The sequence below is a fragment of the Vidua macroura genome, chromosome 1, assembly GCF_024509145.1.
Source record: "Vidua macroura isolate BioBank_ID:100142 chromosome 1, ASM2450914v1, whole genome shotgun sequence".
Classification (NCBI taxonomy): domain Eukaryota; kingdom Metazoa; phylum Chordata; class Aves; order Passeriformes; family Viduidae; genus Vidua; species Vidua macroura.
Window position 1 is genome coordinate 20058197 of NC_071571.1, and position 71960 is coordinate 20130156.

General features: G+C 36.6%; 1 protein-coding gene and 1 long non-coding RNA gene across 5 annotated transcripts; both read right to left on the bottom strand.

The window, feature by feature from the left end:
• Positions 1–18711: 18711 nt before the first annotated feature.
• On the bottom strand, positions 18712–52433 carry SLC39A12 (solute carrier family 39 member 12). 4 transcript variants are annotated; one of them, XM_053998039.1, is made up of 13 exons: positions 52344–52433; positions 50895–51247; positions 47251–47532; positions 44585–44792; positions 42544–42746; positions 37842–38013; positions 34460–34632; positions 32563–32715; positions 31248–31358; positions 28900–28963; positions 25120–25278; positions 23565–23752; positions 18712–19221 (listed from the first exon to the last, which is right to left on the bottom strand). In XM_053998039.1, exons 2-13 carry the CDS (start codon positions 51162–51164, stop codon positions 19093–19095), a joined length of 2112 nt encoding a protein of 703 aa, XP_053854014.1. In that variant the 5' UTR covers positions 51165–51247; positions 52344–52433; the 3' UTR covers positions 18712–19092. The 4 variants fall into 4 exon arrangements, with proteins under 4 accessions (XP_053854014.1, XP_053854004.1, XP_053853995.1 ...); XM_053998029.1 differs by lacking the exon at positions 31248–31358 and having other exon boundaries at positions 51129–51247; XM_053998020.1 differs by lacking the exon at positions 31248–31358 and having other exon boundaries at positions 25171–25278.
• A 13404-nt stretch (positions 52434–65837) lies between these two features.
• On the bottom strand, positions 65838–70404 carry LOC128819861 (uncharacterized). The gene is made up of 3 exons (XR_008440770.1): positions 69936–70404; positions 69176–69205; positions 65838–68653 (listed from the first exon to the last, which is right to left on the bottom strand). It is a non-coding gene; the product is annotated as an uncharacterized LOC128819861 (long non-coding RNA).
• Between the last annotated feature and the right edge of the window lie 1556 nt (positions 70405–71960).

The following is a 71960-nucleotide window of genomic DNA, read 5'->3' on the forward strand; positions in this document are numbered from 1 at the left end:
GTGTTTGTTCAGCCATTAGTGCAAACTAAAAGGGCTTTTACTAGGAACTTTTGCCAGAGTGAGTAATTTTTTTTCTTTTTGTGTTCTTTTTCCCCTAAATAAACAAGGTTGAAGTTATAATAAGGGCTTTTACATGTCTTTTTATCAATTAGCAATGAAAACAGAGTAGATACCAAAGTATCTACATGAAGATCATGTAGAAGAAAGAAACTTGTTATATCCTCCTTCCTCGGAGAGTTCATAAACAGATGAGGTGCTGCTCATAAGTGCTCCTTTACACTGCAGTTGAGATCACTACGTAGCTGGGTGTCTGCTCTGCTTTTCTTGGATTGCACATATGCTGTCGTGCAACAAGCCTGTAAACTCTTTTTAATTAGCATTCAAGTTGCTGTTTGCCACTGCAATGAAAGTTCATTTACCACAATCTACTATAGTGTCTATATATAATCTCCATGTGCATCGCTACATTCTGCGTGTTGTAAGAAAATTCACCACTGTTTTACATTTGCTACCATGCTTCAATTAGAAAGGGAATAAACAGCTCTAAAATAGGTGTCTTTCTTGCACAAATATGTGTTCCAGTACATTTAATAATTGCATTATTCTGAATGTCTTGCAGAATTAGTAACTTTGCCAAATGGCTTGCACTGTATAATTTGAATGCTTTTTTTTTTAACATTTTAAAATATAATGTTGATTAGAAATAATAGTATAATTAGCCAGTGAAATTATAACTTGCACATCAGGAAAAAAAAGTACAGAACAGTTCAGTGTTTCCAAGGTGAGACTGTACTGGCTTTTTAACCAAAATAGGCATTGGATAAATTAAGATTTTCTTTAAGAACAGGAATAAAATCTCAGGATATTTCAAACCTCTTGGAGTATTCAAACATCTGACTAAAAATTAATATTTATTCCTTGTCCTATACAAATATGTGTTCAGAATAGAGACCATTTGTAATCATAGACTCATAGAATTACTGACCAGTTTGAGTTGGAAGGGACATTTAAAGCTCATCTGGTCCACTCCCCTGCAATAAGCAGAGATATCCTCAACTATATCAGGCTGCTCAGAGCCCTGTCCAATCTGACTTTGAATGTTTTCAGGCATGATGCATCCTCTGCCTGGGATGGTTACAGGAACTTCCTGACAGATATATATTTTAGATATAAGCATCCTTATTGGAGTTTCTTAGGGAAAAAAGTTACCTAATCTTAGGTCCCAGGTGCAACTTGAAAGAGAAATACAAATCCATCGAGCTGAGTGCCTTTAAGATCACTTTGCACCCCAGGAGGGTTTTTCAGGTTTGCTCTTTACTATTGCTGAACTTCAATTCAGATCCCATTTTATGAGAGTAATCCTATTTTTAGATCAGACCTTACATTTTAGAAGTAGCTAAAATTTCAGACATACTACACAACATCTTTTAGAGAAAATCCACACTTATTGAATCAAACAAAACAAAGTCAATCCCAAACAGAAAAACATGACAAAAAGTATTGAAAACACAACTGGTAAACCTGATCTGACACATCTTAAAGAAGACCTTTTTTAGCTTTAGGTAATTAAACAGATATCAGATTACAAACCAAAATATCCTTAAAAACAGAAACAAATGCTCTCTTAGTGTACTTACTGTTTGCTCAGTAGGTCTGTGCATACAACTATTTTTTTAATGATAACCAACATAAATATTAAAAAGGTAGACTGGCTGTAAATGTAACATACAAGTACAAAAAATATAAATGCAAAGTGTTTTAAAAATAATTCCTTTAACAGAAAAAAAATCTTTAAAAAATGTCCAGGAGGTCAAATGTTATATTGCAACCTACCAGTGAAATGGAACATTTGGCATTCACTAACACTTCCACATCTTCCTTGCTAAACATATACTCCAGTAGGGAAAGCAATGAAGAATAAACTTAGGTATAACATGAAATATAGTTTGATTATATTTTCAGAGCTCAGAGAGTTAGAAGTAGCATTATATTACATTCAAAGGTAATGATCAGACTGGGAGCCATTTGCAATAAGTGTATAGCATCAGTTTAGTACAAAACCAAACATCCTCCCACTCCAAACCAAAATGAAGGCTTTCAAGGCTTAGTATCTTATAATTGTTTGTTGCTACCACTTTTATCTACCAAACAAGTGGAATCAAAAATTTTTTGAATCATTCAATGCAGTTACTTTATAAGTGTGTTTAGCATCTCTACAAAAAAGGAGGACTAGATTTGACTGGCCAATGTTATTGGCAAAATTAAACCCCACTTGTAACCCTTAGCACAGGTTCATCTGTCTGTGATCCAAGGCCAAGTTTGGGAAAAAAAGAAAGGAAAAGAAAGAAAGACAAAAGAAAGAGACAAATGTAAATTCCTGGTAAAATAAAAATATTAAAAACCTCAAAATTTTGAAAAGTGAAAATACAGAAATGTATTTGAAAAACAATTGTTTCCTATAGAATATAAAATATTTTCCAAGCAGTTCCAGGCTTTACTTAGTCATTCAGACTAGCAATAGGAAAATCATGTTGTTAACATAGACATGCTGTGTGGACTCCACCATAAATTGTCTTGTTTCACTGGTATCAGAGCAGTACTGTAATGTCTCAGGTGTGAAGCCCTCAGGCTGCACAGTACAGAAAAAATCTACCTGCTGCAGAAGTAAAATCAGCACCCTTCACTGTTTGTTAGATGACAGAGGCCACATGATCTTTGAATATTATCTTTGTCAGTAGGAAATTACAGTTCTCTGCGGGATCTCAGATTAACAAGAACCTGCCTTGTCAAGAGACATTTTTATAATCTCTATTTCAACTTCTCTGGCTTTCCAGAAAAATACCTCAAGATGTTAATACTGTGAACAAAGACATCTGCAGACAGATTATATCTTTGCATTTCTAGCACAAAACATATGTATTGTTAAATATTTGTCAGTCAGTGGCTTTGCTGAAAGCAAATCACTGCAGATTGGAAATCCAAATTATCTCATCACCTTCTCCCCTGCTTCAAATTTTTTTTGAAAAACTACTGCTGGTCCACAAAGATTTCTGAAGCCAAGGATAGATGGAAGCTTGGTGTGGAACAACAGTGGCTCTGTGACTCCATGGTTTAGCAAAGAGTGTAAAGCTGTGTCCCAGCACTTCCCTGGCAGTCAGAAGTCTGTACTGAGAAAGGCTGAAGGCAGCTGGCAGGGATAACAGGAGAGTGTTGGGATCCAGCCAGGGCTGCACATTCCACCTGAACAAGCTGGTAGTGCTCAGGTGGCTGGCACTCACTGCACTCTGTCCTGCTGGAAGCGTCCTGCCTCTGTGCTGGCCAGCTGTTGTAAAACTGCCTTTGATTTATGGCTTCAGCCTGTGTGATCCTTGGCTAGAGTGGGATATGTGCTGAACCTCACAGGCCAGCTAAATGTAGGGCTCTCAGAGTCTCTAACCCTTCTGCTGTTCATTTTCCTTATTGTCTTAGAGAGAAGGTAATTTAACTGAAGATTTCTCCATGTGTCTATGACTTCACACATGGAAACTGTGAGACCAAAATGCCCTAAGACAAACACAGCAGAATGTCATGAATGGGAAGTGATGCTTGTCTGTTCTCTGGATCCTGTGACTGAGTCCCACACAGAATTTCTGTTAACACTAATTCCCATGCATTTGGAGCATAGGCAGGTTAGACTCCTGTGCTGGCACTTCTCAGATTGCACCATAATCAGGAGAAACCAGCCTAAAAATGTGTGCAGTAAAACCAGTTCACACAAAGAGCCATAAAACTGCAGCATTTTAAGCCCTACAGAAAATAATATACAGTGTCAGAACGGCAAGAACCACACCACAAAGCAAAGACATCAGGACTGATTGCACTAATGATAAAGTTTCTTGAACATCTGGTAATTAGTCTTAGTTTGGAAGGACTGTAAAATGTTGGCTTATATAACCTATTCCCTTTCACTCTAGTAAGTATGTATATGCCAAGAGACCTTTGTTTCTACAGTTCCTCAGTTGCTTTTCATAAAGTTTAAGAGAAAAACCTATTTAAAGCTGTACATCCCACTTAGAAAAAAGTCAAAATGTCAAAAAGCTACATTATGCTGAGAGGTACCACAGAAAAAGTTTTAGCTTTAAGCAGGGCAGAATCAAAAAATAAGTTAATTGACGGAGATTAAGTATGATTCTGCATTTCAGAGTTTGGAATTTATCTGATGACTGCTTATACATACCTACCAGGCTGGCATATTAAGTGCCAATCAACCTAATATCTGTGGTGTTGAAATACTGTTTGATTCAATAGCTATTGAAGCCACCATATAGAATGAAAATAATCAGTTTGCCTAATAAATCTTAGCACTTTCTTGGGGCTAAAAGTGCAAAATCTGCTCTCTGGTGTCTCCTTCCTTTTTCATCAGAGCAACAGTTCCTCTACTGTTCAATGTTATTCCATGTAATTCCATTCCAAATACTTTGGTATTTATTCTGATTGTAATGTGAGTTATTGGTGCATTTCTACTTGGTGAATTTATTATTAGAATTTTACAGCAGCTCTTGTATCAGGGTTATTTTAAGCATATATTGGTTGTAGCACTCATTGAAGCTTCTCAGATTAACAATACTAATGTGAACACACATCTAAGAGCACCAGCCTCATGCACAAGAATGCTGCTAGTAAAAGCAATGCATATGATAACACTTCCAAAAATAGTGTTTCACCAGTGTTACTTCTGAGCAACAAAACTCCCCTGAGAGACTTGTAAACATCATACCCAGTTGAGTCATGTACAATCACATCACAATGTGCCAGGTCTAGGCAAAACTTTTGAAAAAGTCAATATAAATCCAGTCCAGTAAAGGATATCTTAGCAAGCAGGCTAGTATGAAAGTAATAATAATTTTTAAAAAATCCCTTTCTGTGACATCAGCTGTTCTAAAATGACTAAGCTGAGTAACAGCCAATTGGGATAACTTAGTGGTTATTTTGATTGATAAACTCCTATAGCAGAGCTCTGAATTGAGGCAGAGAACAGGCAAGCTCTATTTATTTTAATAATAATTTAAAACAATTATTCTCGACAAAACTCTTCTTATGTATTTTATAAGGATGAACTATTTTGGAATTATTATCATAAATCTTTCAGAGAGAAGGAAAATATTAACACTATCAATATGCACTCTTATTCATAAACAGTCATGTCATTTGCAATCCATAAGGAGTATTCAAGCTATTATAGAAGCATGCTTTAAATCACAATTGTCTTTAAAATGATGAGTCATTTAAGTTTCAGCTAAGACAGCTCAGTTTGTACAGCTGTCAGCTGGGGTAATGAGGTGGGATACACACACAAGCCACCCTTTCCCCCTGAGATTTTTTCAGGAATAGTTTTTAAGTGCTCTTGTCACATTTCACGTTAGCACGGGTGCAAGAAGAGCTCAAATTAGGTCAGGTTCTCTGAGAATTGCCAGATAAGTCACTCTTGAGAGGAGATCAGGTTTTTTTAGTTTGATTGTTGCAGTGCTCTGGGCTTCTATCAAGTATTAACACTGCCATAAGATGAAGTTGGTTTATTGTAGCTCACTAAATTTGCTAAGATTATTGTTCTTCAGAGGATTTACAGCACTGGCAGCCATTGCACAGCCCTTTCTGCATAGTAGCCTGAAAACCAGGTTGGAATACTGAGTGTCAGTGTACATCTCTTCCCAGTATGGATACAACTCTCCTGTACTGCTGTAGCTGGTGGAAATCTGAAACCTGTGGAAGTGAAGTAGCAGTGCCCTGAGCTGGGCACTCCAGGCAAAGCCACTGCTCTCATCCTGAGACTGTCTTGCTCTGCAGGCTGATGAAAAAAAAACAGAGAATGCTGTAGCTACACTACTGCCACCTTTTCAATTTCTCAATAGTAACTTCACATGAATGCAACTCAGCTTACATTGGTAATAAACAAGCAAACAAACAAACAAATACATAAATGCACGTCTCACTTCAAGATATTGCACCAGCCACTATTTTAAATAATCAAACCTTTAAAATTAGATCTATTCAGATAGCCAATATTATTTCCTTACAAAATTTAAGAGACCTGAAATATCCTAAGCTTCTGAATCTCTACAAGATCTTGGGTAGAAAACAAGTTCATAGGTTAGTAACCTTAGCAACCTGTTTTCCACAGCAGCTTCCAAATTTTCTCTTCCATTATGTTAAAATCTGATCTTGCTAGGAATTCCCAAATGAGAAGTAAAAATGCATTTAAAAGACAGGAATGCTATAAAATGAGAAGAGATAGATACTACTTCAACAGTTTTTGAAGGTTTCAAGCCTTTTTCTCATTTGGTCCTGGCACAGTGCAAAAACCCACAACCAAATGTAAATATTTACTGCAAAGCCTGGTTTTGCATATCCAGAAGTTTTAAGGATGACAGCCAAATGTCTTGTCAATTCAATGTGAGAGCCCAAAAAAGGAATAGCCCTTCTTTGTTGTAATATCCAGTGCATAATAATGTAGTAAATTTTCCTGTCAGAAAAATACCCATTAGTTTTCCTTTCTACTATCTTGGATCTGACCCACACCATAAATAAGAGATTTGCATGAAGTATATAGTATTCATAAGAATGCATTTACTATCACTTTCATTACCTTTAGATTTTCTTCAGACCACAAATGTATTCTCAGGGCAAACATGCAATGTACAGGTAGTGATACCACTAAAAGTGTTGGTATTTTCAAATTATTTATGATATGAACTGTTATTTTCTGTGACTTTATGAGTAATATATATCTGACCCAGAAAAAATTACAACATTTAGAAAATGGATACTAGTTTCTCTAGTATCCATTTTCTAGATACTAAGATACTAGAGCAGCCATATCATCAACTTCTGTTTTATTGTTTACAACTAAAAGATGTCAAGAAAAAATATCTAAAAAATTCCATGGTTTACAAACCAATGAGCTAATTTTATTCTAAACCCACTAACTTGTGTCATGAGAAGGAAAGGAATTACACTTCTTAAGGAAATGCCTTTTAAGGATTTACGTTAAACATTTACATGGGATTAAATACTATTGAAACATAGCATTTCTTAGGTGAATAGAAGTAATTCACAATTCCATAGCTGTTTACAGCACAAAAGATTGCCTGTCATTGTACTACAGCAAAGTATGAGTCTTAAGGCAAATAAAAGCTTTCCCTGGAGGAACCAAATTTTGAACATTTTGAAAAAAGTCAATAGGAACAAATGCTGCTGCAATAAGACTGCTGAATACCCTCCCTTCTATCTTGTAGCACCTTTGTGAATGCCAGCTAGTTGTAATTGCCTAAAAAAACCTTTGAGAAAGTGTGTGATGAAAGTAGCAAAAGAAAGTGAAACAGCACAGAAGAATATATTTGTGAACTTCCAAAGATTTAACTTTCATTTTCTACAGAGGAAGTATAGTGCAAGTCTCTACATTTGCAACTATAAATGCTGATAAGTTTTTGATAGAAATAAGCAATTAAGGTTCAGGGTGAGCTGCTTCCTACAGTGATTCTTTAAGAGGCTCTGAAAACTGTTTTAATTAAAGGATTTGAGATTTATAATTTTTTTATTTAAATAAATGCACTGAGATCACCTTTGATATATATTCAGTTTTTTATTGTAGTTCACTCACATTTACCTTTAATTTCTTCCTGGTTTTTCCTAAGGCAATCTCTGAAGTGTAAGGGGCTATTGCTTCAACTGAGGACACATTCATTCAGATAAAGAGACATCTTACAAACTTGGCATTTTAAAGCTTGTCTTCCAGACTTATGAACAGCTTTGTAAAGAGAAGAAGTTCTATCCAAATAGAAAACTTTATCTGATGGGCACATTTTGGCATTAACAAAAGCATGGAAAGTACAGTCAGATCTGTGCAGTGCGGGAAGCCGAAGGAATTTATTGATAGCAAGTAAACTGTTAACATATGAATATAAAACATCATTCTCTGTATTTCAGATTTTCAAACGAGCTTATTAATGAGACCATGTTTGGGTACTTCAAATATTGACATAGCTTTGGCAGAAATTAAGATGGTAGTAAGTAGAGTTTGAACTTTTTATTTTTATTTTTCAAAAATGCTTACTTGTTTAAACTTTTAACATATAAATCTGTAGCTCTAGTGGTTTTTGTACAGCATAAGTTGTACTAATTTGCAGGGATGTGAACTGTCTGGGAGTGTTAGTATAAAATAACTGTGCAATATCTGTCTCATCTCATTCTTTTCCCATCTCTAGAGTCTGTAGCAGCAGTTTGTCAGTGTGCACACTTGGAACGCTATAAGGCTGGATGGAAAAGACAAAGTCAGGGTAAGGTTGCTATTTTATTAATAATTTTTAGAGTTACGTAAGCTTGTTAAATAACTCTATTTGATTGGTAAGCTCCCTAAATTCAGCTTCTGTTACACTCTGTGCAATTCAGAATGTTATCTCAAGGATTCAAGACCTAGAAATTGAGAATTTTCTAGGAGCCAGCCAAGACATGCTTCAAAATTGCCTAATTTGTGAATTATCCTCTGATCAAAAGTATGATCACTGCCTTTCCAGAGATGGTTGAGGGAAAACCACAGATCCCTATTCTTAGGCAAGATATCTAATGTGTGAAGAATGTGGCTGGAGATATTGCCTTGTTGCTTTTATCAGGAGGAGCTTGAGATCTCTGTTTCCTACACCCCAAAGGACTATGCTTACATCACACTTACTGGCAGCTTTGAGGCATGACACTCCTCTATTCTCTTCAGAACTCCACAGGAATTAATTTAAGGTAGTAGGTTGGAGAAAAAGAAAAGAAGGAATGTGATCTGCAGGTGGTAAAGAACTGGGAGTTGAGAGGGATCTTGATGGGCTGGAGAAATTGGCAAACAGGAATCTCATCAAGTTCAAAAATCAAAATGCCAAGTCCTGTCCCTGGGGAGGGATAACCCCATGCACCAGTACAGGCTGGGATCAAGCTGGAAATCAGCTTTGCAAAGGAGACTTTTGCCCTTTTGTGCTGTAAGGATAGGTTGCTGGCTCATGTCCAGCTTGTCCATCAGCATTGCCAGCATTGCCTCTCTACTCAGCCCTGATGAGGCATATCTGGAGTGCTGGGCCCAGTGCTGAACTTCCCAGGACTAGAAACACATGGAAATACAAGGCCAGCAAAGTTTACAAAGATGCTTAAGGTCTTGTAGCATTTGCTGCATGAGGAGAAGCTGAGAGGGCTGGGACTGTTCACCCTCAGGAAGAGAAGGCCTGGGGGCATCCTATTCATGAGTATGGATACTTGAAGTTAAACTGTTGTTGTGCAGAAGACGGAGGCAGACTCTTCTCAGTGTAGGGCTGTGACTCAGTGACAGGACAAGAGGCAAAGTGCACAAATTGAAGCAGGGTGACTGGGCACTGACACAGGGTCCCCAGAGAGGTTGTGTAGTCTCCGTCCTTGGAGATTCTCAACACTTAGCTGGACATGACTGTGGGAAACCTTGTCTAGCTGAGCCTGTTCTGAGCTAGGGTGGTTGGACTAGAGAATCTCCAGAGGGGTTTGCCCACCTCAGTTCTTCTTTGGCTGTTACTCTTCAGCCTGGTGACAAATTTATCACTTGGGAATTCTAGTCTTTGCTCCAAGGAACAGTAGGCCCTGGAGAAAATGCACAAGCAGTATCTGGAAATGGAACTAACTAGTTTTGGATTAGTTTTTGAGTATTCTGATCTGCAATTACATTTTATACAACCTAGCAGAATAGCCTCCTTTAACCAGTCTCTAACAGAGAGGAGTGATCAGACGAAGATCTTTGATAGAAAATGTGTGCTCTATCTGGAGAGGATTACATCCAATTCTTTATATCCAGACTGGATTACCCCTGCAATCCCAGAGGCCTCTCAACTCTAGAGAAAAAAGGTAGGATTAATATATTTTACTACCTTTTGCATTATCCATACCTAGAAACAGGTGGCTTCTGTGCAGATACTTGGGGCTTTTCATTGACAGTTCTTTTCTGTCCTACTGCCCTTGTGCTCCCTTACAAAGTCTTGTGCAAAGATAAGACCACTGAGCTAAGGAAGTTTCTTTTGCTGTATCTAACAGTTTGTCTAATTGACAAACTTTACCAAGCCCTAGGGGTTACTTGAAGCACCCAAAGATGCTGCTTAAAATTGGCTGGAAATCTCTGTGTTTTGAGCTTTCTGTTGAACTCCAGTAGAAATTCTTTCAATTTCCTTACCATTCTGCAGAATTCAGCTGATGAGATAATGTGAGAGACAAGACATGGAAAAAAACTCATTTGTGAAGGAACTCTTTTCATTTGATTTTCTCTGAGAGAGCTTGATTGATTATTCTCTCATTTAAGTAGGTAATATGGAACACTGTATAAATAGAGTGAAAATAGTAGATGTAGCCAACAGGCAGTGTTAAAGACAAGCAGACAAAACTGTTACATTACGATTGATGATTATTATCTGGCATCACAGACATATCAAACACTGCTTCATCCCTGTAACTGCATGGGAAATTGTTTTGTCTTATTTGTCTTACATTCATAGACCTCAAAACCCCAAGGACCCATTCACACTGTAAGGTGCAGTACCAAGTAATTTAGAAGTTTGCTTTCACCTCTTTTTTCTTTCTTTTTTTTTTTTTTTTTTTTTCCTTGGAGCAGATTAATTATGGTAGAAGTATTTGTAGCAGCCTATCTGTCACCAGAAAATAATAACACATGGCAGCTAGAATGGTGGTGGTAGACATACTGGAAGGATATTACATGATCTGGTTAAACTTAACAAATTGAATTTGCTTTTATTTTGTTAAAAATCAGTTTCACAATGGATTAGCTAATGAAGTGTCCTTGCGGTGACTGAAGGATGTAAACCAGATATAGGGTTTTTGAGTTGGTCTGTAGTAGAGATGTTTATATCTCACATTTTAAATAGACATAGGGGACAAATGAACATGCAATGTGTTTTTCATCAAACATACTGCCTAGGAACTTTGAGTACTTGAGAAACAGTGCTGGTTGCCAGCTGTATTTCAGATGATCTCCTTATCATGTAGATCTCAGTAACAGAGGCACTGTGCAGACTTAGGAGTTTTGTTATAAAGAACCCAAAAGCTAGTGTTGTCTTTTTTTTTTTTTTTAATAGAATGAAGCAGAAATTACTACTTTTAGTAAAATTTTGCCAATATAAAACAAAAAAACTGAGAATTCAGAAGTGGTTTATTCTTTACATGCTGCAAAATCTCACTGATTTTAAGAGCATTAGAGAGCAAAGTCTTGAGTCTGACATCTGATGCTGTTTTGTAACCATGAATGTAGTGAATATAAATGTCTCTTCTGCCAAAACATTGTATGTCTTACCATATGAACCACCAATTTCCCTGGGGAACAAGCTTGGCAATTCTTTGTAAAAGGTGGCTATTTCTGAAATAAGTAGAAAAAGACAAAAGTGCAGAAGACAGGAAAGGGTTTTTTTACTGTTCAAATAGCCATTTTGAACGTACAAAAATGTAATTCATGAGAAAGCCAGGGACCTGCAGGTTTGTTCTTAATGTCTGAGATAGCCTTTGTGTTGTGAATTCTGAAGGGAAAAGCATAGAATATTTCTTACTTGAAATCAATACGAGATACTCAAAAGCAACTCTTGTTATTGCTGCAGTTTACATTCATACCAGAACTATAAGCTGCAAGAGTGTATTGCAAGTGCATATCTACTTCAAGTCATCAGCAATTTTCAGTTTATATTGTCTAAATCTAATATTTATCCATTATTAGAAACTGTTTTTCTGTGTCTTCTTCTGTAATACTAGTAGACTGTGGAAATGAAAGTGGTTAGCAATTGTTTTACTGAGAATTTTCAAAACATTAGGCACATGCCCAGGGTCAGCTAATATGTCTCAGCTGGGAAGCAATAGCTTTAAAAGAGTGATTGCAGATGTGCAGAAGTCCTGATCACTTGCAGTCTAATGTAAACTGGTGAATACCAGCATTGGTATTTACATGTTGACATTTAATTTTTTTGTTGGGGTTTTAGTTGTTTCTTTTCTTTTTCTTTTAAAGCTGCCATATACTTTCTAATAACAAAATAAAACAAGTTAAAAAACCTCAAACAACAAGCCAACCAACCAAAAAAAAAAAAAAAAGAAAGGTAGGAACCTCTTGCTCTATTTATGCTTCCTCAAAATTCAAACCATCCTTTCTGAAGTCTCTCTTGCCCACGATCCAACGCACACTATAGTAAATGAAATGTCTCTAAAAAAATCAGGTTTTCTCCACCAAAACTGAAACTTAACACATAGTAGGAATTATATTGGTGGGAGAAAATAAGTGAGAGAAAGGGAAGGAAACAGAAAGAGCTGCTTCACTCAAGTGAAATACATTTTAATTATTTCTAGAAAACTAAGTTGCATGAGCAGAAATCCCAGTCAAGAATGAGGGTTAATTGTGTGCACTCCAACCTAAGAATTTTGATTCTAGCATGTATTAAAATATTATATGCTAGAAAGGAATTTACAAATAGTCATGTGCTTTCTTAGTCTACCCTAATCATGCCAGAAACATCAGATATTCAGTTACTCTGTTGTCTAGACAAATGGCATATTGCTAATTGCAAGTACAAAAAGCCAATTTGAAAACCAGGTTTTATGGTAGTAGGAAATGATAGAAAATGGACTATGCACTCGTAAGCTTTTTTTTCCTCTAATTACTTGAGATGGAATTTACATCCTGTGCACAAAGTTACACTAATTTCATCAACTATGAATATGTATTTTCCAAACTACATGCCTGTGACCATACAGATCATATTTTCAATGCCTGTCTCAAGTTTAAGAGTTATTGAAAGTCATCTATTTTGTAAAATGTGAACTATTTCCAGTGCTAAAACTTGCCTTCTTAGCCACAGTATTTTCCAGCAACATTTGAGAGAATTGTGTGGGGTTTGTGTTGGTCAATGAGAAGGTACTGCAGTGAGGATAGAGTAATTTTTTATGTATTTGTTGTTTGTTTTGCCATTTACACCTGTACACATTACACATCCATAAGAACTTTCTTCTGGACAGTTCCTTGTTCTGGCCTTCCTGTTCTGTATCAGTTTTGCCCTGTTTGTCTCAAAGTGAAAAGGGAGATGCTTTGCATGTGTGCAGGATGAGGAATCACTGTGCAATTTACAGCACATTGCCACTTGTGTTCAGTTTTTTTCCATATTATGGAAGAGACCTTATTGTCCATTTTATCCTTTTCTCTGAAACCTTGTGCAAAAATATCATCAGTGATGTTCTGGAGTGTAACAGAATGATTTTAACATGCGTGGGTCTTCTCATGTGGATAGTACCTGGGAAAAGAATTGCATTCATGGCTATAGCAGTGTGGATGTTTTCTGAATGCTGCTGTGTTGTCCTGGGCATACTGAACTACCAGGTGTATATTACCCATTTACAATTTTCTAAACTTGCTGATAATTATAGCCACCTGCTCCTGAGTCACTATACTCTGCATATAGCTGGCATTAGGTTGTATACTTAAATTCAATACCTATCTCCTTCTGGATTGGGATGACAGTCAAAAAGTAGGTTTACGCTTGCTCCAAAGCTCATACTATGCCTTTGCACAGGAATACGTAGATGGCCTTTGAAGTCCTGAAACTAGGGCCCACTACCAGTTGTTAGTGATAAAATCAGCCAAGAGCACCAAGATAACACCAACACACTTCAGTGTGGAATCAAGAGATGACTTACTTGTGTTTGTGCTCAGTACTCACAGTAGTGTCTCTCCAAAGATGAGATGCATTACTGGTACCACTCTGTACCAGTACCTCCTTCTGTGTGGTTCTCAGTTAATTCTCCTACATTTTGTTTCCCTTTCTGAAGAAATAAACTGTGGCAACACAAAAACCTGTCCAAAACCATCTGCATGGGTGATGGACAAGAACATATAACAGCCTATGTCATATGGCTTATGGTATTTGCATAGCAGGTGGAAGGACAAACACTAGAAAGCCCTTGCCAGAAAAGCTAAAATGATTTTTCCTGAGGTGGTGTACTGGTATCCACCAGCAATGGTGGACACCAGCAATACAGGGACACCTGGGATACTCTGAAACACTTGCCAGGCCTGAGCTATGGCTGCTGTTCACCTGGGCAGCTACCCAACAGAGCAGTGCAGGCATCGTCTGCTGCCCTCCCTGCAGCATGAGAGTCCATGGAGGACAATTTTGTGTGATCTAAAATCAAGACTGGAATATGTCATAATAATTGACCAGTCTATTTCCCTATGCATATCTCTTTTCATCTGTCTTGGATGGGTCAAATTTGGTCCTTCTGGCCCCTGGGAAAAGAAGGGCTGCCCAGCCAGCTGCAGTGGAACAAAACGATGTCACGTATAGACACATCTATAGCACTGCGTTAGAGCTGGTCGGCATTATCTTGGGCCAATATGTAAATGGTTACTAGGCAGATTCAGGTTGCCAGGTAATCCTGTGCTTAATGCTCTCTGGCAATGACAGAGATGAGACCCTGGAAGAGAGAGGCGCTCCGTTTGGGTGCCCTGCAGCTGTAGCGCGGAGATGGACCTCCCTGGGAACCCCTGGGATCACGCTGACTGCGGGGATCCTGCGGATCATTGCCCTGCCGGAGCCCGCGCTCACGGGCTGTCGGCCGGACCGCTTTCACAATAGTTTTCACTCCCAAAGCAGGCAACGTGCACCAACGTGCCCTGCGGCGAGACAGCTGTAAACCCTTGGATCCTCCCGCTGCAGGCGCCGAAGTGCCACCCTGCGCCTCCCCCTCGGGAGTCCCCGCCTGCTCCGTGCCCTGTCCCTTGCCGGGGAGCGGCACCAGCCCTTCCAGGGCCCTGCTCCCCTGCCCCGGGACGCTGCTCCGCGCTGCCGCCGACCGGAGCCTGGCAGGGACTTCAAGGCGTCTGTGCAGGGGCTCCCGTTGTGCTTGGTCCCGTTATCAGGGACATAAAAGGAAAGAGGCACTTCTTACATTCCCCTACGTGACCCGGAGCAACAGCTCCATGTGTGGATTTTTTGTTCTTTTGGGGAGAAGGGAATGTAGGTGGGTCTAGTAAAATAAATTGCAGGACTTTTTGTTTTGATTAAAGCCATTGTGCAACTACTGCTTGTATTTTCTGTAGTCACATTCCTACAGCTACACTCACAATAAAAGGCAGCTTATTTTTAAAATAAGAGGAAGGCTTGACAAAAGGTTACAGTAAAGAAAGACAAGCTAAGAACATTGATATCAGCCCTATTCCATACATCAGACTGATATAAACCTGTTTAAAACTGCTACAATGATAATTTGTTTTCTCAAGTGCAATGGCAGGGTGATAGAAAAACAATTCAAGGGTAAATGCCAAAACTAACAATGTTTTCTTATAAGAAAAAGGTATTTTTTTGTCTCTTCAGAAAATGCCACATTCATGTTTAAAGCATAAAATACAGTAAAGGAATAGATTGCAGCATTTAAAACATGCAGATGAGCTCCAGAAACTTGAGAGCATTACTATAACTGACTGTAAAGAAGGAACTATTTATCTTAGGAGTCACTGGATAATGTGTAACATATACAGAAAAGAGAGGTACAAGGTCAGCTCCCAGGAGCGCTGGTAGTTTGGAATTGGAAGTATTCTTTATGAGGCCCTCTGCCATCTAACTTCCAAGAAAAAAATACTGTAGCAAATAAATTCTTTCAACCCTTCCTTTTCTCTCTAGTTTTCTGTGTAGGAAAGCAAGATCATTTCATCTTAAGGGTGCCTGAAAACTAAGAATAGATGAAAGGGTGAAACACTGAACAGCTTCTTCCAGAAAAATTCCTTTATCTATAGATTCATGTATTTAAAGTTTCAAAGGAACATTATGATTATCTAGTTAGAGCTGCCTGACTGGCTGTAAAACCTCACCAAGTAATCTCTCCATCAAGTACATAACATCTGCTTGAGTAATTGCACACCTCTTACTGAGGAACCTAGTCCTGATTTAAGGGCTGCAAGTGATGAAGTTCTGCAGTCCTTACTCAGGATTTGACTCAATGAAAACATTGGCATATTATGCTCTCTGCCTGTTAGGTCTGAAGCAACAGAAAGATGTACCTGGCTTTAAAAAGAGATCTGTTTCAAATCTCTATGAACAAACTCTACAGATGTAAAACAAATGAAAAGAGAATGTATCATAAGAACACTTGTGCTGAGTCTTCTCTTTTGTAAGGACACAAAAACATATTCTATTATTTTTCTTGGAGTTTTTAGAGAACATTGACCAAAACAATTAAGTCGACAGGTGAATCTCTTTGGAGAAGAGATAATAAGAAGCTTTTATTTAGTTTTCTGTTTTAATGATCCGTAGGAACAGTTTCCAGCCCTCTGTAAGGCTAGAGGTCTTGATTTACATGTGGTAATACTCCACCTTCAGTATCTTTGTAAAGACACTAGTGTAAAGAGATTTGCAGCAGAGGCACTAAACTTAAGTAGTGAGATAAATTGTCTCTAAGTGCCACGGGAATTCAAGCTTTCATATGCCGATGAGACTTCAGGTGTTCTGGTTTGACACCAGGGCAAAATGGCCATAGAACTACTCACTTATTGACAAACACCACAAAAGCCAAAGAGCTCTGTTGCAGAAATAAAGATTAACTGGCTTTCTGATCAATGTATCTGTGCCTGTGGTGGAAGCTGTATAAATATATTTGGTTGTTATATGTGATCAAGATGCCTGATAAGCATACATAGCCAAAAGACAGCCTTTTCTTAATAGATGTGGATACAATACGTTCATATCTGGATGGGAACCTATGCTCATATCCAACTTTAAAGTACACACTGCCAGAAATTACTTGCCCTCTTTCAGACACATTAATAAATAGTAGACAAACATTCCAGAATACAATAACATTACTAAAACATTATCATATTGATAATTTTGTTTTCCATGGAAGCAAACATTAGGCATACAGAAGCATCCAAACTATGGTAACTCTTCTTTTTGAAATAATGAATGTTTCCAATATTCATTTGCACCACCTGATACAAGAATAGATTTTGCTTACATCCAGTGATGCCCAGCTATTGCTTGAATTGGCTGTCACAGCTGAAGGTCATGAAGTGACTTGGTGCCAATACAAACAGATGAAATACTGAGAAACCACTTTTTAAGAATACTACCTTAATAAAATAAAGTACAAGCTCCAGGAAAAAAAGTAAACTTTTAAAACAGAAGCATTAGATATGGCTTCTCATTTCACCTTTCAAAGTTACATTAACATAAAAAGCACTTGTAATATTTGCACACCTAAATAAAAGAAGGAGGACTGTACTTTGGACCTTAAAAAGAGCTCAGTTCACTCCCCTGTCAGATAGAGACTTCCTGTGTTACCCTGGATAAATTGTCTGGGACAAGGTTTCTGAAGGCATGTCTAGAAATTTCTCTAGATTTGCATTGGGGTATTTGCTACACCTTCTCGTAACTAACAGGCACTGAAAATGAATGCATATCCACTTCTAAAATTATCTCTAAGTTTGGTTTTCTTTCCCTGAGGGTTAGTCAGTGATTGGTTAAGGCTGACAAGCCCATGAGTGTGGGCTATCATAAACAGTGCAATTCAGTATTTTTTTTCACTTTGTATTTTGATAAGTTAGTATGGTGCCCATGAAGCTTTTGAGAACTATCAGGTCTGACAATCTGCTGTAGGAGAATAGACTCTGTTCCCCTCTGTAATATGAGAATAATTTACCTTCACTAGGAGCTTTCAAATAAACACAGGACACATTGTGAGACAGTCATGTTGTGTCGTATTGTAGAGATATTTCAAGACAGAGTTTCGATAAAGAAAACTTCCAGTTGCTTCATAAAGAATATATGTCTGTTCTGTAACTTGCTCTCCCTATTTCCACAGCTCATCAGAGGAGAAAGAAAGAACATAATTTAGTTCTCATACAAAAGTATAAATAAGGTAGGGGAGAAGTCCTTGCACCAGAATTTGAGATAATGTAAAGAGCTGAAATCACACAGTTGAGTGTGGCTCAATACCTCCTGGAAGCTGCTCAGCATATCAGAATCAGGGCAGAATTTGTATATTTGTTTCAGACCCAGTTCTGAAAAACTAAATTAATCATCTCAACTTATGCAGAATTAACTTGAAATCAAGAGGACTAATTACACAAAAAATCACTCAGGATGGGAGGAGTTGCAGTGAGGCTACATGCACTCTAGACAATTGAAAAAGCTCTTTCCACAATGCACATCACATAACTATGATTAAGCTAATTGCTGACAGGAAGGCAAGTGATTATTGAATGGGATGTCTCAGAAGCAACAAGAAATATCTTCATTTGAGGAGCCTGGAAGGAATATCAGGGTAAAGCAATTTAAACATATTTTTTATAATGCTTCATAAGCAGTTGCTATAAGCAACCACCAGAGGTGAGATAATACAAAAGGTGGTTGGTTACTCCAGTGCTTGACTGTCACAGGTTCCATCACACATATGAGAAATTGTATTATAGTCCAAAAAGAGTATTCCCAAATTTCTCTATCCTAAACTTCAACATATACACTTGTCATTTTTTTCCTGCCACAGTGGACCAGTGAGATGCAACTGATAAGAATCTTTATGTTGACAAAGTAGAAAGTGCAGACTTTATGAGATGGCTTTATGCCATTTAGCAGTTTAGCTTTGCTATGGTTTTTAAATTTAAAGAAATAATTCTTTGTACTAGAAGGCAAAAAACATTCCATATTCAAATTATTCAGCTATGGTTAGTCCACTTTAATTACTGCATATAAAAGTGTTCTATTCTTTTCCTCAATCAGACTGGCAGAGATCACTTAGAGCATTCAACTAGAACAGTCTCAATAAAAACTAATTAAAAGCTCCTGTGAGTTTGAGCATGGCATCTGGTAAACTCAGTAACAAATAAAACATAATTCTAAACATTTATGTTTACAAAAAATAATTACAAAAATCTGAACAATAAGTTAATAAAGTAAAATAGTTATCTACTGTTCAGATATAAAATCCCAGCAACTTAATTTACATATTACTATGGCAGACATAACAAAATTGTGAATAATGCTATCCACTGTCACAAGTGGTACTTCGAGATTTCCAACAGAAAACTTATATTTTAATTTTCTGTTCAAATACAGCCAAAAGTAAGAGGCAAAGCCAGCCTAATAGTAATCCAAGGTTCTGTAGAAGAAACATCAACCAGGGTCGCCGTGTCTGAATATGAGTCATTTCAGGAAGCTAAAAAAAGAATAAGACAGCAGAATGAGAGCCAGATACATTCATCTGTGGGAAAAAAAAAGTTATGGGAAAACAACTTCATTAAACTTCATTAAAAAAAAGCAATTTTCAAAATGCTGAGCTTCTGACTATAGTTATTAATGTGTAGCATTTTCTGCACATTTTGACAAAGCTGATCTTGACAGTGAAATATATAAATTAATCAAATTCTACCCACTTCGGTTATTTTCCTAGTACTGACAAGAATTATAAACAAGATTCTGAAATTTGTTAACGTCTCAATATTTAGTAGTAATTTTATACAGCTGTCTGTAAGGAAATGCTTATTTAGTAAAATTAGTGATTTCCTTTTGTGGGAATAAACTAGTTGGAGTATTTTTTGTTTCAGTACTATATATAGGGTCAATCATGCTTTTTCTGAAATAACTGGCAACACTTCTATTTACTTGGGCTTTAGGAAATGTACAAGTAGAAAACAGGACTTTTAAAATATGCTTGAAAAAAACATATTTAATATTTTTCTCTGTGAGTTTTAAATCACGTAATGCAGCAACACTTGTTTATAATCATAATAAAAGCTACTTGCATTGACCTTTCACTCTCACAGTGTATTTTATCAAAGGTTTAAACTAAATATGTGCCTAAACAGAGCTTGCAGAAATGATGCCTCAGGCTCAAATTGTCTTAATATTTCTGCTTTATTCAGGGCAATCACTGATGATTGCTAATACTGTCACATCAACTCTGCAAATAACTAAAGAGCAATAGTCTGGTGCTGACCTCTGGTTTTGGTTGTGTGTTTTTTTCTGTGCTTGAATAAAACTACTGAGTTCCTGTGCACTTTGGAGACTTTTCACAGTAGCTGTAACAGGAGTAGCCACTGGGAGACAGTGGAATGGTGCTGACCAAGGAGGTTAACAGGAGTATTTGCTATGCTTGTGCTTCCCTCTGTCAGAGGGGGGTCTCCGGGGCTGCTGCTTGTGCATTCTTCTTTCTCTAAAAGTTGGCCTGGGCCCCAAAAAAAAAACTGTGCTGAAAAATCTGCCTCCACTTTAAAGTTTTGCCTGAAAAAAACCAGGGAAACCCAAATGCCCTGGATCTTCATTACAACACGGCAGTGGTTTAAATTACAGTACAGAAACGTATGTAGTTAGATTTGATCAGTGTTTAAAGATAATCATAAATTTTTAATCTAAAGCAAGTATAAACAACTCAAAGTTCTTATGTAAATCAAAATCTGAGCTGACAGTTTTAAGTGCTCAGAGCACACAGTTTTTCTTGTATATAAGTACAAACTGTTACTTAAGACCTAGCCTGAATCCAGGGTTCCAGTCGAGATATTTAATCTTTCTTATTTATCCTTATAATCAGTCTATTTTTCCCTCTTCCCCAGTGCCTGAGTGAAAAGTTTTCCAAACAGGAAGATTTTCTCCTCCCACTGCAAAATTGAATTTTCATTTTTGTCAGTGACAATTTAGGAGCTACACACATGCACAGTAGGTTCCTAAGAGAGTTTTCCAAAGGAATTCTTAGCAAGTAGTACCCTTTCCACATCCAATGCTGATGTCTGCTCCCTCCATCTCACCTACATGCATGTAATCAACACACAAACCAATCTCTATAGCCACACCTAGTGTGACGTCCCTGCTTATCTGTTAGAATACATGTTGCTGTCACAACATCAACTATGGTCACCCAACTCTCTCTGAACAAAAAAGCCTGTGGTAGAACAGAGAGAATCTTCTCATTTAAGAAGCGTAAACCTATTTAACTGGCAGATGAAAACCACTTCACAAATTAAGGGAACATAGCACCACATCCAAGCTGTTGGAAGCTATCACACTTGCTAATGCTTCAAGTCTGTCAGCGGCAAAAGAGGTACTGCTAATCAAGGTGCTACTGTTCTACTCCAGCTCATGTTATCATGAGTGCACAAAATATAAGAAGAAATAGGAAGCAGCACACTAAAAGAAGGCATGAGAGGCTCTCAGGCATGTACTGGCTAAAAAAGAGTTCTTACCAAGCTGGGCACATGTGGCATGGCTGCTGCAGTGCAACAGTCCAGCAAATTACTTTAGAAACTACCCCCTTATCTTCAAAATTTGAAACATTTTTTTAAATTAATCAGAGTAAACTCCAGTTTTGTATGATTTCTTGGTGAAAAATGATGGATATAAGTGATTTTATCTTTTGTCCCTTATTCAGTTTCTGAAATTATTAGTCTACCCTGCTTGCTAATGGAGTTACAATGCCATTTGTATAACTGAAAAACCTTTAATTAACCACAGAAGTAGATTTGTGCTACTTTGTCTATGGTGGCAGTCTCACAGTGCTGTTCTGTCAACAAACCTCTACTCACACCCCTCAATATTCCTCAGTGCAGAAACCAGTGAGGCTGTTCAGTTTTATTTAACTGCTATTCTGACAAGCACATGAATATCAGAAAGCCCATAAAACAAGTACTGAAAATAACAGTCAAACTTTGTGTACTATTAAGTGTATGTACACTATTGGCAGGAGCCCTGATGACTGTTGTTTGTAGATGAGAGTGCAGCAGAGAATAGAACTTATTTCTATGCAGAAAGTAGAAAAATACAAAAAGAATGGCTCATTTTTCTCTTGAAATGTATAATTTTATCTTGAGATGTACTATACAAACACAAAACTTTTCAGATCTATAGATGCCTGCAGTGCTACATATATATTTTTTAAATAAAAGAATCCCATCATATTTGACACTGACAAACAGGTGAGCCACCCAATGCCAGTTCTTTTCACAAAATGCAGAGAAAGGCTGATAAGAGTCTTATTAATAAAAGACATTGAGAGAAATAAGATCCTCCCCTCTCTCTCCCTTCTTTTTTCCCTTCACATCAAGACTAAGATTATGATGACAAGCTGAGAACAAGGCAAAACATGTCCCTGTCTCTGCCTGGAACTATATTTTCTCTTGAGATTTACAGCTGGCACATTGCTTTGAAGACTCAGGGAAAAACATGGTATTGTTCTAGGAGCTTGTGGATCCTTGATGGATGCTGATCCTACACTGAAGGAAAAACATGTGTACATCGTTCTTAGCCCCATTTAGTAGAACCATGCCTAGACAGTAGGCACCCTCACTTCCAAATTTCTCTGTCAGAACAAACTGCAACTTGGTACACAGTGTTCTTCTCTGTTATTTACTACCTCAGTCAGGACTGTTGACACATCCACAATCCTCTGGCCGTTCCCTCTTAAGCTCTTAGGTGAACTTTATGTTCATTTTACTTTAGCTAACAACAGCAAAAATAGACTAAAATACTACCAAGGTCTAAGATTAATTACTATAAGTAGAATTTTAAATAGGTTATAATACTGGAATGGCATATCAGGTTTAAAGTATGATGCCTGAACGTGGTAAAGAGCATCTCAGGCATGAAGTGGTAATGAACACAAGGGAGAGACAGACAGCCTTGGGAAAAAACAAAGTAATAATTTATGAAAAGACTTCTTTTTTTCTCCCTCTTGATCTGTTCACTCAAAACATTCCATCTTTGTGGAGGAGCTTGCAACGAACTTTACATCAACACATGATGGTTAAAGACCCATGTGACAAAGCTGGGCAGGCATTTAAGTTCTGCCTTGCTACAAGTGTAACAGTTATCCATCTCTTCAATAAATTATGTGGCCTGAGGCACCAGCATGAGCTATGATTGCCCCACATTTTTGCTCAGACCTTCCTCTTACCTCGTATCTTCACACTTTAGTCTTCTATAGACAGAGCATTGCTATTGAACTGGGAGTATGAAAAATATTGGGCAACTATTAAAAAGTTAAGGTAATCTGAAGGCTTTTTTATTACTTAAGATCCAATTGAAACCTCCCTAGGACAAAAAGGACGTGTTCAGGATAAGCATCTTACATTTTAGTTTGAAACAGAAAGTTTCATTTGAAATGAGTGAAAAATATATAAAGAAAAGGGCAGAAAAAGAAAAATATAACCAGTTTTTTCAAAATCTTAAAACCCCTGAAGATTCAAGTATATGTTTTATTAAATAACTAAAAATACATTGTTTAAAAGTCTTTAAAAGATTTTAATACTCTAAAAGTCCATTATGCCATCTCTTATTTTAATCTCTTAATGGTCTTTGTTTCCCCTTTTCATTGTAATGACACCTGGCATGAGAGTGACAGAGTAGAAAAACAGATTACTTTTCTAACCACTGTACACACACAGGGCAGACAACATGCTCTTTCCAACAAGCTCTTTTTGTCTCCAAGTTCATCCCCCTGCATTTGTCTGACACTCATCTATGATGTGGCTATGCTATAAAGAAAATATAAAAATAGACTGAAGTTCTCACCATTTCTGCTAAAGATAAATACAAGAACATTCCAGCTGTAATAGTAAAGATCCAGTTTTGAATGGATGGGTCAGTCGATAGAGAAAGGCCAATATAAAGTCCTAAGAATGCTGTTAGTGCACTTATAAAATTCATCAAAATTGCAATCTTCGTTGGGAGCCCTGTACTTAGCAGCACAGCAAAATCTCCTGCATAGAGAAGAAGAACATTTATTATTTAGCTGAAAAATGTATTTTTAAGACTCTTGGTAATAAAATATGAAGGAAAATAATTAAAATATGCACAAAGATAATGAATGATGGAGACCTGCCTTTAGGATTCTGTAGAATTAGTTATAAGCTTGTCCTGTGTGAAAGAAAAATCTCAAAACAACAGTGTCATATTGACTTGTACTTGTTTAGCTGTTCCTAAAGATAGCATACAGTATTGAGGAGTGGCTTTCTGTTAGTTCTCTATGTTCCGTGACATTTCCAGCTTGGATACATACAAAAGTGAAGTCACATGGTTTCCCAGAGTTTCTAAATCTTTCTCCACTGGGAACTTGCCAGTTCAAATCATATATTTGGAACATGGTCTTTGAGTGTTTTACAGGTGCTGCAAGTCAGAGTAATCTATGACAGTCTGATTGAGTTTAATCCCACTGATTTCAGTCCTAATCAGTTGAAGTTGTACATCAGAATTCCATCACACATTTTTCTTCTAAAATGAAAGATTTCATAACAGGCCAAAACTAGAAGATTTGAAAAATTTTGCTCCATGACTGTAAAAATGTCACTTTGACACTGGGGCACTACTGCCCCAGAATTAAGGTGTCTTTGGAGGTAACTGTCAAGTATTTAAATTTGCTTCACTCTGCAAACAAGAGTTACCAATTTTACAGCAATCCTCCATCCCACCTTTTTGTTTGGAGGAGTTTTCTACACAGCACATGAAATCTTCAGTCATTTAATGATAGAAATGAGAACCTGCAGTTCTCAAATCAAACTTCCCAATTCATAAACATTCACCAACACAATGTCAGGAGCAGCTTCAGCCATGCTGGAAGTTTTACCAGAAAAAGTCAATCAAGGGCAGTATACAACAGAACAATCCTCCTGTCCTGTCCAATAGTAAAATAGGTCATACAACTTTTATTATCTTATTGTTCTTGATAAGCAGCAGGAATGAGGGTAGCAAGAGGAATACTTGATTAAATAGCTCTGCTGCATATTGAAATTCTTGGATAGCCCATTGTGTCAGGCATGGCCATTAGACACACCTGGGTCCTGCTTACAGTTTATTCTTTTTTGTGTCTGTACACATAAGAATAACAGGTCACATCTGACCTGATGTCATTTGCATCTGGAGAAGGTCAAATGGGAAGGCATCCAGTAATGAGTGCAGCAGCCTCCTCTGGTTTTTGTGAAGAGCAAAGAAAGCATCAGTCTCAGACTGTAATGCTGTAATTCATGATGCTATAAGCAAGAAATACCACAAATGTCATACAGGAAAGAACTTTTTGGGAAACCTGGAAAGGCAAAGTCAAACAGGAAAAATGCACACATATATTTCTTACCCATTTCATGGGGAATTTCATGGCATAAAATAGCAACAGTCGTTGTCACACCTGTTTCTGTTGAGGATGAGAATGCTGCTCCTATTACCAAGCCATCAGCGAAATTGTGAAGACTGTCACCCACCAGAACCATTATTGCTAACAAGCTGATTTTTTTATCTAGAAAAAGAAAAACAAACAGATAAAAATCCCAGTATTTATCCAAACAAATATTGCCAGTTTTGTTATGTTACAGAAGATTTGGGGTTTTTGGTGACTTTACATATAACATTACAAAAAGTCATAATAATCAAAGGGAAATAGTGTTTATCTGATTTGTCCTTGTTATTACACTTCCTTCAATACATTTGAAACAAAAAAAGTAGGTCCCAGAACAATTCAAAATGCTATGTAAATACCAAGAAATAACTTCCTTATTCTTACTAGGTCAGCTATTAGACAAAAAATTAGGTTTGTGTCCCATCTCATGAAGCATCCTAAGGCTCTTTATTAATCTTTCTTTATTTGATGAATTTCACACGTTTTCTAGTTGTTATTTGGAATTCTTCCACCACTGCTCACAGAATTGCAGAGCTTTAGTGAAGATGAATATTTGGTCTCACGCAGCTGATTGTTTAATTCTGTAAAGCTTGATACTACAGAGTAGTATTTCCAGGGTCTGGTTTTTTTATGCAATTGTATTACAGTGAAAGATAGAAATGAAAGACAACAAGCCTCAGAGTATCACTTATAGTACAGGGTTACAGCATGCTGATATCCAACATTTGTTCCAATCAATTAATGGCTGTTATGCTCATAGTATCCTATCTGGAGCACTACTCATGGGTGTAGATAGCTGTTTGTCTTTCCCATGCTGCTCTGTGACCTTGTTTTAGAGTGGAACTGTATACTGGCTGTTCATGGCATCATGTCATCTGACATGAGTGGAAAGGTGCTACTAGTGATGCAAGTACTGAAATCAAACTAGAGAATTAGGGACAGTCTCTCTGCCCAGCCGTTAACAGAGACAGCTGGGTGGAATGCTGAACACATTCCCAGGGAGGCAGTTTATCTCTTCAAGAAGCAGCAAGGCTCCATATAGGTTCAATGTCTAAACTTAGCAACACACAATTGGCTGTCCCATCCTGTATGTTTTTTCATTCATTTAATCCACAGTCTTACAGTCAGAGCTGCCTAATGTCTGTCAAGAAACTCATCCAGCTTCCCTCTACACAGAATGGACAGAACACTTTGAAAAGGATTTGTTTCATGCCTGAAGGAGCAGGGTCATGATTTGGGCCTTAAATATGTATTATTCGGATTTTTGGTGACCCCACATAGACATAATATGACAGACTAAGGAGCAAACATCAAGCTGCACCGATCTGTCTGAATACAGTTATTACCAGGTCTCACTCCAGTAATATTTCTCTGAGATGACCATTTTACAGTGATGGGTGAGATATTTTTCTCACAGAAACTGGCTAGAACTGAAGTCGTCAGACTATTATAAAAAACACACAGAGCACATAAAAGCCTAACAACTGTATTCAGAAAATCCTCCCTGGTTGTCTGGGAGCTCTGTGGGTTCAGAAAAATTGGCAGGCATGTTAGATTTTGCTGCCAGCTTACAGAGCTGGACGTGGATGTCCCCAGTTTGCACAGTACTTTCTAAACACTATGGGCAGTTTATAATCAATAGTGCAGAGCATGAATTACATAGAAATAATAGATTGCTGCCTTACATTAAGTTTGTGATTTGTAATAAGCACTGGCAAGGATGAATTCATGGCCTGCCCTGAGGTCTTATTAGTCTGTTTTGTTCAAGTATCTTATTGCTGGAGATGATACACCATGATTACTGGAACTCATTCCAGGGTGTTTTAGCAGGGATAACACAGGGATCAGGTTAACATTGTGGAGCAATTACAGATATAAGCTTTGTGAACTTACTTGACAGAAAGTTAAGAAGATACATGTATAAACAAATCTGAATGTTTATCTTACTTTACTTTCAGCCTATTTTAAAGCAACTTTGTTACTGGCAATTATCTCGCTGCATTATATTCCAACACAAACTATTAACTATTAACTTAGTACCTTAACTCTTTCTACAAAGCCTCCTCTTCTCCAACAATCTTACTTTTTTTCTTTGCTTAAGTAGGAAATCAGAACTCATAGCAAATTCTATTCTATAATTTTCATAAAACTAATGGGTAGAGGACTCAGTCATATAATACACTTTTAAAGTTTAGAATAAGAGTTTAAAGCAAGCATTTATCCATAAATAGATTTTTCCAGTGTTTCCATGACTAACACAGAAAAAGTATTTCTAGTCAATGTGAAGTACAACAAATATAAAATGCTACTGTTTGGTCTTCTCTGATATTGATAGAACAAGTATGGATAAATGCTGAGAGGGCCAGTCAGACATCTTTTTCTTTCGAAAGTTTCTTGCTTTCTCAGTTAGTACCTGACTATCTATGGTGATTGACTCTTTTTGCATTCCTACTTGACAGGCATTTACAATGAAGCTTTGCAGTTCTGGAGTTGTCAGGCTTCTCTCTTAGGCCTGCAGATTCCATTCAGTTTTGGGGAAGAAACACCTCACTCAGTATCAAGGTACCCAAGTATGTTTATGCTCTTAGCTATTTAAAATAACTGTAATGAAACAAACTTTTGTAATTATGTATTCCCAAAAAAAAAAAAAAAACCAAAATAACCTCCCACCCTTCCCTACTAAGGTTTCATTTATGGAGGTAAGACTGAGGTATGAGGAAAAATTAAACTAAACAAAGATTACTGAGAAGCAATCCCAAATTTAGTAACTTGGAACAAATAACATTGAGATCACTAGAAATTTGTTGGTGCTTAGCAGATGATGATTGAACTAAACAGAAATATCTAGAGATGAACTATGTAGTCATGTTCAAACTGGCACCGGATTGTGTACTACTGGAGAGGTGAAAGAGAAGAAATTAAAATCCAGATTTCTAATGCTTCAGAAATAGAAATGAAGTCCACAAGAACAGAAGAGAACATTAAGAACCTAGAAGAAGATAATGACACAATTAAATAAACCAAACTGATGACCAGAGATCACAAAATAAAGGGGAGTAAATTATAGTAAATAAACTGATTTCAATTAAAATATTATTCCCTCAGTTGAATGACTGCAACTCTACTGAATTTAACAAGGTCACAAAGTACAGTTAAAGGCAAAATTTGGTTTATACTCTATTTTCATATTTTTACTAAGCAGCAAAAAAACACAGAAGACCGGAGTCACCTAAATTCTCAGAAGCAAACAGATTACTCTAAAACTGAGAGCCATCATGAGGCTATAATTCCATACCTGTGATGAATCATTACTGGTTAAAAGAGTCTATTGCTTTACTGTGTAAGTGAAGAAGGATGCAGAATTATATTAGCACAGCAAGCCTACAAAAAATGTTTCACCACTTTCAGAAATAAAAGCCTGAGCTAAGTTTAAAATTATAAAAATATGTTTTGTATTCATTTTTGACTATTTCCCTTTAAGCAAAGACTTTAGGAAAATAGATTCCAACAGTGAGACAGCAAATACTAAAGCAAGGACAGTGTGAGATTAATGAACTTCACAATTACAGGGTTGGCAGCTGAGAAAGTCTTTAAGCAGAGATTAAATTATGTAGCCAGGCGCCATCAGATGTGATGATGTGTCACACTGCAAACACAGAGCTAGGCCAGCTGCACTCTTTCAATTCCATCTTAGGTCTGAAGGATTTTCCTGTCTTATCTAGTCTTTTTATTGATACTAACTTTTTTTGCTGATCACCTTGCTCTCTGGAGGAACTTCAGCAGGTTCAGAATCTTCCGGGCTTCTCTAGTTAAAAGCAAAGATAATGGGTCAGTGTTAAGGGTGTCTTCCAGCTGCTGCCATAAATACAGGAAAATATCAACAAAGTTCAAACAATGAATTAAAGACAGTCAATGGTTATTTGCACAGGTGTCATTAGAATAATTTACTGGCCACTGCAGTGTGATTGGTACTGCAGAAACACATAAGAAAGAAATCTACCTCTCCCAGAGAGGGTTAAGTCTAATTCAGGTAGGAAGAAATATATTCATAGGCATTGTTGTAGCCCAAGAAAGCCACACTTCTGTTCGAATACACAAAAATCTGAGCCAAAGACTAGAAGGAGCATTATAATTAAAATTGCATGTTTTGATTTTGTCATGACTGGATGACTGTATTTTCCTGGACAACGTGTCCATAGGATTTCCATGAAAAAGAGGTAGAGTCTTTTAGGCACTCATCTTCTTCACAGTTTTCTTGTGAAAATACAAGACTAAAAACTATCATCATCAGTAGGTTTCATCCCCTTTCAAAATATAGGGGTTCTTTTTTCAGGGTGGTCTGTAGTGTCTTGTGTCTTGGCTTTTAGCAAGGGTTTCATCTCAGCACCAGGCAACACTGGTTGGGCATAGCAGCACTTGAGTACACTCCATGGTGAAATTTACCCTTACTTCAACTGAAGAAAGTGACAGCATTTTCCTCCTTATCCTAGAGAGATAAATTGATGCACCAGCCCTACTATTTAATCAGTAGATATTGCAACTGTTGGGAGGTAAGGGAGAACATGAGTAATCTCTCACTGTCCTTCCTGTCCCCCTCACTGTCCCTACCTCCTTGGGGCTTTGCTTTCTGATTGGAGAAATTATTTGAAATTCATGTGAGGGAGAAGCCAAAAAACTAGTGTGCTTGAAACTAGAAAGACTGAATTTTAATTTCTGATTTTTTTTTTTTTTTTTTTTCCCAAAAAAAATATGTTAAAACCTATTATTGCAGCCAGTGGAGTCAACAACAGCACAAGAGCTCTGTGTTAGGGACAGCAGCCACCACTCCAAAAACTGTACCAGAGATGTGCACTGGCTACAAAATAGGATATGTTTATTGGTTGGTCTTAGCTTGGTTGTGATGAAGGATACGTTCTGCTGAAGCATGACGAGAGATGGAAAAAGAATTGTTTCTCATATTCTACATTTTAAAGGAAACATAAATATCTCTAGTTCCCATGATTGCAGCCAGTCATATGAATTCCAGTAATTGTTGCACTTCTCCTATATTTATTCACATGCCACTTCTTTGAACTGTGAGTCAAAACTGCAAGACTAATTACTGATCTGAAGGATTTATAAGTTTTTCTTAGTCAACCAGTGTTTGTCTTAGTATTACTCACATGATTCTGAAAAATTGGCTGCTCTTGTACAAACCAGCTCAGCCAGGCTAATTCTATATAGATATTGTGATCTATGTAGAACTCTGGGGGGATCTTCCATCTGAGAGGAACAATTTGTTCATTCATTATCATAAACAGGAAGCTTTGACGAGTCTCACAAAATAGTAAACATGCTTCACTCCTCTGTTTGATCTGGTTTTTATTGAGAGTTTTCCAACTGTGTTTTAGAGATTAGTGGTGACTCAAGAGGTTCTTGCCCATCACAACTACATTAGTAAAATGGAGTTCACCTATGCATTGAGGTACTGGATATAAACTGAAGACATTTGTTAAAAGAAGGAGAAAACGGTAAAATTTATGACTTAATTGAATTTGCAAAGATTTATCTGTCTGTATACTATCCACAGACAAGTATAACAGCATGTAATTTCTTATAGGTAAGCACCATTCCCAGATATCCAAAGTGTTTACATTACTCTTCAAATCTGTGGAAAAATGCCCAAGAACAGTCCAGGATTTAATCTGTTCACTAATTATGCATTTAACTCTCATTGCAGGAAATTCCAAAGTTTTTCCTAAGGGAGAGTCTGCCTTTACATATGATCAATGTATAAAAAGAAGGGAGAAGGAAAATCTTCAAGAATTTTATCAACAAAATGTATAACAATACAGGAAGCATATTGTTATATCAATCTGATACACACTTAAGCAATGTTATTGTAAAATATCTGTTCTTGATATATCTGTGAAAGCTCATTATAAACTTCAAAATCTAGAGATTCTCGACAATCATGTCAAGTAATAAACAAAAAATCAATAAAGACTGAAAAATAATACTGATTTATTACATTAATTTTGTTCATTTCTTTAGAGGAACAGCGAAAGAAGAATTTAAATTTAGGGAATTATGTCATATTGGTAACCTACCAACTGTATGGTTGAAGTAGATTTGCCTCTGCCTGAATGTTCATTTAATTCAGACTCCACTGGAAGATCATGGGAATGTCCCCAGTGCCCATTAACTAAAGAAAGGCCCTGCTGAATGAAGATGCTTTGCAATTAGTTCTGAAACCCAATGAACATAGGTGCAGCATTTCTCAGTCTTTTGTGAAAATTTAGCATTTTTAATAATTTTTTTTTTCCAAAACAAATGTACTGAAAAAGATCACTGGCTGGCATCAACATTTCCTTATGCTTATTTTATTAAAAGCCCTGAAAATTGAATCAGATATATCAGTGACAGTCACAAAGGTTTGATAAAACTTAATTTATTTCAAAAATCAAATTCAAATTTGAAGCTGAGATACATATAAAATTAAGTCTGAGGATTCATCTAGTTCTCAGTAGAAAAAAATTTAAAATTGATGGGATGATGATAAAACCCTTCTCTCAAACAAGGAAGAAAAAGGACTCCTTTTTACCAAGCAAATAAAATATCACCATCATTAAAATACTCTCATTCTATTAATCTCACATTATATTCTTATGGGTGACTCAAAGGTAGTGGGAATAGGGAGTCATTGAAGCCTAAATCAGACCAGTCTTCACACACTCTGTAAACAGAACAAGCAAAGGTTTAGCCTTCTTAAGTGACATTAGGGTTGTCTCATGCTTAGAAACTTAATGAGCCATCACATTTTGTGCTACACTCTATCCTTGTGCATAATCATATTTTCAGGCTCCAGCCATACGAAATAAAGTAATAGAATTACTGTAAGCATAGCAGTGAGCAAGGAGATCTTATTAATAAAAATTGGGTCCTACTGACTGCAACACACATATTAGATCCCTGGGATAGGGATCAAAAACAATTTGGAAATTTTAAGATATCATTCTTGAAAATATCTTATGCTTGCATCTATCTTTCCATTGCATCTTGCTCCTCTTTAAACAGAGCCTAGAGCAAACAACAGTCACTGCTATTTCATATGGATACACGCTTTTCACCTGCTCCAGTGTGACTCATGAATGCAGGCTTATGGAACATGTTCGATTAACTGTTCCATTCTGGAATTATAAATATATGGAACACACTCATGAAGCAAGCAAATTCCACAAAGCAAAGCAAAATAGAAACTGAAGGTCAATCTGGTAGGACCACTTTGGAAAGCAATTATCAATGCTTCATTTAACCCACAGAAATGATAATTAATTTCCACAATCATTTTAACATTCTGTGCACTGCAAAATCTCAAAATACAAGAGGTTTTTTTTTTAAATGGCGAATTGTACAAAGCTTTACCTGGTCACGAGGTGTTACCAAAAGAAAGAAACACTTTTCTATCAGAAAAAATCCATGAATTCCTCCAATTATTCCCAAAAGTTTCCAAATATATTCTTTTCCCTCATAGAAATGTTCTATGTCTTGTGCTTCATGTTTATGCAAACCAAGAATCTAAAATAAAAGAGATAAAGTAAAAAAAAAAAATTAAAATGGCAATGTTTTAATTTTTGCTACAGCAAGCCATAATGCATTAATTCATTTTTTTTCCCCAGAATTTTATTTTTCCAGTTCTGTCAAAGTTAAATTGTGTTTTGAAATAATCAGCCGAATAATAGAGGATGAAATTAATCATGAGGAGCACAGCTACACTTCTTCATCTCTCAGTGGTGAAAGTAACATTATTTTTAGGGACTGTTTTATGAAATCACCCTTTATATATATGAGATATATTTTGTTTGCAATATCATGATGCTAAAATTTATAAAAATTACTTGCATTATCTTAATATGCAAACTTCAGATCAAAAATAGAAAAGGAGCTACTGGAGAGGGTCCAGCAGAGGCCACAAAGATGTTTAGGGGACTAGAGCATCTCTCTTATGAGAAGAGTCTGCTGGAACTGGGCCTCTCCAGTCTAGAGAAGAGAAATCTGCGAGAGGATGTCATTAATGCATACAAATATCTCAAAGGTGGGTGCCAAGAGCCTGGTGCCAGGCTCTTTTCAGTGGTTCCCAGCAACAGGATGAGGAGCAATGGCCATAAAATAAAACACAAAAAGTTCCAACTCAACATGGAGTAGAACTTCTTTAAACTGAGGGTGGCAGAGCACTGGCATGGGCTGCACAGGGCAGTTGTGGATTCTCCCTCTCTAGAGACATTCAAAAACTCCTTGATGTATTCCTTTGTAACCTGCTCTAGGTTATCGTGCCTTGACAGTGGGTTGGACTAGATGATCTCCAGATGTCCCTTCCAACTCTAACTATTCTGTAGTTCTGTAACTGTGATTCTGTGAAAATAATGCATAAATTAATTAATGCATAATTAATGCAAAAATGCATTTCTGTTGGTGGGTATGCTTCCTTCTTTTCCCTAGTGTCACAGCCTCCTTTGCTCTGAAAGTGAGGGCTCTAAAGACTACTGGATACATCACTTAAAACTGGTGAAGGAGAATACTTTCACACTTAAAAGGTGCTGCTGAAAGAAATGCATTTGTCTCACATTCAGTGAGAATTGCCTTCCTTAAACCATTCTCCCAGTTTTGCTTCCAGAGATGATGCATTGAGCTAAAAGAAAATTTTAACCAGAATCTGAAGTAAAGCTGCGAATCTCTTTCTGTGACCACTAGAAGTCTGCTCATAACATCTCTGTCATATCAGGGAGACTGTTAAAAATAAATGAATACACAATGGAAAACTTGGTTCTGTTTTGCATGTTATCCTGTTCTTAAAATTTAGATTATGAATTTAGGAAAAGATCATGCTGCCCATTTTATTACAGTTCTAGGCATCAGGATTAATTTGGCTGTTAGTGCCTGGTTCCCTGGAACAATCTGTGGAGGGGACTGTGGATGGCTCATACAACCTTAGAACAATTTTTGTTAAAATATGTTACAGAATCTGCTTCATTAAATAAATTAATACCCATCTAGAATGTGCCTTGCACAGGACTTGTGGAGTTTCTGAATTTCTTTTCGAAAAATAGGAACCTTTCTTTCTTTGAATTAATCAATCATGGATTTCTACTTATTATTATTTTTAATCTCTCTCTGAGCTACAGAGTGCAAATGTAATTGGGGTGCTGGGGAGATTTCAAGAAAGCTTTATTTATAACCTGATAAGCATTATGCAGGTTTAAATGAAACCTTTATCTTCATATGTGTCAACATTTTAAAAAGCACGGAAGTGTCTATTACTTACCTGAGGAATAAGATGTAGCAATGCATCTCCAGAAAGGGTTCCAACAGCCAAACCGACAAACAGCTGTAAAATGAGTGTATAGATTTCTTGACAGGAGTTAAATAAAATGAGAGTTGTACCAAACATAGATCCAATAGTAATAAGTAAAACCGCAACAGTGCTGTAACCATATTCTGTAGGGGAAAACAAATGAAACAAAACAAGGACACCTTTAATAATCCAAATATTTTTATTTGTATTTGAGTATTTTTTGTATTTGTAATTGTTGTTAAGGGTATGTTTTCATACCTCTATATACAAGCATGCAGGAGGAGTGATTCATTTTGACACTATCTGATTTAATTAGTTAATTTTCCTAGTACCTGGTACAGGGCAGTGTTTTGGATGCAGGATGAGAATAATGTTGACAACACACTGATGTTTTGGCTGTGGCTAAGCTGTGCTTACCCTGAGTCAAAGACTTTCCAGTGTCTCATACTCTGAAAGTGAGGAGCTGCACAAGAATCTGGGGAGGGGGGAGGAACACATCTGGGACATCTGACCAAATTGGCCAAAGGGATATTCCACACCAGAGAATATCATGCCCAGTGTAGAAACTGTGAGGAGTTGGCCAGAAGGGGCTGATTGCTGCCCAAGGGTGAGCTGGGCATCAGTCAGCAGGTGGTAAGCAATTGTGTTGCACATCACTTGTTTATCTTGGGGTTTATTTCCCTCTCTCTTTTTTTTTTTTTTTTTTCTTTTGTAATCTTCCTTTCCATTAGTAATTGCAGTAGTAGGAGGAGTAGCATGAATTGTATATTTTACTTTATCTAAATTATTAAATTGATGATAGCTCAACTGATGGGTGTTACCTTTGTCCTGCTCTCCTCCCCAATCCCTGTGGAGGGAGGGAGTGAGGGTATGGGCAAGTGGCTGCTTCATATTTAGCTTCTATCTGGAGTTAAGCCACAACAGCCACATAGATTTTTCTAGTCATGTGTGAACAGATGACAGAATTAGAAGCCCAGAAAACATTCATTTTTTCAGGCTTTATATGTAATAGTCTGGTACTTCCAAATTTCAGACCTTAAGAGCTAAACAGACTGTGGCTATGCAAATCAGAGGCACTCAGAGCAGCACAGTGAATACTGCTCTGTATTTGCTTCCTCTATTAAAAGATTTATGCTTGAGATTCTATGTTCTTTTATGCCACACCTGTGTGTCTTTACAGTCAACACCACATTTTTAACCAAATCATTTTCTGTAAACAAACGAAGGCCTAAAACCTCAAATAAATGTAGCAATCTAATTTAGGTTCTAAGCATAAACATTTTGGTACAAATACAAATCTGCTGTGGAAATACATCCCTTCACTTAATACACCAGGACCATCAGCCTATTTTTCCAAGATTACTGGGAGGTTTTTGAATGTTAGTCTTCTAATTCCTCAGAGTTACACACTGCTCACATTTCCAACATTTTGCACAACATGAATCCCAATTAATTTCTATGGAAATCTTATAATGGGAAGTAAAACACTGATAAGAAACACACATAAAGGAATTAATGCCAAAATATTTAAAACTGTCACCTAACATTTCAAACTTCAATAGCACTGCAAGTGCTTAGCACCTCATAAAATCAGACAGCTAATTTCACAGACTGCACATCCAAATATACAAGAGTATAGTAGAAATATATGGAATGTCAGGCCTTGGTGACTTAGCCAAAACAGCACAGCCTGTCAGTAAAATAGAGTTCAGAATAAGACTAATGAGACTTTGCTCAGGTCACTAGGTCACACATAGGTCAAACATGGAGTTCTTTATCTGTATCAAGACAGCAGAAGTGTCCCTGTGGTCATGGAAACCTTCCTTTGCCAAAAAGCACAGGGAAAGGGCTTCAGAAAGGGCTCTTATTAATTCTATTCTGCACTTGAATAGTTCAATTTTTCTCATCTCTCACCTTTATGAGATCAGTAAAATGTCATTGATTGGGCCGATGGCTTTAGACTTGGAAGAATCCCATTTAACAGTGAATTTTTTATGAACCTTGTATGTGACCTGGGTAAGTTCCTTTCTTTTCTTTCTTTGTCCCTTGATTCCCGATCTTAAAAAATGGTCATGTCTGTGTAGCACAGAAAAGATCAAAGCAGTAAAGACTGCAAAGTGTTCAGGTAATGAGCAGAGGTATAAGATAAGAAAGGACTGCTGCCTATTGAAGACCCATAATGATTCTTCCTACCCTGTATGTCTCTTTCTACTATAACAATACTTCGGATATCCATGAGTATTCTCCCATGCTTTTTACTTCTGGGATATTCACATGTGTTCTTTCCTGCTTTTTAATTCATCTGCTGTTCCATAAGGATCATTGGGCAGGAGGATGTGGGGAAAACTTACTAGCTCCAAAAAGACCTAGTCATCTAAAGCTAACCATGTAGATATTAAGATAAAGGTATTGAAGACATTGATTTGTAACCTAAAAAGTGCACCTCTAGATGCATGCAATTATGGTTAGATGTCTATTCCTTTCTGGTCATTCCCAACTCCCAAATTCCCCACCAAAATTAATGTCTCTGTTATTATGCCAGCACACCTTGTTTTGTAACCCAGATATCACTGGCTTGAAGTATGGAAAAAACCCAGAAAAAACATTAGGAAGCCCTTAGGTCAGCTTAGATTCAGATTTTTCTTTTATAAGGTGGACTAAGGATTGACTACAGTGGAATCCATAGAACAGATGGAGTGGAAAACACTGGAAGCAGAGGCATGTGAGGGCTACAACTGCAAGTGGAAACAACCCAATTATACCCTCAGTCAATTCTTGCTCCAGCTCTATCACACAGGTCCTGCAGCCCTGTTACTGTTTTTCTGAATGTTTTTCTTACCCCAATAGTATCCTCAAAGCCTCTCTGATATAAAATATCACAAGCTGAAACACCAGTAGCATTCATGCAAAATTTATTTCTATCAAGCATTTGCCACATCATGGTATAAAATGCCAGCTAATGTAACTTAGAAGCTATATGTAAAAGCAATGCAATGACTACAATAGAAAACTGATGCAAATTTCACAAAATAAGCCCTTACTGCCCAGCAATCCATAGATGAGGACCTGTTATTGCCTACCTGCTGGCAATATCAAGCAGTTCTCTAACAAATGAAGAAAATAACAGGTGGAAATAGAATTCCAAATACTATAAAATTTAGACCATTGAATCCCCTCACTTCTCAATATAATACTATTATCTGACATGTATGCTATGAAATGACAGAATGCTTAAATTACAGATGGCATAAATCCCATGTTTTGGATTGTTAATGAATGAGAAGTCCCCAGAAGTCCTTGCACCTCTTTATCTGAATTTAAATAATAATTTATTAACAAGAACATAACTTACTTTCCACAGTTGTTGGTGGAAGCTTTGTCTGTTTGAAGTCAGGAAGCTGACATGAACAACTTAAAAGTTGTTGAATGATAGCTGGACTGATTTGCTTGAAGTGGTCCTTAGAAATGGAGGAAGAACTGTTTTTCAAAAATATCTTCACAAGTTCATTGGCAGAGAAACAAACCTTTGTAGAAAAGTATATTCAGTTACTAAACATGCTGCATTATACCTGCATTTAGTTTTGAGGTTAAATACAGAATCTTAGAAGAACAGAGGACACTCCAGTCCTAGAAGAAACCTGCTATATATCTGTACTCTTTCTTGTTTAAATTAGTTTAATTACTTCAATTACTTGACTTTTTTTTCTGTGTAAACTTGATACTACTACATATTTCAGAAAGACCAGAATCTTTGGGATAAACCAGATCAATTTCTGTTGAAGCCGCTTAATGTCATTAAGATCTTACAAAATAATATATCTCAATATTTAATTCCTATATGTGCTAAGAAAAATGTTTTAATGCTAATACGAACCATATTCTTAGTTATTCTTGTGGAACTACATTATTTGCAGTAATAGTGCTATTGATACAAGATACTGCCTAATTCAAAGCAATACTGAAATTCGTCCTTGTACTGGATCTTCAGTAAGATATAGAAATAAGTTAGTTTTTTTAATTCATTAAATGAGAGCATGTCAGCAAACTAGATGTTACATAGTCTAAAATCGGTCTAAAGATTGCTTAATGATTGTATTATTAGAGGCACTTCAGAATTCCAACTACATTTTTGTTCTTGTTTGGAGCATCTCTTTGTCAAAAGAAGCAATTTTTCATGGAAGCATTATATTTCAAAAATTTTCATGAAGAATTAATTGGGTTTTCCTCTCCAGGATGAAACTTCTAGTAAAAACATGAGCAGATAACACAAGAAAAATTCTAGTGGAAATTTCTGTAAACACTTTTAAACAGAAGAACTCCAGATCAAATATGTTGTCTTAATAATCTTCATTTCTTAATCTCATCTGATGAGCTGTGATTCAATATTTAAAAACCAAAAAATTTTCTTTAATATAAATTGGTCTGCATCTGAGACTCAAGGGATTCCTAAATACTCTTTCTCTCATTACTGAAGCTTAAGCTTCTTTTGAAGTTGTTAAGTATAATTACTTTTAAATAATCCAGTCAAACCCCAACACATTCCTGCCTTTGCTCATCCATTAGTGAAGTAAAATATGCCTTGTGGTTCACTAAGAAACTGAATTAATTGAGCACTGATATATTTTTTTCTGAAAACCACATTCAAGTCTTCAGGATAACAGGTGATCTTGTCACCTGGACTGAGTGTGTTCTGCCTTCAAGCCAAAGGAGAGCATGAGAACAATTTAGCAGCTACCATACTGTAAGACACCTTAATTTTGCCTGTTCTAGGCAGTGATACTGACTCTAGAAGTAGGAACCACTGACATCTGGTATCAAGTTGGAAGACTAGGATTTTGGCTGGTTATGAGCAGCATTGCTGACCAGTCAGAGCAGGGATATTACTTGACACCTTCACCAACAACTTGAGTGATGGAACAGAGTGCAGCAGGTGGCATTCACAGGTGAAATTCAACTGGGACCACTAATCAGTATGTTGATGAATGTGGCTGCTATTTAGAGGGACCTTGACAAGACAAAGAAATGGGCTGACCAGACCTTCATGAAGATCAGCCAAGATAAACTTACTGTGCTTCACACAGACTAACTCCATGCGTCAATGAAGGCTAGGGAAAACTGGCCAGAAGGAAGGCAGGATTCCAGAAAAAGCCCTTGAGGTGGGTCCTGACAGGAAACTTGAACATGAGCCACCAGTGTGCCCTTGTGGCAATGACCACTAACTGCACACTGGCTGCATTAGCAAGAGCAGAGCCAGCAGGTACTGGAGAAAGAATATTGCCCACCACTCAGGACATGGGAGTCCACATATGGACTATGTCCAGCTTAATAACCAGCAGTGCAAGAAACTGGCAAATTGAGAGAAGTCCAGTGGAGGTCCACCAAGATTTCTAGGGAACTGCAGCACATGATGCACCAGGAGAGGCTGAGGGACCTGGGTTTGTTCAGTTTGGGAACAGAAGGGTTGGTGGGTATCTTAAGTCTTCAACTCTCTAAGGTGGTTTAGAGGGAAGATATAACCAGAATCTTTTCAGAGGCACACAGAAAAAGAATGAGAGGCAAAAAGTATTAGTTGCAGCAGAAAAAAATCCAATTTGCTATAATAAAGAAGGCCATCAAGATGAAGGCAATAAAGCACTTGTGCAGGTTTCCCAAAGACTGTATAAACTCTGTTTTTGGAGACATTCAGAATTCAACATGGCTCTGTGAAACCTGATCTGACTTTGAAGTTGGCTCTTTTTTGAAAAGTACAATAGACAAGATGAGGTCCAGGATCAGGATTACTGTGAACCTAAATTTTAATGTGAATTAACCACCATGAATTTTCAATGAAAAGCAAAATATTATCTGTAAAAGGAAACTGCCCACTCTTACATAAAAATAGCGTTAAGGTCTACTTAGTAAAATGTTCTTGTAAGATGTGGGGCATGAGGACCTGCATCTTTTCTAGCTACAAGCCCCAGCCTTTGAAGCTTTTTAACATAAGGAGGCAGAGAACTGTCTCCATTAGAAAAGCAACTATGTTGCTGGAGGATGATAACAAAGAAATAAGCACATTGTTTTTGCATATTTTCATGTGAAAAACAGGATGGATGGATGATTTAAGTTTCCAAAATCCATGTTTGTTTAATGAGGAAGAGTAAATGAATACATAGACGTTCTGACATAGTTTAATGGAATTTGAGATTATTTATCTTATTAGATCATTTGCCACTACATTTTTTATAGGCATTTTTAATTGTAGAGACAATGATGACTTTATAAGAAAGCAGTGACCTTTTTTTTGTGGTAATGTTTCAAATAATTATTCCTATATAAAAATTAAATTACAGATCTTAAAGCAGTTAGCAAACACAAGCCATAGACAAGTCAATGTCCTGTATGTAGAGGAATCTGTTATTAATGAAGCACAATGGCTAACATAGGTGCAGAAAACAGGAGACAAAATTAGCGACACTGCAGTGAAACATGAAGTGTTCTAATGGAAATATGTAAAGGAAAATAGGCATTGCTAAAAAGAACAGAAATGAAAATAATTAGGAATTAATGCAGAAGAGAAATTATCTTCTCTCCAGATGTTTCTTTGTGGTTTTTTTTATATATACAGACTACTTGGCTCTCAGTTGACTCCTAACACTCAGATAATGCCCTTGCACACTTATCCTTTGAGTTACAGCCAGTCTTAGAAGTTCAAGAAATCAAAAAACTGAGCTTTAAAAATACTTTAGTTGCTGGAGAATTTTACTTCTTTTACAGATAGAATCACTACTGATGTCTGTTCTTTGTAATTTAAAATTCATATGAAACACATTTAAAATGACCTTAATTTAAGATTATTTTGAGACCTCAATAAAAGCCTCATCATGCTGATCAGCATGATCCTTTTTTGTGGTCAGTTGCAAATAAAGAAATGTATTGATAGAGTATGCATTTCAAATGCAATACAATTACACAGATAAATATCTATCAGAATGGCTTTTAACCAGATGAAATTTGTCTCAGCTACCCACCATAAAATGACCACACAGAAAAAGTCAATTGCACATCACTCAGTTCTCCTAAATCGAGAAGAAACATTGCCACTGAGTTCATATAAATGGTAAAGGGTTGAAAACAACAGAAAAGTGTTCTTTGAAGAATATATTTCAAATGTATACATCAAAATATATGCCAATTATATACTTTGAAGTCTCCTTTTTTGTCTAAGGGATGATACCCAGTCTAAAGGATGGAAGTCAGTTACCATCTTGATTGTTGCCATAAACAAAATTTATTTATTTTCAAATTCTTAGGAAAAGGATAAAATCACCTGCAATAAGCCAGTGTCCTTCAAAGTTCTCAGAGAGAATACTTTGGAGTACCTAAGGCTCTCTTTTACAGCCTTTATACTTTCTAAAGAAGGCTTCTGGATTCCATAGATGGCTATGAAAAGAGTTTGAAAATGTCCAATCCTCAATTTACAGAAGCCTTTTAAAATCAACTTACATGGAAACTTTAATTTACTTTGTTTTCCTTAGTGCAAAACAATCCCTCTTTCTACCAGGTCACTTAAGGCATCTTAGAAACTCTGTGACATAAAACCACAAGAAATCTCTAATAACTGTAAGAAAACACCAAAACCATCAAATTGACATCAATGTTAATTCAGTCCTCTGTGTCTTGAAGAAGCACCTGACTCCATGTAACACTAACCATTGTTAGCCCCTCCCAGTGACTTTAATTGTACATTCAACATCCACAAAGTTCTTTCCCTGATTAAAATTTAAACAAATATACCTATATAAATATATATATTATATTATATTATATTATATTATATTATATTATATTATATTATATTATATTATATTATGTTATATTATATTATGTTATATTATATTATATTATATTATATTATATTATATTAATATAAAAATATATATTTTCATCTACATCTACATGCCTTTTTGAAACTAATACATTTTACCTCAGACATTTTGCATGGTTTGCAAATCAGTTTAAACTTCTGACAGTGAAATTCTGTCACCAACACTATAATAACATAAAAATAAATTAACCTGGTCCCAGTCTGTGTTCCTTTCATGGTCTTCAAAATAGCCTTTCAGATAATCTCCTTTTGTATGGTTTCCTTTGACTGGAGGATTTCTTCTTCCAATATCTCTGATTGCCATACTGTAACGTCTTCTTTTATGACTGTGAAATTGTCCATTTACAGTGCAGGTCCTTTTGACTCTAAGCACATTGAGTAGCTGTTCTAGTTCTGGTAATTAATTAGAGAACAGATATGTTACCATAGGAAAATGCACACTTAAAAGACAAAACATTTAAAAGACAGTATTTTTTTTCTTTTTGTTTGTTACAACATTGATTCAATTCCTCATTTTAATACTCTTTTCTCAGTTTGGTACTGGAGGCAATTTCTGCTTAACAACTCTGGAACTTCCAGACACCCAGATCCTCAGCCTTTCCTTCTTTACATATCGCACTCAAATGTGACTGGAAGGCAATTCATCTTTTATCAGCATCTCTGACAAATTTATCCAGCAATTGCTAAATAACTTCACTGTTCTTAAAATATTCCTGTGTAAATGGAACTCCACACTAAGCTGCCACAGCCAGGTATTTGGATGAGAAAACAGATCCTCTATAGGGTGTCCTGAAATCAATCTTCAGGATGCTGTACTGTCCTTGCACTTCAGAAGTGAAGCACAGGACAGTGATTTTTTTTCTCTCCTTTGGTTAACAGGGAAGCATGCCTGTTCACAGTACTGAAACAAGAAGGAGAGAGCCAGGATCCCTAATTCAAATCTGAGATCATGCACAGATGTACCTCATGTCATAGCTGGGGTGCAATGGGTGCTTCTGCTGATGGGATGCCTGGTTATTTGATGGGCAGGCCCTATCCTATCTTCCTTATCACCTTCCTTCACCCCTGCACTTTCAAATGAAGCCATAGCGATAATTCCTGTAAAACTTAATTTGTCCATTAAAAAGTGGTCCACAAATTCATTTTAAAGAAATTTAGATTAATGGGAATGTTTCCATATGATAATCCTTTATTTTTTTAAATCTTGTTACTCGGAAAATGCAAATGGTGTAATCTTAATGGTAAATCTCACAGAAAGGTTTCTGATAAGATGTTTCACTACTTTTTTTTTGGCTACTTAAAAAACTTATCTGAATGGAGCTATAGTTGCAGGTATATTTGTTTTCTAAATGTAGTAAAATCTAATTTACGTTTTCTATTCTTCCAGATTCTTACTCTTTCCTGAAGTTAATATTAAGAATTTAAATAAATTTAAAGGGACAGTATAATGAGCTTAGACTTAAAATAGACTTACTCTGCAACAAACTGGTTAAGAATAATTTTTTATTTTTCTGAATGACATCCTAACTCCACCAACCATACAGTCCTTCTGTTACCTTCACTGGGGCCCAGCTTTCACCACACACAGATGTTTAGTAGCACTGTGCTGAGATGGCTCCATTCATTCTTTTGAGAATTATTTTACAAGATCTGGCTGGGCAATTTTAAAGGCAGGGCTTTGCTACCAAATCAGTTTATGTAAGTACAATCTATAAGCCCCAGTTTAGGGCTAAGGATTATTATATTTTTAGTATTTTTAGTATTTATTTCTGTGATTCAATGTACCTCTGTGTAACCTATGAATGTTAAAAATGTTTTTACCTATGCTCAATTCAATTTTTCATCCTTTTGAACCCATACTTAATGTAACTTTCTAAAAGTGCTTTGAAAAGCTTGTAAACTGTTGCTGTTAGCAGTTGCCACAAAAAAGGAAAAGTTGATGTCTTATAACAACTTCTATATCTAAATCCATGCCAGGTCCCTGAATTGATGGTGTAGCTTCTCAAACTGCTAAGCAGGCACAACCTTTTACAGAAATTAATAACTGCTGCTGCTGAGAGCTTGGCATTTGTTTTGTTTTGTTTCAGATTTTTTGTTTTGTTATTTTTGGGTCACTTAGAGCTCTCCTATACTTCGATTTATTTATGGTTAAGTAGCATTTCTGATAAGTCCAACAATAAATTTTCCTGAAGAAAATTAACTTTTTAACTTTTTTGCATACTCCAGCTTACCTGTCACTTGGAGCTCAGTGGTACTATTTAGAGAACTGAAAATATATTTTATAAAGAATTCTGGGGAAGGCAAACTTGCTTTCCCCATACAGACTCCTTGGAGAGCCAGAGTAAGGATTAAAGCAGCCAGGCGTGGAAGAGTGTTTTCATCAGCACCATCTCTGTCCATTATATCAGCATTTTTCTCCAGAGTGCTCACATCAACACACTGAAATCAGGAGGAAACAGCATGAAGACAGTCCTGCTCACCTCCATTTAAATAATCAAAGTGACATGAGGAGAAACTGGGGAGAGCAATTTCACAGAGAGCCAGAGTAGAAAAAATGCTAAGATGTAAGCTGTAATTGCCAGCAGGACAGCTAATAAAAGGACATTTTCAGGAGAACAGGCATAGAATTAAAAATCTTGAACATTTACTCAGTGTCTAATGAGGAAAAAGTACAGTCCGTCATTCAGGCTATTTTTGCTTAGTGTTATTTTCCTGCTGTTTCTATTGTTCCAAGTGTCCTCCTCAATTACATCTAAATCTACTTCCAGAAAGTGGAAGAAAGGGGAGGAATTTTTGTTAAGGCACGAGAAATTGGCTCAAATAATACAGGCTGTAACTCTTCATATCAAACTTCAGAAAGAATTCTTTAAATGCTTTTAGTTCCTTACCTATTCAATAGAATCAATAGATTTTTTTATGGCATAGTTATCTGGGGAAAATAAGGAAAGATATAATTTTTCTGATAAAGGGTGACTTTCCTGCTGGGTGACCAAATAAAAACAGTAGTCAGTAGTATACAACCATGTATATGGAGGTCTGAAAACTCACTCAGTTGCCTGGAAATTTATCCCCCTTTTCACAGTTTTGTCCCTTTTTTCCTTTCTTGTTTATTTTCACTGCAAATAGTTGGGTTTGAATGAAACGACAACAACAAAGGTAAAAATTACTTAATTTTTGTCTAACTCATATTAACAAAATTAAAAGGTCAGCTAGATGAGCCATTACCAAGTCATTTATTTCATACATACTCATCTCCCCTTATGTAGGCCATAAACACTTCAGAGAGGAGGCTGCCATTTCTTTTCCTGCTCATTCACTATACATTAAAATTTTCACAACCCAAAACTTAATCTCTCATTTCAATCAAGATATTACATGCTATGACTAAAGAAGAGGATATTTTCTGTGAAACCAAAACACATAAGAGCCAATAAAAATGCTTTTCTTCTATGACTACCCTGCACCATTGTCCCTTTTCCACAACTCAAATGTTGTGATTCCAAGTATTATGCTATTGTGTTTTGTGTACCTTTCATAAAAGAAATCTCTTTTCCCTCAAGTCAGTGAATGGTGAAGTCTCAGTCACTAGACAGGCTTGACAACTGATTATACTGCCAGCATAAACAAACAGAACCCTCAGTAAAGCATTTTATGGGTTGTTATTCTATCTTGACATTCCAAATACCTTCCAATGCCTCTTTACAGTTGCTCAGATACCATTGGAGTCCTTGGAAATCGGCACGTTCACCAGGACTCAGAACCAAAAGTACCGATCAATGAATAATTTATGGTGGGAAATGACCACACAAAGAAGACAGAGAGAGGAACTGGAGGCCCTCAATATTCTGGACACAGCCAGGTCTCTTACCCATCTTCTTTTTGTGCAGAAAACCCTACTACAGTATGTGTAAATTAAAATCTAATGAAATGAAAAGGACAAATTTGAGCTTTATATAAACCTAATTTAACTCAATACATGGAACAGATATAAAGAGCTACAAACAGGAGGTCAACCTGTACTTTAGGAGTTATCTAATCTGGCAAAAACCTGTTCTATTGCCCATTACAAGGAAAAGTTTTTCGTTGACTTTGAACTCCAGAATATTATTCTATTATTTTATAGATCTTATTTGAAATAAGGAATTCTAAACAGCAGTGAGAAAACACACAGCATGTTTCCTGACTTAGAAATTATGATTTTGGCTGAAAATACTCAATAGGCTTTTTTTTTTTTTTCAACTTTAAATTTAAGCTTATCTTTAGCAATCTTTCTACAAGGCATATCCATGGTAGATAATTAATCACAAATGTATGTGTTCCTACTGAAGGAAACCATCATATATTTGGACAGATTCCTCATTCCATCTAGCTTTGGATAGACATGGAAGTGTTGATCCTGGAAAGGACTTCATCACAGCAAAATAATTCATTATCTATTCTGCTTTATACCATTAAAAATACTTCAACTTTGAACTCTATAATATTATTCTATTATTTTATATATCCTATTTGAAATAAGGATCTCAAATAGATCCTTATAGATAGATCCATCTCAAATAGATCTCATAGATCACTGGTAGTGTATCTATGCTAGTAAATATCAGAGATGAGAAAGTCTTTTCTGCCCTTGGAGCCAAGTGCAAGATCTTGCATCAGAAGACCCTGTGGAAGTGGTACATACCGAAACAACTCAAAGAAAAGCATTAAACAGCACATACAACACAATCCCAGAATTCAACCTGTGCTCGGACATTTTCATCTACCAGTCTTCTGGAGGACTGTAGTACTGGCATAGTCTCTGTACTAGCATAAAGGCATTATACCTGTAATAAAGATGAAGTTATTTTTACACATACACACACACACACACACACACACACACACACATTTTCTTTACCTGGTTTTCAGAAGTTTTAAAATGTTGCCTTACTGCAGCTAAAATATCTTCAGTTTCATTCCGTGAAAAATAGTAACAATCTTCATCATGTCTTAAACTAAGCATACTTTGTAGGTAAAATTTATAATCCTTATCAATCAAGCTGAATTCTGAAGAACACATATCTCTATGATGAAGAATGTAGTAGAGAAGAATAAGAGAAATTCTCTCAAATACTTCTTCACTGAGATTGTCTTCTAAATCTCCTCCAGCTATCAGTAACAAAGCATCTGGTTCAAGGCACTGTGAAGAAATAAAAATAAATGGAAATTCAACTCAAGTGACACCCTGCCAGGCATTTGCAAATACAGATAGGAAGGACAACAGGAAAATACAAGTTCTATACTTAAGGGATCAAACCCAAAACTACACAGATGCAGGCTGATGGAATGGCAGGAGGAGGGTGCAGGTAATTCTTCAGGGTTCTGTGGCTGCAAGATTAACCATATGGTTTTTTTCCAGAGCCCTTTTTATTTTTAAGGAAAGTCGAGTGTCTTAGAGATGGCACTTTGAGCAACCTGGTCTATTGGATGGTGCCTCTGCTCATGGTAGGGAAATGGAACAACATCATTTTTAAGGTCCCTTCAAACTCAAACCATTCTATGATTCTGTTCTGTAATTCTATGATTTAGTGGTTTGAGACTCCCTACAATTAGGAATAATTCTGATCCATCATTGTAGGGAGCGAAAACCTTCCACTGGCTTCAGCAGATTACATTTCTGGTTACAAATATATTAGATAAGGGCTAGGCCTATTCATATTTTCATCTGTGCATTCTACATATGTTTACATTATAAGATAAAAGCAGTTGCTGAACTGTAGTTAATTGAGGTTATATAAACAGAAGTTATACCATATTCAGTGCACTGCTGAGAGACATAATTGAGCCTGTAATCACACAGCTATTTTTATGTTTCTCAATGAATTCTGTTAACTGCAACAATGAGATCCAGTACAGAGCGCCAGCACAAGGTCTCAACCCCATTTAGTCCTTCAAATGCATTTCAAGAGGGACTGAAATGACATATTCACCTTGTGCAGGCTTTACATCTGAGCACAGATTTTTTAATATGTGTAAAATTGTAGATATTAATAGCCAAATTAACTATTTATACACATAAATAAGCTAGATTACATATGATTCACTGTGTCCTGTCCTGCCTTCATTGCTTATCAAGGTCTTTAACTTTTCCTAATGCAGTCTCTGAGAATTACTCTTTTGACTAGGAGGAGTCTATTCTCTTTTTTGTACCGAAGACCTCAAGTCAGTCAACCAGCCTTTATGAACACTCAGTAGTAATACAATAAACATATGGCATGAAGTGGAAGATTTTCAAAGATTTCTGTAAGATTTTAAAATCCATTGAAGATATATTGCAATCAGTGAGTCCATTGTTTGCTCTTGCAAGGAAGATGACTGAAAAGAAAATTGCTGACCAGAAGGAAACAGATGCATTGTAAAAGATGCAATACTCCATAATATATGGGTAGCCTGTGGTGAGTGACCCCTAAAGAGATATTAAGAGAATATAAAGTGCTTTGTCATTAGGTTGGGTTTTTTTTTTTTTTTTGTTGTTCTTTTTTTTTGTTGTTGTTGTTGTAGTTGTTTTTGCTGCTACTAATATTTTTACAGGAATAACCATCTGTCCTTGATTTAGAAATTCTAAACAAAAAAGAAGCCCAGAACTTTGGCACTGAAGTCTTAGCTTCTTTTCTTTAAGTTGCCAGAAGTTAAAAAAAAATTTCTTATCAATGCAAGAAATATATGACTTCTATTTGCTTAGGAGATAAAGAAATGTCAGATGCCATTCAACAGCTGCCAGCTCCTGCCCAAAGAGTCTTAGGGCTACTACATAACAACAAACCAGAAGAGGATCTAAAGAAAGTGTTAAACTTTACACTTCACTGCTTTTAAATGCCCATTAGAGATATCATAAAAAGAAAAAAAAAAAAAAAGTCTGAAAACAAAGTCATGTGGTATAAACAGAATCCTGGATTTAGAAGGGAAATTGAATCTGAAATCAATTAGTGACTCCCAAGAAGTACGAGGAAGAAAATGCCAATATAAGGTGGGGCATTCTGTTTCAAATTTTGATGTACTTGAAGGATAGTACTTCTTGCACAGTTTTTGCTATCTTGGTTTTCCAAATCTTCATTACAGTACCATGTGGGCACCATGTGACTGAAAATGCCATGTCTCTCTCAAGGATTTCCTACAGAAATCACAGGCCTGTGGTGCTGGCACAGAAACACTGGCAGTGCAGGACTTATGCAGTGTTTCTGACTCAGATCACACTGAGGAGTGCTAAAAATGGTAGCAGTCCTCAAAGTCTTACTATAGAAAATTTCGAAGATGAAGCTTGAGCAGAGCAACAGTACTGACCAAAGTAAGCCCCAGCTAAGTTTCTCTTAGATTTTGTCCATCAAAGGACACCAGCAAGCTCTCCAGAAATACATCACAAATACAAGAAAAAACCATGCCACTAGAGAAGAAAAACAAAAAGGGCAATCAAAAACTTAGTCCCCTGTTTTGTGAAGTTTAGGAGGCCTATATAGCCATGTTTAATATGTTGTTAATTTCAATCTGGGCCTGTATCTGATGCATATTCATTGCCCATGTGTGAATAACCTCCTTCATAAAAAATTATCCAGTTAGGTAATGACAGGCATCTACAATATTTATGTATGAAATTTCACATTTGGGTTCGTATGAAAAATGGGAGCATTTTTAGAAAGGGTCAATAAAGTGAGCAGCTGTCTACTGCACAGGATAAAAAGATTCCCACTTCATTGGCTTGGCAGATTGCTGAAAACAGCACCTTGTAAAAACATTCACCTTTCAGACCATCCTTGTAAGTGTGGTATAAAGTGACACTGCTGTATGTAGGTCACTGAACAGTGCCAGAGCCAGAGTAATGAAAGCCAAGGCTGACCAAGCCCTTTGTCGTCCCTTTTAGCTAGGTTGCTCAGTAACACTGTCCCTGTCCTTTCTTCATTGAATCAGGACTGAGTTCTGAAAATATTCTCAAGTAGACAACCAACCCCTCTGTGCAACTGTACCCTGGACTACTTCCAGTTTCAATTTGGATTTGTAGATTCATTGTTCTGCCTTTCATTTTCCTTGACCTGAACTGCTTACAAAACCCTCTCCTTAATCTTGAATATTTCAGTGAAGTGGCACATAAATCCAAGACAATCCTGTCTGGGTTTTATTTTTATGAAGTAAAATTCAGAACGACAACAAAAAAAGTGGCAAAACTGGTCCCCATGAACCTACGTCTTTCCACAGTGTCTTTTCCTGTGCCCCAAATTCAAGCTCATGTTTTTGTTCTTAGCCCAGATTTCAGTAGAAAAATTTTTGCTGGAAAACAAACACTTGGGAACTTTAAAAGGAATGTCTGTCATGTTTGGAATATCTCTTCATGAGCTCAAACAATAAATAATAATAATTCAAAAGGAAGCAAAGCAGGAACAAATTTTTTTGCTGCAAAAAGAAGTTTTTTACATGTTTAGAGGTATCGTATTCAGGACAGTATCACTCAAACAAATGTTAGAACTCACTGATGATCCTGTAAAGATATCCCTCATTAATTGAAGCACTAACCAGATTACAATCCTCTTGCATGCCATAAATCCGTTGTGGGCACTCAGCTCTCTCCAGTAACATTTTGACCAGTTCTCGTGAGTGGTTCATGTGGAGCTCAGTGTTTTCAGCTGAGAGAATGCGTAAAACTTCCACCAGAGAGCCTCTGCTGGGAGGATTGCTGCCATCCTGCCCATGCTCTTCCCCAGGCTGTCCTTCAGCAAGGAGCACGCTGAATATGAAAGCAGAACATACCACCCCAAGAGCTGGATGCTTGGTCAGAAAACACATCTCCTCTTCCTGCAGTGTGTGATCTGCACTGAATGTTGGATTGTTGTTTGCGCTGCACAGCTTAAACTGGAAACCTGAAGAATCTGAATGGTAAAGGAGAAGAAAACCGAACCCTTTAATTAGTGTGAATGCAATATGTTCGAAAGGATTTATTAATTGGTCGGCTAAGCTGATTTGCAGTGACAAGCTGTTTTTGAACAACAGGGAGCCTGTAAGGGCTTTACAGCACAGAACAGCAGGAAACTAAGACAACCATGGCCTCAAAACTTCTTTAGAATTACCAATAAGAGGTTGTCTCAAAGTGCCCTTCCCTCTTCTTAAAAATAAAGTCTATGGCTTTCATTTCAGTGTTATGTTATTGCATTTACTACTAATTTTTTTCAGTAAGAATAGGAAAATACCATGGCTTGCACTTTCATTTCATCATGAAAACAGGTTTTTAGTAACAAAAATAGCTGTAAATAAATATTGCTAGTCTAATACTAATATGAATGTGCAGTAATTACGTTACATAGCAATAATATAAAGCAGGTTATATTGTCAAAACACTGTACCAACATCACTAAATTCCAGCTATACTGCACAAAAAGAGAAGGAACAGGATGTATTTAAAAATTAGTGATCACTACTCAGACGGAAGAATTACAAAGCTGAGGTTATGATTTCACTCAAAGAACTCAGTGAATAAACAAGACAAACAAGCTTAACATGTTAACTCTAGGTGCAAAAGACATTTAGTACTATAAACCTCTCTTGTTCACAATCCTTCCTAATAAACCACTCCTTCTGCTTTAACAGTAATCTATCTCGATATCAAAGCACAAGAAATATAAAATAGTTTCACTTCTGTTTTCCACAGAGGTTTTGATTATATTGATGGGCAGATGCTGGCAGTGATATACATATTCAGACAGCAAAGCACATGTTAAACAGCCACATATATGTTCATCTTCTTTGAACTGCAATATGATATGCCTTATTTTAAAGGAAACTCTGCTAACAAAGTATTAAAATTGAAAAAGTACTGCTGAATTCAAATGGGCATTTAGTCAGAAAAAAGTTAGTATGTTTTTAGATATTAGGAAATCTTTTGGTGTTTAGATATATTTTATTGTTAGGAATATGTATCACTGTTACAAGGATATTGTGAGCATTTACTTCTAAATGTTATTTTCTTACCTTCTGAAGGAAAAAAGAATGCTTGAGTATCTAGCTTTGTGGCCTTCTGAATCCTCAGAAGTATTTAGCTGCTGGAAGTCCAATGTTTTTAAAATTCCTTGATGGTGCTCTGGAAGCTGGAGAGGATTAGTTTATTGCTGCCTTGAAAAGTTTTCAGTTGCTATGGAGAGAGCTGCCCTTAAGGTGACAATGGAGGTGGATATGAATTAGTACATGTTCTTCTTGTACTTGCAAGTTCTAAGCATTATATTGTTGAATTTATTTCACATTTTCTAGTAGTTATCTTTTTATGTAAACAGGCTATTTTAGAAATACAAGATGTAAAAAATCTACTCAAGAACGTATTCCATTATTGATGGATAATATATGCAAACACTCATAACTGTTCTCTGTGTTACTAAATTATTTGATCAATGCTAAAACAAACCTCAATTTTATTTTTTTCATTAAAATATTACTACTTCTTGAAAATATGAGAACACAATAGAAATAGAAATCTTTTCAAGCACATCCATAGAAAAATGATACTTTTTCTTTGCAAAACACTGCCCATAGAAAACAGCCTCTTTCATCCCCACTTATCCTGTGTCACATTTGCTCCAACTGAAAAAGCTGGGATAGCTCAGCCTGTGGTGAAAAAAACTGTCATGCACCCACTCAGATTCTCCAGAGGGACGCTGTTACAAAGTAGATGTACCACACTATTACAATATTACTGCACTGGAAGTTAGTGAAAACTGTCACAACTGACAGATTTCTACAGAGACCAGCACACCAGTCATATCATTCTCCCACCTTCCAAATGGAGGACTATCATCTCAGCTGGCTCATCAAATCCTGTGAAGCAGTAAGCCTGTAGTAATAGAAACATCATAATTCTCTTTAAAGCTAGATTAACAAAAAATCCAGGGTTCTAAAATGTCTGTAATGTCTCCTACAAGGTGGTAAGCTCAAAGGCAACAGCCTTGTTTTAGCAAGACTGAGAACTGACAACTGATGCTGACTATAAAAGAATTCAACTGACAATGCCAGCTTGAGGGAAATGCAAAATGTAAACAAGTGTTCTCAAAAACACAAAATACAATTACATGTACAGATTCTTGTGTGATGATGGCTGACTATTTTAAAAATCAGTCCTACTTTTAAATATTCTTTTATTTTACTTCATAAATTACGAAAGATATTTATCAAACTAACATTTCTAAATATACTACTTTATAAAAACAAAAATTACAGAAATTTTTCATATAAATATTTTTATAAGAATGACTGAAAAGCAGAAACACATGATAATATGCATTTCCTCTGGCTTTAATATAATTTGTTCTGTCAAACAAAGCTAACCATGTCCAGATTTGTTCCACTAATAAAAATAATTCCTCAGATAATGGAGGAATAGCTTCCAGCATTTAATTCTGGGGATTGCTTAATCTCCAAACAAACATAGAATAGGTTTATCTGTATACAATTTGATATTTTGTGTGTAATTACAAATTGAAACTAAGAATTCATTCCATCCAATTAAAGTGTACAAACAGAGGGTGAGTTGTTTCAGTTTTCTGAGAAAAGCTAACATTTAAAAACACATTTGATGATTCATAACTATTGAGAGCTTCTGAGAATTTGCATAATAATACTGTCTACAATTTACTTTAATATTTATATTACAAAGTGATGGTAAAAAAAAAAGAAACTATTCAGTACATTAAAAAACAACAGATAATGATTGGTACAGGCTACAATGGCTGATCTCAAAGGGGAATTCACTTCCCTTTTTATGACTAAATGTTGCAAACCTCCCCTGGCTTGGAAATGAGCTTCTCAGTGGTGGCAAAATCACTGACAGTGACTCAAGGCTCACCCACTGCTTTAACCCTTGACACTGTGTTTTCAGTCATGCCACTGTCCTTAAAGAACTATTATGTCTACGCAGCACTTGGATTACTTCTTCTGAAGTAATTGTTGGCATCAGTTGCTAAGTGTTTTGTTCAAACCCTTGTGCAGCAGCATTATTCTCCCACTACTCAACCATCCCAAAGCTATGCTAACTGATCAAATGGGACCATGGCAATTACAGAGCTGTGTAGTTAGATGCCCATTAGAAATTTACTGATACACAGAAAAATCTTTTATACAGTTTAATATCTTAAAACCTTCCAAAGCACCTATCACTAATATTGTAACTCATGTGTTATGAGATGAACATTTTGACTCAGATTTTACTGCCTTTTGGACAATTTTGATAAAGTGGACAAAAACTCCATGAACAATACTCATAAGCCAGAGACTCTCCATTTACTGTAGAATGACAATATGCATGGAAGAAAACCTTGATAAGAGCTGGAGAACTGGGGTAACTCAGAGTGAAATACATTACCATTCTAACATGACAACAGACATTCTAGCAGACTCTATAGCGAAACCAAAGGTAGGATGAATTTTCTGATTAAATAAACAATTAAAAAAATGTTATTCCATTTTACACTTACTTACATACCTTGGCATGCTAAAGCAAGGATCTGAGATCAAGAATTTTCAGAAAAAAAAATCAATATTTTTAAATTAGTTTGAACAATTACCATGCTGGGGTACTTAGTTAATTACAACTAATTGCTGACAGGCATAGGTGTGTGACCCAGGAAAAAAAAAAGTAAAAGAAGAAATAAGATAAAAAAGAAGAGTGATAAAAATGTGAACTTCTCAAAACTTTATTTCATTACCAGATTCATTATCCCAGACAACTGCATATAATTTTTTTTCCACCCACAATCTTTTACGATTTAGAAAGCTCATACAGTAGCATCTTATGCTCTTAGTGAAAAGGAATGAAGACAATTTAGAAATGGCATAACTAGACATAGAACATGCAGCAAGGCCTCTCTGGTCACAGGGATTTATTTAGTTAGTTAGTTTCAATTTTAAGTGAACCAGTAAAACTAACTGCAGCTTATCTGGTTTCTCCCACCTTCACACCTGCTGTGGGAACAAAAGCAAGTTGCCCATTCACAAATGCCATGGATAACTGCACTCTGCAATTTACTGGGTTTCAAATGACTGGTGAATAAATTGTGTAGGAATAGGAAAACTCTATTGAGGACTCACTCTGAGATGACAAGGGCATTTCTATGAGCCCTACCAACACGACAAATGGCTTTATTTTATTTTTACAGTAGAATGGTTGAAGATTTAGGCAGAATTTTAGCAAGACCCCTGCTGAACTTCACATCATACTGGGTAATGCAGCTATACAACTCTTATTCATTCAATATTGTGTAACTTGCTTTGATGGACTAAGCAAATGCATTTTTTTCCTTTTTACTAATGGCAGTAATTATGGCAAATAGAAGAGAATCCTCTGGCACTGCAGCTTTCCTCCATGTTATTAATGTGATGTGTGCACACTGTATAATTACAGCCATAGGCAGTATATTGACATATGAAAGAACTACATTTTGCAATGTAATACCAGGGTGCTGTAATAAAAAATGTCAGTACTTTAAAATTACCACAGTCAATTAAGCTTTTTTTGGCATCACATGCCAATCTTAGCAATATCATATATATTAAAGTTGCCAATGAATTGAAATAAATTAATATTACTGAAATTATCGGACTTACATGTATAAGCATACATATATATATATATGCCTGGAACAAATCTTGTTTTAGTTCAGGATTACAAAATTCACTTGTTAGCAGAAAGTTTTCCAAGACAACCTGGAAATCTATTTACATTAAAGAAGAACATCAAGAAAGAAGTTATAGATTACTATACACTCTAGGCCAGCAAATCCTCTTACATTTTAAGAAATATAGCCCCAGAGGTGCCTTCTGACATACCACAGTATTAAGGTGACATTTATTGTCCTAAAATATTACTGTCATGAAAACCGATCTGAAATTAAATGAAAGTGTTCACTTATATGGAAAGTACGATCTAAAAATTATTAATTGTCTCCATCTGACTACAGACTTCTCCCTTACACAATCTCTCTATTGCTCTATCTGGTTGTGTTTAAAACAAAACAGAAAAAGAAAACCAAAATCCATTTGGATGTAGGTATAACCATCAAGACTATTCAGTGATAGCAATTATCAAGAACTTAGTCAGAACAGGAGATATTAGTATCTTGGGTATGAAAAAAAGGAGATTTCATAAATATGGTTATAATGTTGCTAATTTTTTACTTAAAGAACACATAGGTAAAAAATGTATTTGTATTTACTGTTCTTAGGAACATTAGAAACCTAACTTTTATGAAGGTATCTAAACATTTAACTACAGCACCAATTCAGCTTCAGTTATCTCACTTCCTCTTATACTAAAGAGAGGCAGAAATCAGTTTCTAACCTTTTCAGTGCCTATTGTTTGGTTTTGTTCTGCAGTGTTATCAGACTGTTAATGTATATTGGTTTTTTTTTGTTGTTCATTTAGGTTTCCAAAGAAACTGGACTCAAAAACTGAGTTGATCTTACTAAGAGTGTTTTACCTGATCCAAAGCACTTACAGCCCTACCATGTATGTTGAACTATTAATTTAAATATACCAAATGAAATATTGTGTAGTAATACAGCATAGAACACTAATATTTCAATAAAAAAATAGAGTTCAAAATTTAAGAACAACCTTTTGAAAATTATACTGTTCATCTTGTAGGAAACTGACATATATTGTATGTTGCATCATTTTAGCCATTGACTTCTGACCTCAGCAAAATGATGTTTTTCCTTTCCTGCTGATATTCATCAACTTATACTCAAACAACTCATATGTTCTTTATGTACTTGTGTATTTTTTCTTTACCTAAATATTCATAAAATATTTATAAACAATTTTTACTATAAGAGAAATCGAGATAACAAGTGATTTCTCACTTGTTTTTTAAACTATGACTCAGTGTTCAGTTCTAAAGAAATTTTCACAATACAGAGGAGTAATTTCAGGCAAAAGCCTGTTATCTGAAAGACAACTGTTTCTCAAGGTCTTCTAGTCTACCCCCAAAAAACAAACAAAGTTTCTTAGTCATAAATACAAGCCAGAATGAGAGGAGACAGTTTCTCTCCATCTCTTTGTCTTAAATTCAGGAAGTGTGTAAGTGGCACCAACAGTAAGAAGAGCCTACAGAGTGTTTGAGTGATTTAGATGGGCTTCAAGTAACAGATGCTGGAGCAATAAAGGTGAAAAGGACAAAAAAGGGGAAAATCCTAGAATGGAAGGACAATGAAAGAACCAGTAGTGATAGAAAACAATTTAGCCAAATACAAATTTCACTGCATGACCGTGATCTTACTTCTACCCTTATTAAAACTACTGACAAACCACTCTTTCTCCCCTATAACCTGGTATATTCATTGTTTGAAGGCTTTGTAACAAGAGTATTGAGAACGGAGTTCATAATAAGAAATGTTTGTACTTTATGAAAGAAACTTTATCACTTTTAAAATAATTCTTTCTCTCTGTATAACCATACCAGTGTATGAATACCAGTATTCACAATAAATGCACATATGCAACCATTGGATTCTAAATTAAATAGAATTGCTTTTTTCTAGCCTATAAGAAACATACAGAAAATACAAAATTGACCACTGTTTTAACTTTGCAAATAAAGTTTGAGTTAAGCACACCATATATCCTTGTAGAATTTTTCTATCCAATTTAGGAACAATTCATTTTTTTTATCATAAGAGGACACACTGTTCATTCTGCTCAGTGTTGGCCATAGAATTCTTTGTATCACTAGCTCCTAGAAAAGAATTGTTTTAGGCACCTGTAGGTATCAACTGTTAGTTCAGTGGCCAATCCACTTCCATCGGTTACTATAGCCTTTAATTTGAATTAGGCTGTATATATTTTGGTGGGTTTATGGCAACAATAATTTTAGAAAATCCTGAAAAGCTATCTTCAAAGCACTATGCTAAAGATAAGCTCAGCTTAAAGCCAAAAAATTTATTAAAATTAGGTAAAAAGAGCAAGAGCTAGAAATCCACACAAGTGTAAGTTACATCTTAAAAAGCAAAACAGCAATCTGCAGCACAGCGACAATTTGGTACAAATAGTCTCACTGTAAAAATTTTTCAAGCTTTTCCTTCTGTTGAACAAATTCTTCCAAAAGTACAAAAATAGAATTTCTCTTCTGCTTTGGTCCTCATGTCTCCTCTCTATAGGAAAGGACAAGAAAAAATCTGTTAACAAAAAAAAAAAAAAAAAAAAAAAAAAAAAAAAATCAGGTAGTCTTGAACTGCGCTCCGTGCTAACTCTCTTCTAAGCAAGTGCTTGTACTCTGATTTCTCTGATTTAGCAGAGAGCAAGCCCTCATGTGTGCCATGGATTTATACTGAAGGGTTCAATGTGAGTAGCTTGTGAATACTGAAAGCAGAAACTTTCCTGGAGCTGAGGGTCAGCTACAAGCAAATTACCTGTTTAGTATGACACTAACCAAGCCTCCTGCAGCTATGATTTTGCTGTGTTTCTTGTTCCCACACTATCTTCCACACACTTGGAAATAGATTTTGAAGTATGCAAGAATAAATTTATTCTAATTGCCCTTTGCCCACTCCCTTTCTTAAATATACACACACCCCTACCCCAGGAATTTGAAAAACCATGTAAGGTGTAATCTTAATTTTCACATTTTATTTAGATGAATTTAAGGTAAGTAATTATTAACAATTAGATATGCTTTCTTACATTTAACAATTTACAATCTGCAACCCAGTGTGAGGTTCACAGTAGCCAAGTAGAACAAGTCAATGGCTGGCACTCATAAGCTGGAAAAAGAAAGCATAAGTGGATTAGTATGCAGAGCATTAGGGCATTGAAGTAATTTTCAAAATTAACTCCCTACAAGGAGAGTTGGGGGATTTTTTTTACCAGAATTTATTTTTTTTCAACTTTTTTTTTTTTTGCAGAAACCTTGAAAAGAACTAAAGAAGAAAGCAAGGCAATTTTATGTAAGTGGAAGATAACTAAGTCTCTTCATAAATCAGTGACAAAGTGAAGAAAAAGGGTAGTGTGATCCTGTATGCACTTTCAGATAGAGAATGGATAGATCCAATGTACTGGTTTTCCTCCCCATCTCCTAAGTGATGACTCATTGCACTGTTTCTATGCCTGTTTTTGAGGGACATGGAACTCTTCTGCAAATAAATGTTACCAATTAAAGTCAATAAATGATACTGGTATATTGGCTAACTTCTTTTCTGTGTATGTATTAAATTCAGTTTGCTCTCTTACTGCAGAAAGGAATCTGAGATACACCTCCCAAAGACTACCTTTACTGTCATTGAAAGAGGAAAATACATGCATGTGAGAGGGCAAAAAATAGACCCCATTTCCCTTTGGCATGCTCCTTTATGTTATCTCTTCTCTAACATATTGATAAAGCTGAATTAAATCTTTCAGAATACAAATTTCTAGCTTTTTGTCAACGAATCAATTCTTTAAAAATCTACAAACTTTACAGTAAAGCTGACATCCTTAACCTGCCTGCAGCTCTTTGGTCTCTAATCTGAATATTTTCTTTAAAAGCATAGTTCCAAAAAGCCTTTTAACATATGCATGGAAACCACTAATTGTCTTTCACCCATGTTTTTTTAAAAAAAGAAAACACTTTGCAACCTTTATTATTCATAATTGAGTGTAGTCTTAATTATTTATCTTTTTCTTTTATTTTCATTTCCCCATTCATTTAAAAAAGGAGGTTTTTTTTTCTTTTTTTCAGTGTCATCTCCTGAATAAGTGAGGCTAGAGCTCACAAGATCTGTGTAGTTAAGATGGGTCTTATCTAAATTTGCAGTATATGGAAGTATCTGGACCAGTCATCCTAGGATCCCTGTACAGTCATTGGAGACTGAGGCATTTTAGGAGGCAGTTTGCCAGGCCTATTCCACACCAAACTTTTGGGTGAGAAGAATTGCACTGCAGCCTCTGTAATTATAACATCCTTGACAGCTAAAAGAGCCTTGAGAGATTTTCTTTGCTGTAGACACCTGTACTATTAATTACATTTTGCCAGTTAAATCCCTCCCTGTACGAATTCCCTCACACCTTTCACCCCAGTAAGTTATTAACAATTTAACCACTTCTAAATATATCTGACAGAAAAGCAAAAATATCCAAGATTCCTGCAAGTTTTATGCAAAACAAGGGCTAGAAAAAACATTCTAATAGTACCTACACGCAAGAAAGCTGCAGACATAGGACTCAGCTATTGACATGAAATAAACAAAAAGAAATGCTATGAAAACCATAAACCATGCTATTAAAAATGAATCCAAAGAAAAGATCCAAAGCCATTGTACACAAACATCTTCATTGCATCTGATACTTGTTTAATTTATAAAGGCTTTCCAATATTTTTATATTCATGAAAAAGAATTCACTGATTTTGAGGCAGTATAACAGGATGTTGACCACTAGAATGTAATGAAGCAATCCCTAATAAAATGCATCTGTAGAAGAAGCAATTTATGATCTCAGGAAAAAAAATGTCCTTTTGCTAGTTGAGAAGCAGATCTCATATGTTTTTTTTCAAAGACAAATACAAATTTTACAGGGTAGAAGGTTCAGGGATCTTTTTGTGAAGTGAAAACCACAGTAATTCAAGCCCAGAATTTAGAAAGTATGTATGAAAATATTTTTCTCTTATTAATGACAATAAATGCTGACATTAACATAATCAAGAAGACAGAAATAAAATATTAACTTGGTTTTCTTTTAGCAGGTTTTTTTTTTGTTTTTGTTTTTTTTTTTTTTTTTGTTTTTTTTTTTTTTTTTTTTTTTTTTATTACTGGCACTACACTGTATTAAAGATTATAAAAGTAGGCATGCTGCAAGCACCTCCTTGCTACACCATTTTACTACTGCTGCCCTCTGCTGCATGGAACAGTTTGCATGTGTCTTCATTTCATATTAAGCTGGTGAATGACTAGTTTTAGAGGTAGATGTTTAAGTGCATATGCCAGATTGCTTTTGTTTATTTCTCTAACTTGCAATGAAGTTTATTTGTCAGCAGAGGAATGTGAATTTTATAGTAGGACTCGAAATTGTCAAAGTAAATAAATGATTATCAAAGATGATATATGATACAATGAAGAAATGTATTCTCAATTTTGTTTTGCAAAGTAGATTGACTTACTTCAAGAGATATTTTGACTCAATTAAACATGCTGCAATATCCATGACATTAATGTTAATGTCTTTTTAAATGTCATCTCTCAATGAATGTTATAAAGGAGGAGGCAGTAAGAACAGAAGATCCAACATGAACAGTCTATGAACAGTCTACAGTACAGTTTGTTCCAACATTTCTCTTTCTTACTCTTTTTTTAAAAATCCATCCATCCATCTGTACATTTCAGAAGAAAGTGCTACTCTTCAATACCATACTCCCAACGATAATAAACCTATTATCAGCCAAGATGTGACTTGCACTGCAGAGTAGCCCAGTCACATTGTGGCATAGCATAGCTTTGAAAACACATCCTCAAATAGGTACACATCCAACTACTCATGTATTTAGCTAATAAAATGCATAGACAATCACGTGATGATTGCCACAGATTCTTAACAATATCTTAAAAATGAAACATTTTTATTTTTACAGCACAAACCTTAGCTTAGGTACATCAGTAATTTAGCCATATTCATAAATTATGAGGCATGTTTTTTTCTTCCTGTGCATTTTCTGAAACATCCATGGTTTTGTTGGAAACCATGCAAAAGTCTATGGCTTTTGTCCATTTTATTATGTTTAATAAGTATTTGCAGTATATTAAATTACTTTTTGACTGGAATAAGCAACAAGCTCCAAGACATGGAAGAGAAGGATGGAAAGTGAAATTAAAGGAATAAGCCAGAGCAGATGACCACAAGGGCTAAGAAAAGCTCTACTGCCCTTAAGCATTGCTTTACCTTGCTCAGCATTATATCACAGCAACAGAAAATGCTATTAGAGAGTGCATGCAAGCCTAACACTGTTTGGGGTCCATTCCCCTCACACCCAGCACATGCAGTCATTAGAATGAGCTGTTAGAGAGCACACACATGATTTCTGCCTTTAGTAAATGCTCATAAACATTTTCCACACATTTAGCTAATCCACCTTGGCACTGCTTTCATAAGATCCTGTGCTAAAATATTTTTGAAATTCCCCACCTCATGTGTAAAATAGGATTTTCTTTCATCCCTTTCAAGTCAATTCCCTCTTAACTTTTCCTTACTAATTTTTTAGCATACTGTAAAATTCAATCAATAACAGTTCTGTACCCATTTTATTTCACAACCTTCCTGATTTTGTAATCATTACCAGTATCTCTTATCAGCTTTTTCCAGTCCAGATTTAGGTATTTTCCTTCTAGTTTCTCTCTCATAAGAGAGTTGTTTTATCACTAAATAATTTTGCTTTCCTTTATATCCATTCAAACACCATGTCCTTCCCATTTCAAACAATACTCAAGATGTGAGTAGGATACTACACTCCTCATAGCTGAAATTCAATGTACTTATATTGGGCTTTTTAGCAGAACCCTTTTTTCCTCCTGCATTTCCCCCTGCCAGTGCTAATAACAAGTATTTGATTTAGTTTATCACCTTAATATAATACAGCTCCTGGAATCATACTGTTTTGTAGGTCATCTTAACATTGGTATCAATGCATAAAGTCAGTAATCTGCAGTAGTTTTCACTGTTCTTCCACATGTTCTGCAAGGTACCTGGCTCTAAAAATCAAAAGAAACATTTGTGCACAGGTGGGGAAGAGGTAGGTAAGTATAGCTTGATGGCCACTAAAGCTTATGGCTAGTGAAGATGAGGGCAGGAAAACACCTACCTTTCTTTCCAAGAGTCCTGCCTCACAGCATATGCATTGCAATCAGTAGGAGCATTACAAGGAGATGCCTCTTGCTGCTCTATGGTTCACCTGGTGACTAGTTAAGCATTTTACAGGAATTTACTCAAACTGCAAATAAACCTTGCTTGGATTTACCAGATTTGCACATGAACGTTGCATCCTGTATTGCTCAAGAAATCTTGTTTCTAAACATTTTCCTTGTGTCTTGGGGCACATTCTCTGTGAGCCATTCCCGATGCTGTGCCTGATGCACGCCAGGACACGGTTGGCCCTCCTGGCTGCCAGGGCACTGCTGACTCATGTTTAACTTGTCATTGTTAAATTGCAAGCTAAATGGAATCCTGTTGCACTTAAGAAAATATCATGTCCCCACATTGAAACTATTAAGTTAAACTGCTTACTTCGAAGCTGTTTGCAAAGATATAATTTTCCTTTTATGTTACAGTCTTTCAGATTTCAGCTAGTTCTGTATAAAGACAGGATACAGTCTGCTTTTGTTTTCTTCTGAATTTTTAGCAATACAGACCATTTTCAACAGACAAGTCAATTGAAAACACCATTAGTCTAAAATAAAAATAAATTAAACAGTCTAAGTAGTGATTCATGTGAAACATTGTCTTCATTTTTGTAGTGGCTGCTTTCAGGTGCTCTTACCACACCAGTAGCATGCTATATATACTGGAATAATTTATTGAGAGTGTTTATTTGTAAGATAGTGACACAGCATGCCGATAAAGGCTTGAGGAATGCTCCACAAATAAGGGAGTCACCACCCAAGGGAGTTTAGAGCTGTTACCCATTGCACCAAGCACCCAACAAAGCTTCTTTGATTAAGATTAGTCTAATACTCTCCAAGATCTCTAAGCCTGTACCTAAACAGAAACTGCTTAAACTAGGAAACACCGGACATATGTACAGACATATCCTACCTTGTCAATCCTGGCTGATTCTGTTGGCTAGGGCTGCTAGGGGAATAGAACTACTAATAATACACATAGTTCAGCAAAGAGCTGCTGTGGAGGGACCCAGTGTGAGGGAAGACTAGATAAATATACTAACTTCCTTTGGAGACTCAGATATTATTCTCTTATTTGTCAGCATGATTTCAGGTGGTGTTTACAAGAGATGGGATAGTTGAACTAATAGGCAGTGACACTGGCAGCTACAGAAGCAGTGCTGCATACGAGAGCAGATGTGCCTTGTCACGGGGATTTGCACAGGTGTGGCAGTACTACACACTAGTACAGTGGGCATGCTACCACTATGAGGTAACACTGCTTGAAGGTGGTAACTTTGAGTGCATACATCAAGCTGGCCTTTGTTCTGTCAGCCTGCCTAAAACACAGTCCTTGCCTGTATAAAGACATCAGCTGACAGCTTCCTTTACAGTCCTGCTGTTCTCAATCATCTGTACGAGAAAATACTGTTGGTTTGGCTGTTGACTGAGAAAATACTTTTCTGTTTGGGATGCACTGGAGTCATCACTGATAAAATTTTCAAGGTTCCATTCCTCAAGAAAATGGCCATTCCTGCTTTTAGGTCTGATGTCTTCTTACAGTGGCTACAACATAGACTGCTCTGTAACAGCACACAATTCCAGCAGCTCGAAGAGGAATCCAGCCTTTTTCAACCAGAGGAAGCTGAACAGAAGGCTTCTACACTCGGCCACATTCCATGACGTTTTAGTTAAGTAGTCCTATCAAGTAAGAGTTTTTGAATTTCAATTTCTAGCCTTAGCTATAACTCAAATTGGGAACTCATCCAGGATACTGCCCAAGGCTGAGAATCTCAAACTGATGTGTAAAACATCTTCATAAGTGGTTAGTTTAGTGAAGAATCTATTTAATTTGATAAGAATGGAGCTCTTAAATCATGTATAACGGAGGACCATACATGAAACATTAAGCATCACAACAGCATAATAAAAAAATAGTATCAATACAAAGAATTCATTAGTTTGACTACATATAATTGTACAAATATGGAAGACAGCTGCAACACTATCACTAAAACCTACCAAGCTCTCATTCTTAATATGGTAATTGATCTTATAAATATTAATGAACTATAACTCGTAGTGATTCCACAGCTCATTTGTCGGCCATGTGATTTGCAACATTGCCATAAAAATCCAGACTAGTAGAAAACTTCAAAGAAAACTAACAGACTGCAAATTTCCCTTCTTTCCAGATTGTCTCTTACTCCCTATGCAGCAGTAAAGTACTATACTGAAGATCTTGCGCAGATTTAAATTCATGTCCTTTTGAACAGGGAAAGCAACAGAACACAAGAGAAGTTTATCCTTTAGAACTCTATGTCATTTGTATATATACTTTTTTCCTGATTCATCACAGTTTAGATTGAATTTTTTTGCTTAAAAAGATGGCACTTTCAATTATCCATAACTTATCTACTACAAACACAAACTAAAGATGAAACAGTAAAATTACTGAACATTCCAAGTACTGCACCTATAACTTTGCATAATGATTATTTAATCATGGCAATAATTCTTGATTACTTTCTTAATAGTTTAATATAAAGTGCTGGATTAATTTTTAATATAGGAAAAAAAGCCATTCTAATAAAAATTAAAATTTACAACTAGATAATAAGTGATTTCTACTGTATAATTTGAAAATATTTTTATGTCCAGAAGTTATTCATTGATGAAAAAGTCATCGTAGTTTGTTACCACAGTCTTTAACAATGTTTGTTTTAAGAATAAATTGTGGGATATGCACACAACATAAAATCACTGAAACCTTTGCTGAATTTATAAGACTGTAATGGGATTTCCCTGACAAAATCTGCGTAAGTGCAATATATGCCATTTCAAAACCAATTTAAATACAGAAAATAACTCACTGGTTGGGACTGATATTTGCCATGAAAAATCCATCACAAAAGATGTATCAAATTCCCTTGAGACACTTTCTTAAGGAAAGAAAAAGTACATCAGCTAGATGCTCACAAATTATTGGACTTGAATTCACCAATTCACCTCATCTATCATATTTCTGTAGGGCTCCAGTCCTGCCAGTTACTGCATGATGTGCAGCATAGAGCATTTTCCTAGAGTGAGCAGAGCCTACACAGGAGCACATACAAATGCAGTTTGCATTAGGCATAATAAACCCAGCCTACATTTTCAGCAGCAGCGAGTTTCAAAAAATTTCTCAGGAAGCAGCTGTACATGACTACAGGCTCGTTTACATGTAGTACTCTTATGCCAGTTTTTAAAATGATATTTAAACTGGTTTCGCTAAAGCTGAAAAAAAAAAGAAGTTTAAGTATAATTTGTTGTAAACTTCAAATTTTTGATTTTAAACTGATTAAAAGACACCTTTTAATGAATATGAGTACATCCACAAGGCACACATATCTGTACAATTGATAGGGTGGCTGAATGGATGGTGGTTGGAAGGCTGCTATCTTGAAAAGCATTATTAGCTGCCCTATCCTAGGTCTTTATAGGTTAAGTAAATGGCATTCCAAGCATCCTAAGATTTGAGGGACAAAGTATTTCCAGCATGCTCCACAGATAAACACAGTGCTGGAAATTCATTGCTTAGTCACAAAGCAAGATTAAAGGATATTTTTAATCTAAGCGAGAAGGAATAACAGGCCCATGAAGGAAATCTTGCAGGAAATAAGAGCATATTTCTGAAACAAAGCGGATGTTACAAGAACAAAGCAGGGAGACAGTTTAATGGGTTTCTGTTGTTGATGGTAGTGGAAAAACATGTAATCTCTGTAAAATAATCAAAAGATATAGGAGAAGAATAGCTTTACATGAATTGACTCAGATCTAAGTCATACACTCTGGTCTCTGATTAAAGAAGGCAATTATCATGCTGTTTTCTGACCTTGGAATCTATTAATCACTTGTGTTATATAAATATGTATTTGAATACAAGCAAGTTGCCATAGCCCTACATACTGTCTAAGTATCTGAATCAATGGAAAAGTATACGTGGAATCATAGAACCATAAAGCAGTTTGGACTTGAAGGAACTTTAAAGATCATCTAGTTCCAACTGCCCCATCGTGAGCACTAGATCAAGTGAAACACTCAACATCTTCAGAATACCAAACATATGGATTTCTACTCATGTTCTGAATTCTCACTAAAGCACCAGTATGGAAGTCCTCAAGACAGAAAACAGAGCTGAAAGTCATCCCAGATGAAGTACATAGGCTTTTAGTGTTACAGAAAGTGTCTTTTTGCTAGTCAGTAAAATCTATCTCCATGAATGATTCCATACAAATAAACAAGTACATATTTAGGGCTTGCTTTCAAATGCTGGAAAACCATTATATAAGTAAGCATGGAACTTGAATGAGTATTTTCTGCAATAGAATACATTTGGCAATGTCTTATGAAAACATAAATTTTCTTTTCCAAGACAAAATAAAACATTGCTATTAACTGTCAGAATTCCTGACAAAGAAAAGTTAGCTGAGTATTTTAGACAGTAAAGAAACACTTTAAAGGAATCACTCTAGTGGATACATGTGTGAGAGAGAAATACATTTCAAAGCTAATGTTGCTAATTTTAGCTGTCACTGAACTTGTAGTTTAGTTTAACTTTCATAGCACTAAATTTAGTTTCCATTTTATTATGTCATAGCTTAGCAGTGGAAAAATCTTCTGCAGGTATTTATACTCAAGCTCTAGTTTTGGCGACCACAAATACATGTGAGTAATCAAAAAACCATCATGACCTCTTTCTTCCAGGTGATTTAGGACTCTCTGAATAGGGTATGATCTATATTCTCCACATTTACCGTATCCTTCTAGTAGAGTTGTTAGGCCTAATCTTCCAATACAAACCCCATGTTTACTTTTCTGTAAGTTTTCATAGCTATCTCCTAATTCTTTCCTTATTACTGTTTCTATCAGTCTACCTTACAGAAAATTAGATTAGCTACCTTAAAGTACTCAGGAATCAAAGAGCTTGTTTTAGAGACTGATGTAGTATTTGTGTCTTGCTATTCCTCTGGCATTGGTAATGTTTTCAATAAGAGATTATACAATAGAGCAAACAACAATTTCTAGCTCTTTCAGAACAACTTTTAAATTTTTTTTCTTAACATATGTAAAATGTGAGGAGTATATAATTGATGTTAGTGACCTTCACCCAGCACAACACTTACAGGGCCTTGTGTTCTTACGGTGGATAAGCCTTCTGTTGTGAGCTTTTGCTACAAAAATCAGAGATGGACCTGCACATGTGCTATCTACATGACTACCCACTCATACAATAATCATTGTGCAGATAACTGACTATGCTTGCTTCATTTGAAGTCTTTCAATCTGTTGTAGTCAATACCATCTTAGCAGTTTAAAGAGACAACAAAAACAGAAGTGCTGTTTGCAATTACACTGATGCTCTCTGATGTGTCAAAACCATATTGCTTCTAAGTGCAACTCCATTTCACTTCCTCAGAAATCTGTAAAGAAATAAATGTACCTCATTAAAGTCTGAAAAAACCCATAAAAACAACACAATGGACATTTACTGAAAGACAATAAATGGATAATTACAGAAAAACAAGTGATGCAGTCAGCAAAATATCTTCATCCTGACATTATGACAAAAATGTTGGAAATAAAAGTGACCATATTTATATCCCCAAGAGGGGCAAGTCTGGTGTGTAAACAAGTTTCTGAAATTGAGCCAGGAGAATTCCTGTCAGTTCTGTATCTCTAATGATAATAAGCTAATGTTCTTTGCATTTCTGCAGTCTTTTCAATTTTAAGATTTAAAAGCAATTACCTGATCTTGATAATGCTTTTATGAGACAAACACACATTATGCCTTTATTAGCAAGGGAGATGGAGGCACACAGTTTTTCATTTGCCATGTAACGAGCTGCTAACCAGAACCACCAGTGAATCACTCACATTCTCTCTCTCTGTTGCTAATATTGTTTAAACTGACCCTAATGTCATGTATGATGATAAATGCCTACCTGGAACACTGCTGTGATGGTCCTACAAGACTAGTGAGAAGGCAGGAGAAAAAGGTAGAAACAAAGGAGAAATTGAAGAAAATGACCATTATTTTACTAGTTTTGCTTAAATTACAGGTCAAACATTAAAAAAAAAATATACATACAACCTTGAGCTAGAAAAATAGACAACTTTAGCTGGAGAGAGAAGACCAGGTCATTATCTCATTCCTCAGCTAAAAAATTAATGATGGCTCTCAAGCCGTTCCCTCTCATCCCCAGGGCAGCCCATTCCCTTGGGCCCAGGCCGTGCCTCCCAGGGCCTCACGCGTCCCGCTGGGATCAGCCCGCGGGGCAGCGCAGCGCGCCCGTGCTGGGGCACATCCCGGACACCTCGGCTCGGGGATCCGCGCCTGCCGAGCAAAACTGCCCCCGCCGAGGCTCAGGGGCTGCCCTTGGCTCCGGGCAGCGGCAACAACCGCGGGCGAGCCCGGCGCGCCGGGGCCCGGCCAGAGCTGCGGCTCCGCGCGGGCTCGCTCACTAGATGGCGCCATGGGCTGCTGCGGGCCCCGGCCCCGGCCCTCCTCTGCCGTTCCCTATCCTGCCCTCCTCTACCATGCTCTGCCCAACTTTGCCCTGCCCTTCCCTCCCCGCCTCTACCATGCTCTCCCTTCCTCTGCCCTGATCTTCTCTATCCTCTCTTCCGCTCTCCTGCCCTCCCCTCCCTTCATCTGCCCTGCCCTCCTCCCCGCTCCGCTGCCCTCCTCTCCTCTGCCCTGACGTCGTCTGCTTTTCCTGCCGCTCCCCTGCCCTGCCCTCCCCTCCTGTATGTGCTTCACCGCCATTCCCGGCTCCCCGACAGACTGCGAGCCCTACACAGCCCCACTGGCTTCCGCAGCTCCCATAGAGGCGGCAGGGGAGGCTTTGCAGTGCGTGTAGGGCAGCGGGGCCGCTGCTGGCGGGTGTGAGGTGCGGGCCCTGCAGCCGCCGCCGGGATGATGCCCCGCGTCGGGGAAGGCTGCGGGATTTGGAGCCCGGGGCTTAATGAAAAGGACCGAAGAGGGTTCAGTCTCCCCTCGCTCTGGGGCGCTGTTCCTTTCTGAGGCTCGGACGCCAGCGTGGCTACCCTGGCAGAGGGAGAGAATGGCCAAGCCACCGAGTCACCCCGGGGTGGGGTTGGAAGAGAAATCACACAGTCCAGCCCCTGGCACCGAGTGGGGCTGTGAATATCTCCCAGCCTGAAGACTCCACAAGCCCGCAGTTCCAGCCAGTGTCAGACTTGGAGGCACACACCAAACCTGGGTTCCTTCATTGTTCACAAGATACACTCTCCAATGGCCATTCCTCAGCCCAGTAACCAGAGTAATGAGAGACATCTAGAAGTACTCCAGGATGGGGAGAATCCTTCTTCACTTGCTTTGCAGTTACTGGAGGAAACAATAGAAGCTTACTTGTCAGCTCGTAAGCTGGTCTTCAATGAAGCCTTATCCTCCATGCATGGGTCACGGGAATATTCGGATGCCAGTGCCAACTTTTCATTTGAATGTCAGTGTGGGAAAATACTTCTCCATTTTGCAGCTTCTGTAGAAATACCTGGAACCTGACTCAAAGTCCAGAATAATGTAAACCATTCAATTTCTGTTTCTATTTAAAAAGGGATCAAGTAATGAAGTTGAACAATTTCCTCTGAATATGTAGCAAAGTTATAAACAAGAAATTACAAAGTTAGGAACAGCTGGGAATTGCAGAAACCCACTAGTGAGTGGACAAAACTAATATTCAGTTAGGAAAAAAAAGTCTTGTTTGGTTGTGCTTGAGTGCTAAATGAACATAAACTGTATCATATGTCAAATTTCAAATTCTCAACCATAAAATTTGCAAAATATTCTTAAATGTTTAACAAAAGTGCTGAGATTATTACATGAAGACCTTACATTTAAATATTTTTCTAAATGTATCTTCTAAATTTGTATGTGGTAGATAGAAAGTTTGGGTAATGGAGTTCTCTCTTAGAGAATCCTACAACCATATGACAAATTAGGTAACGGCAGTCACCAGTTCACTTTTCTTGATGTAAAAAGAGGTACTAAAAAGCTGTGGTGTAATACTTTGATCTCCTTCTAATGTTTCAGTTTTGAACTTAATAATAAAATCACAACAGGGGAAGAAAATTAGAGGGAGAAGAGAGGTTCTTCTTAAGAGAATGGTTCAAAGCTGTGCCAGGAAAAGTTCAGACCAGACATTAGGAAGCATTTCTCTACCAAGAGGATGGTCAGACACAGCAAGAGATTTCAAAGAGAGGTGGTCAATGCCCCAAGCCTAACAGTGTTTCAGAGGTATTTGAACAATGGCCTTAACAACACACTTTTTTCAGACCTGAATTGATCAGTCAATTGGATTAAATGGCCATTGTAGGTATCTTCCAACTGGAATAATCTAGTTTACTCTGCTCTGAAATAGAAAGGAAATAGCCTAGATATTGGTGGTAATCATCACTGCCAGTAACTGGAAGCAGTTGGCTGCTAAAAGATATCTTGGATGTATTTTGAGGGGTGGAAAGCGAGTAACTGGCATTCCTTTGAAAATGTTTTAAAAAATAATTGTTGAGACAAAATTTATAAAAATGGCATGGTTTGGTAGAGTAAAGAGAATAAATTGGGGGAAAGGAGAAGAATGTAACAATAAGTTAATTTCATAGAATTTCCCACAATTCTAGAATGGGTCATGGGTAGGTACACCTTCCACAGACCAGGTGCTCGAAGCTGCATCCAGCCAGGCCTTGAACACTTCCAGAGATGGGGAACAC

Bases quoted from the DNA above. Each gene is read 5' to 3' on its own strand.
- SLC39A12 (XM_053998039.1), bottom strand. From the start codon at position 51,164: ATGTGTTTTCTGACCAAGCATCCAGCTCTTGGGGTGGTATGTTCTGCT. The intron at 34,633-37,841 runs GTAAGTTATGTT...TTTCCCCTACAG, and splicing joins TCCACCAACAACTGTGGAAA to AATATGGTTACAGCACTGTT. The intron at 32,716-34,459 runs GTAAGTAATAGA...CTTTTATTTTAG, and splicing joins TGCTACATCTTATTCCTCAG to ATTCTTGGTTTGCATAAACA.